At 39.3% G+C, this 71755-nt stretch overlaps 4 protein-coding genes across 7 annotated transcripts; 2 read left to right on the top strand and 2 right to left on the bottom strand.

Moving 5' to 3' along the window:
* Window positions 1–23973: 23973 nt before the first annotated feature.
* LOC142612963 (uncharacterized) lies at window positions 23974–29024 on the top strand. Its single transcript, XM_075785141.1, has 3 exons — window positions 23974–24103; window positions 27428–28573; window positions 28701–29024. Exon 2 carries the CDS (start codon window positions 27493–27495, stop codon window positions 28519–28521), a length of 1029 nt encoding a protein of 342 aa, XP_075641256.1. The 5' UTR covers window positions 23974–24103; window positions 27428–27492; the 3' UTR covers window positions 28522–28573; window positions 28701–29024.
* A 288-nt stretch (window positions 29025–29312) lies between these two features.
* Window positions 29313–31934, bottom strand: LOC142634543 (uncharacterized). Its single transcript, XM_075808849.1, has 3 exons — window positions 31634–31934; window positions 30834–30996; window positions 29313–29754 (listed from the first exon to the last, which is right to left on the bottom strand). The coding sequence occupies exons 1-3, from the start codon at window positions 31932–31934 to the stop codon at window positions 29313–29315; spliced, it is 906 nt and encodes a 301-aa protein (XP_075664964.1).
* A 19591-nt stretch (window positions 31935–51525) lies between these two features.
* On the top strand, window positions 51526–55206 carry LOC142617585 (deSI-like protein At4g17486). Of its 4 annotated transcripts, none has more exons than XM_075790492.1 (4): window positions 51526–52131; window positions 53650–53937; window positions 54632–54712; window positions 54851–55206. In XM_075790492.1, the coding sequence occupies exons 1-4, from the start codon at window positions 51984–51986 to the stop codon at window positions 54985–54987; spliced, it is 654 nt and encodes a 217-aa protein (XP_075646607.1). In that variant the 5' UTR covers window positions 51526–51983; the 3' UTR covers window positions 54988–55206. The 4 variants fall into 4 exon arrangements, with proteins under 4 accessions (XP_075646607.1, XP_075646614.1, XP_075646620.1 ...); XM_075790499.1 differs by having other exon boundaries at window positions 51703–52131; window positions 54854–55206; XM_075790505.1 differs by having other exon boundaries at window positions 51783–52135.
* Window positions 55207–57173: 1967 nt separating this feature from the next.
* LOC142612944 (uncharacterized) lies at window positions 57174–63841 on the bottom strand. Its single transcript, XM_075785122.1, has 10 exons — window positions 63699–63841; window positions 62394–62486; window positions 62022–62136; window positions 60851–60887; window positions 60659–60728; window positions 60253–60357; window positions 58587–58737; window positions 58406–58488; window positions 57620–57713; window positions 57174–57530 (listed from the first exon to the last, which is right to left on the bottom strand). The coding sequence occupies exons 2-10, from the start codon at window positions 62422–62424 to the stop codon at window positions 57443–57445; spliced, it is 774 nt and encodes a 257-aa protein (XP_075641237.1). The 5' UTR covers window positions 62425–62486; window positions 63699–63841; the 3' UTR covers window positions 57174–57442.
* Between the last annotated feature and the right edge of the window lie 7914 nt (window positions 63842–71755).

The raw sequence follows: 71755 nt of genomic DNA, 5'->3' as shown, positions 1-71755 counted from the left end.
AGCTCTATTTCAAATGAGAACTGCGCTTGTTTTCCCTTATTTGCTGCCACTAGTGGAGGGACATTGGGCTCGACACTTTAGCTCGTAGTCTTGTTGGCACCTTCACCATGTTCCTTCTCTTTACTAGAACTCGTAGGTTTTGTAGGAGTTGGAATGGGCTCTGGGATCATAGGAGGGAGCATGGAAGATGTTGTCTCAAGGGCAAGGGCGATAGCAGGAAGTTCTTCTATCACCTGGATGTCTAGGGGGAGCCAAATGTTCTCGGGCTTCCTCAGCTCGAAAGTTGAGGGAATCCCTGCCACATTTAAGGCTTCCTCCCACACTTGTTGGCAATACTCTCGGTATAGCCCGACGAACTCCTCAGTTAGCTGGTTTTCTATCGCCACCACCCCTTCCTTGTAAGCAATCTTCTTCACGACCTCTATGGAGTCCTTGAAAGTACGAGCCTCGTCCTTCATCCTAGCAAGCTCCTTCTTCAGGTCGGAGTTTTCTTGTTGAGTTTTGGATAAGTCTTCATCCTTTTGACGAAGAAGCTTGCATTGCCCCTCCACCTGGGTCCTCAGTGTCTTCAAGCTGGCCTTGGCACCATCCTTTTCCCTTTTCAGCTCCGCCAGCTGTGTGGTTAGCTTCTCATTCTGCGCAAGAGCTTGGCCTAAGGACTTCTCGATCTCCTGCTTAAGCTTTAGTTCAAGTCTAGCCTTCTTCCGAGAATCTTCCACCCACTTCTCGGCAGCAAAGACTTCCTGGATGGCCTGTGGTGAAATATCAAAATGGATGCACTATTAGTAACGCAAGTCTCAAGTACATAAGAATGTTTCTTACGATAAGGTGTAGTGAGAGGATAAGGTGAGGATAAGACTTAGATACTCACTAGGGCCAAGTCCCTTTTTAGCGAAAGGAATAGATGCAGCTGGTTCATCTTGTCCAAGGCGTCCATGTCCTTGGGCAAAAGAAGGGGACGTTCCAAGGCGTCGGCCAGGTGAAGAGCATGGCCTTGCTGGAACGCCCTAATACTAGACTGGCAGATGATCGGTGCCCCGTCCAGTTTAAGCTCGAGAGACCAGTTAGCCGGTGCACGGCGCACCTCGGCAAGGTCCTTGTTCTCCCCACTTTCTACTAAAGAGGCATGTCCCTTGCCTTTGCTAGGTTTTTGTTGTTGTTGTTGTTGTTGTTGTTGCTTCAGCTTCTTCTACCTTTCCGCATCTGCCTCCTCGGCCTCACTCTTCCTCTTCTTCTTAGGCTCTGGAACAAGAGGCTTAGGATCGGAGGGAGGAGGGGGTGATGGCAAGGACGGAGGAACCTGCGACCCACCTGTTCCCTTTTTGGAGACTCTAGCGCCCCTCTTATGCATCAGCTACCGTAAAACGTCCATATCTTTTTCTTCGAAGCTGGAATCAGGCTGTGCAATTATTTGACCTTGTATGCCCGAAGTTTCAGCAGGCGTGCGTTCCTCGTCCGAGAGGATGACGAGCTGCTCCTCTTGGGATCTCTCGACTTCCACGAGTTGAAATTGGTCTATCTCCTCGTTCAACGATTGTTGCGAGGATGCTTGCTCTTCTCGGACGGCGGTTGTCTGGGAGTGGGCCGAGAGAGGAATCGCTGCAATAGGGCGAATGTATAGGATGATGGTGGGATCGTTTGGGAGTTCGTGGTTGGAAAGGAAGTTGGGCCGTGCCACGTCTATCCTTCTGCGTCGTTTGTCTCCCGTGATGATCGCGTTGTCGATTTCTTGGAAGTCTACTGATATAGGGTCGTATCCTAGTATCAGGTGGGCAGCTCTCACTTGTAGGTCTTCACTCACGAAGACTTCGGAGCGAAGGACACGGTTCAGGTCGGCAACGTTGCAGAGGTTGAGACGTGGGCGTACGTGTTGTTTATCTGTGAAAAGAAATATCTGAGAAAAAGAACATGGTCAGACTAGTGATAAACATCAAGACAAAAAGCAATAATGTGCAATAAAGATTAAAAATGGTAAAGGCAACGGGATTGAATCAAGGGTTAGGAAATCTAACTCCTAAGGAGTCACACCTGGCTCTCCCCATTTAACTGGGCAGTGAGAACCGTCAGACCAGTTTCTTGAGGCGATGAGGTAGTCATCTTTTATGCCTTTGTTGGATTTGGGGAGGCAGGAAATCAGCCTAACGATGCTAGACCTGGATTTGATGTAATATCCTACATTTTTAAATTTATGGCACTTGTACATATAGACAACGTCGTGCCATGTGAGGTTTAGACCCATTTGCTCGTTCAGAGTGTCGATACAACCTAAGACTCTAAACATGTTTGGTGTGCATTGGTCTGGGCATAACCTATGGTTGCGAAGGTATTCACTGGTCACGTTTTTCATGGGGAGGGTCATCCCACCTTCTATGAAGGCGATCATGGGAATGAGGACTTCTCCCTCTCCTCTAGCGTTACCTACGGCTTCTAGTGGGCAATATCTTAAACCTACGTTATCAGGAATCTGGTATTTGGCCCTAAAACCCTCTATACCGACGTCAGTATCAACTAGACATTTAAATCTACCCATTTGGTGGGAACTAAAATGAAAGCTCAAGGAAGGAAAGGGGTTTAAATGGTGGCCGAGGACAGAAGCCGAGAAGGAACGAATAAAGGAGAGTGAAAACTTACGAGAGTTGGCTATGTGATTCTTCACGAGCTTCTGGAGAGAAAAGGTAATGATTGACACTTAGATGCGATTGATTTCTGAAAGAATGAATGAAGGTATAGGTTTCTAGGCGTTTTGACGTGCAGGAGGCGGCCTCGAAATTGAAATTCTCCCGCTCAAGTTTTCAGAGCCAATCTGGGTCATTGGATGTGTATCCCATCGTTGAACGTGGGGAACAAGATGTAACTTGCGGTCATAAATGCACGCATTCCGGGTTTCGAAGCGTCAGAGGCACTTTCAGGGAACGAAAGGACCCATACACGTGTGACGGTTTACAAAGCGTGTGGAAGGTATGCTGGTCGGTTCAAAACTCTATTTCTCTCCTCGGATGGGAGGGAAAAATAAAGTTTTGAGGGGCTATTGTGGGGGGTAAAAGTTATTGAATAAACGTTTGGGCTTTTGGCCTGATCGGTTGATACCATTCTGTTTTGATCAGGGCCCCTAGGCCCACAAGTCAACCCGCACTGTAGTAGTTCAAGGAGTTGTCCGAGGAGGAGTTTCCCCTCGGACAGGCCCAGCAATGATCCTGGGACTTGCTAAATGGGTTAGAGGCAGAATTCTGGAAGAACTGATAGGTAAGAGGGTGATCCAAGCACCCTTTAGAAGTAGGAACATGTGAGAAATATCTAAGAAAAAAGCTGCTACCACCATATTAAAGGCCCTGCATCTACCTCCCTAGCCGCATTAATGAGGAAATGACCTCTGAACAGTAGAATTCAGCCTTCCTGCTATTATTTGAAAACTTCAAGAATGTGGTAGATGGGACAAGTATCCAAGGGGAAGATTTGTATGACACGTGGATGAACCAGTGAAGAAGAAGAAATATATAAGGAGACGAGAGAGGAAAGAAAGGGGGATCTGAACTTTCTACTGAGAAAAAATAAGAACTAAGAATTGTAAACTTTGGCATAAAAGGAGAATATTTATACTAAGCGTCCTCGGCTTACGTCCGAGTAGGTCTCTTTGTCATATTTGTTTATCATTTGCACAGATTGTGGCATTCTAGCCTGTTAATCAAACTTCTAACATCCTGAACCTAGATTTCAAATCCATACTCTACAAATTTCATTGTATAAGGCTCATTGGGCCTGAGCCCAACTCTAGTTTTTGGGTCCGAGTACAATTGTGCACTTACAATAGGTTTGTTAGAGTTTGTGTTTGATTTAAATTTTGATGAGATAATTTTTCCTGAAAATCCTAATAAAATTGTTCAAAATAAAGATAAAGATTTTTTAGAGTTTAACTCTCTCATTGAGTCTTTAAAATCTTATCACCACATCATCAACTATTTAAATAAATAACTAATTGTTAAATTTTTTATTTGAATTTGTTTTAATATGTTTATCACATGAAAATAATTAATCTACTGATTGAATGGATATGATTAGCAACTGTAATACAAAAAAAAAATGTTTATTTCATTGTTCACTTAATATCATTCATTAAGAAATATAGCGTACACAAAATATCATTCTCAAAAAAAAAATGAAAATTTAATTTAATCAACAAATCAAAGCTAGTGTGGGTGTTATTAAAGATAATAATATAGGTTTGTTAGAGTTTGTGTTTGATTTAAATTTTGATGAGATAAAATTTCCTAAAAATCCTAATAAAATTGTTCAAAATAAAGATAAAGATTTTTTGGAGTTTAACTCTCATGGAGTCTTTAAAATTTTATCACCACATCATGCATCTACAATTTAACTAAATAACTAATTATTAAATGTTTTATCTGAATTTGTTTTAAAACATTCATCACACAAAAATAATTAATCTATTGATTGAATGGATAGGATTAGCAACTGTAACACCAAAAAAAAAATGTTTATCTCATTGCTCACTTAATATCATAAAAAAAAAAAATGAAGCGTGTACAAAATATTATTCTAAAAAAAACTAAAATTAATAATTTAAAAAAAAAACATGTAGCGTATAAAATAAATAAATAAAACCATATACAATTTCAATCATAGAACTCATATGGATCGAAAGCCCACCAAGTTAACACCCTCCAGATTCGTGAGTAATAAAAAAATCAAAAATCAAAAATAAAAAATTTAATATGAAAGTAGAGCCAATACCTGGAACTGGAAATATGCTGAAAATCAATAAGTCAATTGTAGAGATAAAAAGGGGTTGCGATAGTCTAGAGTAGACACATAACAATCAGATAATCAAATAGATTGAGAGAAAGAGAGTAACATAAGGATAGTTCAAGCACAAACCTTCTTTGTTGAAATTTCAAAGGCAAACACCCTTCAATCCCTAATCACATTCACCCAAAAGTAAGTACTCCTCAAACTATGAATACTTGGCAGCTATGGCAGGTATGAACTCAAAGAAAGTCAATGATAAAAAATAAAAAAATAATAAAAAATAAAAAAAGATGGAACCTGAAAAGCTGTTGGAGCCTCTGACATTGTTTATAAACCAAATCTGAAAGTAGAAGAAGAAGAAAGAAAGAGGATGTAGAATGTCTTCAATTTGAAGAAGATCAAAACCCTTAAACACCCTTCAATCCATAATCACATTCACCCAAAAGTAAGTACTCCTCAAATTATGAATACTTGGTAGTTATGGTAGGTATGAACTTGAAGAAATTCAATGATAAAAAAAATAAAAATATAAAAATATAAAAAAGAAGAAGAAGAAGAACTATTGAGAGAGAGAGGGAAAGTACCCACAATTTTTTTTGTAATAAAAAAAATATAATACTAAAACACATATTTTTTGTAATAAAAAAAGCCATCAACCTTAATCACAATTATCAGAAAGACAAAAATCTACTAAGAGAGAGAGGGAAAGTACCCACAATTTTTTTTGTAGGAAAACTATGGATTGAATGTGAGAATTTATATTGAATCTATACAAAATAAAATAGGAAAAAGAAGAGTCAAAGTATAAAAAAGATAAAAAGATCAAGAAATTGTAATAGAAAAGTAGAGACTAGAGAGTAATAGGGAGATAAAGAGGCAAAAAAAGGAGGGGAAAGGTTAAATGAAGTGTAATAGTAAATATGGACTAATAATTAGAATTTCCAATCATATAAAAGTTTAAAGTTATTTACTTCAAAACAATATTGATAAAGATGATAATTTGGGCAAAAATAGCATCCTTTGGACCTCAATAATTCCACACATAAACACATATACTTTGCGACAACTGTCCTATGTGACAAATTATGATTAATTATATGTCACTATCACTGATCACATGTACCCAACTTTTTTTTTTTTTTTTACCACTCACCGTTTTTCACCTAAAAAAATTAAGGCAATGTCTGTGTTTGTAATTTGTACATGGTACTAGCATTATTGTTAACCTAAAATCTACAAAAGGATCCAAAATTGGGTACTAAATCTGAGTCCAAGTTTTTTACTCAAATTTCAATTTTTTTTTTTTTTAATGGAAAGACTGAAAACTTCATTAAGAAAACAAAAACATTACATCATAGTTAAGAGCTTGTTTTAAGAAACAAGAATTATTTTCATTCTAAATTGAAAAATTTACAATGCCAAGAGCATGTTTAACTAAAAGTTGTGCTACTATATTACCTTGTCTAAGCACCTGAGAAAATATAACAGAACGAAAATCATTCGAAGTCGCCCCCATGCCATAGATAAAAGAAGCCACTGAAGTAGGGGAAGGTAAGAGCACGATAAACAGTGAGTGAGTCAGCCTCCAAGATAAGGTTGTGAATACCAACATGCTTAGCCAATTGATGGCCAACTTCAAAAGCTTTTGCCTCCACCTTCAAAGCACCCAACGGAGCACAAATCTTCTTGCTTAAGGCTGCTACTACCAACCCCTTATCATCCCGAATAATGACTCCCACACCTGCTTCCTTCTGAGCCGAGAAGACAGCAACATCTACGTCTACTTTATACAAAGAACCCGCAGGAGGCACCCAAGCAGCAGGTAATTCCGAAGACTGCGGAGGATAGACCACATTAGCTTCCTGACATTCATACAAATATCTCATAGTCCATTGCAATTTGGTCGCTCTTTCCTGGAAATTGGAGGCTTTGACCCGCATTGCCTATAGGCTTTAACATATTCTATATAGGCCTGAACGTGTTGGGTACCACAATGATTGGGAGCCCAGCAGAATAATCCCACGCGTGCCTCAAAGGATGTAAACAACGGCGGTTTTCGCTTTTCACCTATTTAAGCAAAGTTTTATCCTCAAGTCATGCCCCTAATTTGTATCTTACGGTATATTTGTAGATGGAAGGAAAATGATGTTGAAAATAATTATAATTATTTTTATATTTAAGTACTTAATAAGAAGACAATTAAATCCACATTACTTTTACAATTTTAATGATAAGCATAAAGAAGTGTTCGTATGTAAAAATAAAAATAAAAATAAAAAACTTATTATTTGGTAATAATGATAGAAAAAACAAAAGGAAATATCAAATTGTCAAATCGTTTTCATGAGACATTTTATCATATATTTTCTTTTCAATTTATTATAATATATGATTGATATAATTTATTATAATATATATATATTTTTAGAGAATTTCAATATGATAGCTATTTATTATCAGACTAAGACACTAATCAGTTTTTGGTATGAGATTGAACCTCAGATTTTTTTTTTTTTTTAAAGAGAGTTTCAACCTATGGCGTTCGCTCCTGATGATAACTCTTTATCATCAGATCAAGACACCAATCGGTATTTGATATAGGTAGGAATTGAACCATAAATATCTTATTTAACCATAAGAGACTTTATCAGTTGAACTAATTGAAACTCACTTCAAATCTTTTATTCAATTATCAAAGGTTTTACCAGTTGATTTATAACATAAATAAATACTTATTCTTTTTTTCTATTCTTATTTTATCCTTTTTTTTTTATTGCTAAGAGAAGCTACTATATACTTATTTTACCTTACAGCAATTCACTCAAATAAAAACAAAATATAGTACAAGTTAAGGAACGGCAATGGTTCGGATGACTAGTGCCTTGTCTCCTCCTATATGAGGTTAGGAAAATTTACGTGAGAGAAGCGGAACAGGTCGAGGTGGAGCGTGATGGAGACATTTGCCATCTTAATGCTGTGCCTCCACTACTAATGAGAGATCTAGAGAGGATAAGGAAAGAGGGAGTGGTAGCAATGAAAGTGTTGAAGACAAAGATAAATGTTTTAAGGGATGATGATAGAATATCTATAAAATTAAATTCTAAGTATGATATTATGGAAAAATATTAAATTATATACAAATAATTTAAATATTACAAATGTAAGTGCACAATTGCATTCTGACCCAAAGATTATTACGCCAGCACGAGTCTTAAACAACGAAAATTTGTAGAAATACAATAAATCTAGATTTAACTAATATAACTTGATAACAAAGCATGATGTGTAAACACTTCGTAAACAATGAGTGATAATTGCAGGGTACCTCTCCTGACGGGAGCCGAGGATTATTTCCGTATTATTTCTCTTTCTTTAAAGATTACAATTCTTAATTTTCTTCTTAGTTACAGACCGCCCTTTTCTTTTGGCCTTCACCCCGTTAAATACTTCATTTCCTCGACACTTTATCCACGCGTTGCTCAAACCCCTCCCCTAGATATTTTTTCCTTAATGCCTTTGAATAGTGACCAAAAGTTTCAAATTTACGTTCGGTGTCACTTCCCCATTAATGCGGCCAGGAGGTAGTGTAGAGCCTTTAATGTGGAGGTGGCGCACGCTCATGATACTTTTCTAACATCGGTACAGTATTTAGAAGGTTCGTGGTTTCCCCTCTTAACCAACGCTTTTCCGTAGTTCGCCTTGACCTTCATACTGAATCTACGAGCTTTCTTGGGTCTGTCCGAGGAGGAACTCACCCTCGGATGTGTCCGAGGAGGAACTCACCCTCGGATGTGTCCTCGGACCCTCGGCGTATGGGCCGATCCGCAGTACTAACAAATTCTTAGCCCAAGAACAGATCGGCCCTCCTTGCTAGAGCCCAAGGGCCCAAATGCCCGCTTGGGTCCTTTTACTCCCCACAATAGCCCCTCAAAACTCTATTTTTCAGCATCCGAGGAGAAAAATAGGGTTTTGATCCAACGAGGACCTACCCCACACGTTTTGTAAATAACCATGCGTGTGGAGATCGTTTCACGTTCCAAACGATGACACTTGGCGGTTTTAATTTCAAAAACGCGCGCATTTATTACCGTAAGTTACACTTTGTCCCCCACGTTCAACGGTGAGATGAGCATCCAACGGCCCTTGTTACCCCCTGAAAATTTGGGCGGGACGCCCGGTGGAAGCCCGGTGGAAGCCGTGGCTGGGTCTAGGAGAACGGGGGAGGTTATCATTCCCATGATTGCCTTCATAGAAGGTGGGATGACCCTCCCTATGAGGAGCGTAACCAGGGAATACCTCCGCAACCACCGGTTGTGCCCCGACCAGTGTGCTCCCAACGTCTTTAGAGTCCTAGGAAGCGTCGACGCTCTAAACGAGCAGATGGGTCTGAACCTTACCTGGCACAACGTCGTTTTTATGTACGAGTGCCACAAACTTACCAATATAGGTTATTACATCAAATCCCGCTCTAGCGTAGTTAGGTTAATCTCCTGTCTGCCCAAGTCCAATAAAGGCATGAAGGACGACTACCTCATTGTCTCAGTAACCGGCACGACGCCCTCACCGCCCCGCCTGAGTGGGGAGATCCAAAAAGTGTGCGACTTAGGATCTAACTTCCCACCCCATAAATCCATATAAGCATCTTAGAATGTCATTTGCATTTATAAACTGTTTGATTTTGATTTGCCACATGTCTTAAAAGTCTGATCATGTTCGTTTGTCCTTGGTGTCTTTCTTTACAGATAAACAACTTGTGCGCCCCCGCTTGAGTCACTGTAACGTCGCGGATCTGAACCGAGTGCTACGCTCAGAGGTGTTCGTGAGCGAAGACTTGCAACTCAGAGCGGCCCACCTGATACTAGGCTACGACCCAATATCCTTGGACTTCCAGGAGATAGAGAACGCCATCATAGCGGGGGATAGAAGGCGTAAGAGAATACACGTAGCAAGATCGCGATTTCTTGCCGACCATGACATCCCCGACGACCCCAACACCATTCTGTACAGTCGTCCAATTGCGGCGATCCCCCTCTCAACACACTCCCAAGCGACTGCTGTCTCGGAGGAGCAAGTGTCCTCTTCGCACACATTAGACGACGAAATAGATAAGTTTCAGCTCAAAGACGTCGAAAGACCCCAAGGAAACCAATTCGTCGTACTTTCTAACGAGGAAGAAGAGCACACCGAGGCCTCCAAAATTGCAGGGTTCGTTGTTGCCCACCCAGAAGACGACTCCGAGGAGGACATGGACAAGCTTCAAGGTCTTCTAACCAAGAGAGGTGAGAAAGTTGCTCAGAAGAGGGCAGGAGGGTCCCAAGCTCTTCCATCTTTGCCACCTCCCCCTCCTCTAGCCAAACCCAAACTTCCAGCTGAGGAGCCTAAAAAGAAAAGAAAGGGGGAGGCCGAGGAGACTACTGGCGAAAAACAAAAAAGGCCACGACAACAGCCGCAGCCAGCTCAGCAGCAGAAGCTGGACAAGGGCAAAGGTCGGGCTCGCTCAGTCGAGAGTAGGGAGATCAGAGATATGGCCGAAGTGCGCTGAGCACCGGCTACCTGGTCTCCTGACTTAAAACTGGACGGTGCACCAATTTCTTGCCAGTCTAGTATTAGGGCAATCCAACAAGGCCACGCCCACCACCTGGCTAACGCGTTGGAACGCCCTCTTCTGCTGCCCAAGGATATGGAAACCTTGGAAAGAATGAGCCAACCCCAACTGTTCCTGTCTTTAAAAAGGGAATTAGCCCTTGTAAGTTTTAACTTTTTATGAATATTCTATTTTTCATAATATCAGATTATTAATGAGTGTTCTGCTATATCTAATTCTCTTAACACTTTATGGTAGGCTGTTCAAGAAGTCTTTGTAGCCGAGAAGTTTATAGAGGACTCTCGGAAGAAAGCCAGAATGGAGGCTGACATTCGAATGGAGACTGAAAAGTCCCTAGGCCAGGCCCTCGCAGAAAATGAGAAACTCGTCTCTCAGGTGGCTAATCTAAAAAGAGAAAGAGACGGTGCCGAGGCTAGCCTGAAGACTATGAAGACCCAAATAGAAGGGCAGCGCAAGCTTCTCCACCAAAAGGATGACAAGCTCTCCCAAGCCGAGAAGGAGCGCTCAGATTTGGAGAAGGAGCTTGCGCGAATGAAGGAGGAAGCCATCGCATTCAAACGCTCTCTGGAGGCCGCCAAGCAGGCGAGGCGAAGAAGGGGTAGCCGCAACGAAGAGCACTGACAGAGGCTTCGCGCCTCGGCCGGAGTACCGTCGCAAGTCTCGGGGGAAGCTCTAAACGTAGTAGGGGTTCCTTCGGCCTCGAGGCCGAGGAAGTCCGAGAACGTTTGGCTCTCCTCCGGACATACGGGAGATAGAAGAGGCTCATGCCGTTGCTCCCGCCCCCGAGGCAGCTCTTCTCGCTCTTCCTCCTATGGTCCCGCAGCTCGTTCCAACTCCTACAGAACCTTCGTGTTCCAACAAAGAGAAGGAAGGGGTGGGGATGCCGAGAAGGGCTTAAGCCGAGTACGGAGCCCATTGTCCCTCCAACAACCCAGCAGACAAAGGGAAGCAAGTTCTCGTCTTCCTTTGAGTCGGAGCTAAGAAACACCGAGGCAATCCAAAGACTTCTCAAAAAACCCCCCTCCAAGAGTTTAGGGACTAGCCTAGGACTTCTCTTTCTTTGTAATCAGAACTTAGCATGTAATGTACGCCAGAATAATTAATGAAAGACAATTTTGTTTGACTTTCACTCATGTTGTATTCGTTTTACTTTATTCTTTTTGTACTTGTCATAAAAGTTCTCATTAATACATAGTTAAAGGAAGAACAGAACAAACAAGTTTAACTCTAGGAGTTGCACGATTATAATCTCCATACAGCCATGCAGATATTTGCTTTGCAAAGTAGAATACTTAAGAACCTGACAGAGATTAACTTGGTTTGGATATTAAACAATGCCTTAGTTAAAAAAAACTCATATGATGGTTAAACTTTTGTAATCTGAAATATTACTTTTAGTAGGATGTAAGGTCCGAGGGTCATTCCTTACAAAAATTTGTTTAACACGTAAAGATATAGAACTTAAGACCTAAGTTAATGAATGATGAGATACTGATTTCCACAAAGCGTATGATAAGAATAAGAACAGTGACTAAGGTGCTGTTTAACAAATGAAAAGATATCAACTTTCACAAGGTTTGTGGTCCGAGGACCATACTTAACCAAGTTTCTGTTTGATACTTAAGAATAGTAACGTCAAATGTTAATTTTTCCAAAGTAGGAGGTCCGAGGACCCGGCATAACTAAGGTTCTGTTTAACAAATGACAAGATATCAATTTCCACAAGGTTTGTGGTCCGAGGACCATACTTAACCAAGTTTCTGTTTGACACTTAAGAATAGTAACTTCAAATGTTAATTTTCCTAAAGTAGGAGGTCCGAGGACCCGGCATAACTAAAGTTCTGTTTAACAAATGACAAGATATCAATTTCCACAAGGTTTGTGGTCCGAGGACCATACTTAACCAAGTTTCTGTTTGACACTTAAGAATAGTAACTTCAAATGTTAATTTTTCCAAAGTAGGAGGTCTGAGGACCCGGCATAACTAAGGTTCTGTTTAACAAATGACAAGATATCAATTTCCATAAGGTTTGTGGTCCGAGGACCATACTTAACCAAGTTTCTGTTTGACACTTAAGAATAGTAACTTCAAATGTTAATTTTCCCAAAGTAGGAGGTCCGAGGACCCGGCATAACTAAGGTTCTGTTTAACAAATGACAAGATATCAATTTTCACAAGGTTTGTGGTCCGAGGACCATACTTAACCAAGTTTCTGTTTGACACTTAAGAATAGTAACTTCAAATGTTAATTTTTCCAAAGTAGGAGGTCCGAGGACCCGGCATAACTAAGGTTCTGTTTAACAAATGACAAGATATCAATTTCCACAAGGTTTGTGGTCCGAGGACCATACTTAACCAAGTTTCTATTTGACACTTAAGAATAGTAACTGCAAGCCCCTAAGGTATTTATAACTTTGAACTGCTAACTAACAAAAGCACATTTTATTAATAATAATACTTTCGAAGGTTATTTACATTCCATGGGCGTGGTACAATTTTTTCATCTAGGTCAGCTAGCCGATACGACCCTATGCCTGCTACTGAAATAATGCGATAGGGGCCTTCCCAGTTTGGTCCTAGCTTACCCCAAGCTGGGTTCTTAGAAGTGCCCACAACTTTTCTTAGTACAAGATCCCCAGGCGCGAGTGGCCTTAGCTTCACGTAGGCATCATATCCCCGTTTAAGCTTCTGTTGATAATGAGCCATTTGGACCATAACGGCCTCGCGCTGTTCCTCAATGAAATCAAGACCTTTCTCCAAGAGGCCATCGTTATTCTCCGGGCTAAAAGAACTCGTCTTCAGGGTGGGAAAACCTGATTCCAGAGGTATCACCGCCTCGGCCCCATAAGTCATAGAGAATGGCGTTTCTCCCGTGGACCTGCGCGGTGTAGTCCGATACGTCCACAGAACATGTGGGAGTTCTTCTACCCACCTGCCTTTCGCATCGTCCAACCTTTTTCTTGAGCCCACTAACTATGACCTTGTTAACGGCCTCGGCTTGCCCATTTCCCTGAGGATAAGCTGGGGTAGAGTACCTATTTATGATGCCCATATCACCACAATATTTCCTAAAAGCCTTGCTGTCGAATTGAACGCCATTGTCCGAAATAAGCGTGTGTGGTATACCAAATCTAGTAACGATGTTTTTCCAGACAAACTTCTTGGAATCAATGTCTCTGATATTTGCTAAGGGCTCGGCCTCGACCCATTTAGTGAAGTAGTCCGTCCCCACGAGGAGCCATCTTTTGTTTCCTACAGCCCTCGGAAATGGCCCCACGATGTCCAATCCCCATTGTGCAAAAGGCCAGGGACTAGAGAGAGGATTTAGAACCCCTCCAGGTTGATGAATATTAGGGGCGAACCTCTGGCATTGATCACATTTTCGAGCATAACTCGAGCCTCCCTCCGCATATTGGGCCACCAATAACCCCCGAGTCGAGCTCGGTGGGCTAAGGATCTTCCTGTGGCCCACAAATCCCTTCATGCAGCTCTTCTAGAAGTGCTTCCGTTGATTCAGTGTGCACACACAACAAGTACATGGGCCCGAGAAGGATCGTTTATACGGCCGTCCCTGACAACCAGAAACGTGGCGCCTTTCGACGTATCTTATCCGCCTCACGTACTTGTCTTTAGGAAGGATATCGTTCTTAAGAAAAGATACGACCGGGTCAATCCAACTAGGTCCAGTGCCTTATCGATGGATACGAGCTGACACAGCAGTGATAAGAGTCGGCTCTAGCAAATCCTCCACAAGGATAATCCCGGGTAAACCCCGAGCCGAAGACGTTGCCAATGTGGCCAAAGAATGCATGGGTGTTTCCACTCCTAGAAATGTGAGCTAAGACGAAAGAGTCAAATTCGGCACTTGGCGACGCTTGACCTAGGCCAAATATTCGCATTCTCGGTCCCTAGCCTCCATGGTCCCCGTTACCTGGCCGACCACTAACTGAGAGTCCAAGAACACATGGACTTCCTTTCCGCCCATCCTATGAATCATTTTCATGCCCACCAAGATCGCTTTCGTACTCGCTTCATTATTAGTGGCCGAGAATGACAAATTAGAGATTTTTCGAAGACAATTCCTCGTGGATATCAGACAAGTCCGACACCAGATCCTCTCTGATTCACTGCCCCATCCACATACTTTTTCCAAGTCGGAGGTGCTGCGGCAAGACCACACCAACGATTTTCCATCCATGTTTGCCTCTTTTCGCAGTTTCTTCTAGCAATGGTTCTAAATTTCGCCACCAAGTCAACAAGGACCCGGCCCTTCACCGAGGTGCGAGGCTCGTATTTAACGTCAAAGGCTCCCAAAATGGTTCCCCACTTTGCCACCCCCCGCCGCGAGTAATCCCGGCGCTGCGTAACACCGCCTTGAGCGGCAATTGGGTCAGAACCACCACAGTGTGAGACTGGAAATAATGAGGAAGTTTTCGCGTAGCATGAACTATGGCCAGAAGTGCTTTCTCCAAGAGTAGATAGCGCACTTCAACCTCATTCAAAGACTTACTAACGTAGTGGACCGGTCTTTGCACCCCGCTTTCATCCCTTATGAGGACCAGGCTAACCGCGTGGACGGCCACTGCCAAATAAGCAAACAAGACCTCGTCCGCCTCGAGGCGAGACAAAATGGGTAGGCGAGAAAGATATTGCTTAAGCTGTTGGAAGGCTAACATGCAGTCCTCGGTCCATTGAAACCCCTTCCATTTATTCAACAACTGGAAGAAAGAACGGCACCGGTCAGCTAACCGAGAGATAAATCTGCTCAGTGCGGCAATCATTCCGGTCAATTTCTGGATTTCTTTTGTGTTCCGAGGAGGCTGCGAATTCTGAATAGCCTTGACCTGCGTTGGGTTTACCTCTATCCCTCTATGAGTAATCATATATCCCAAGAACTTTCCAGATTCCACGCCGAAAGAGCACTTTGAGGCATTAAGGCGCAACTTGTACTTTCTTAGCACCTGGAAGGTTTCGGACAGATCTTTCACGTGTGAAGGTATCGTTTTACTCTTCACCACCATGTCATCCACATATACCTCAATGGTCTTCCCTAGCTGCTGTTCGAACATCCTGGTCATCATTCTTTGGTAGGTAGCCCCGGCATTCTTCAACCCAAACGGCATGACCTTATAGTGGTAGTTCCCTGTTGGAGTAATGAAAGCAGTCTTCTCTTGATCCTCCAATGCGAATGGAATCTGATGATAACCCTGGAAGGCATCCAAAAAACTCATACGAGGATGTTCGACAGTGGCGTCCACAAGCTGATCAATACGCGGCATTGGGAATGAATCCTTGGGGCAGGCCTTGTTCAAATCCGTGAAGTCTACACATACTCTCCACGTTCCATTCTTCTTTTTTACCACAACCATATGCGCCAACCATTCGAGGTAGAAAACTTCTTTAATAGCCTCAGCCCTCTTGAGTTTGAGCACCTCCTCCTTGACGACCTCGGAATGTTCCTTGGAAGAACGCCGAGGTGGCTGCCTTCTCGGAACAATAGCGGGGTTGACATTTAAATGATGACAAATGAAGCTCAGATCTACGCCCGGAGCCTCATAAGGATCCCATGCAAAAACATCAATATTGCCTTTCAGGAATTCCAACAACTCCATCTTCTCCTGGTGCGGCAAACGTACGCCGACTTGGAAGAACCTTTCTGGGTCATCCGCTATCAAAAACTTCTCTAACTCCTCACAAACAGCCTCCTCTCCTATCACCGCTCTGTGCATCCGAGCCGTTAATTGCGCGAGTCTTGGATGAGCGAAGCCGATGACTCGCTCGTCCGATGAAGCACCGCGGCCGATATGCATTACCTCGGCCACCGATTGTGCCGAGGATCTCTTCAACGTATTCCCCGGCAGGAATTTAACCTTAACATGCAAGATAGAGGAGACGGCTCCCAGAGCGTGCACCATGGCCCGGCGAGGACGGCCGTATATGTGGAGTACGCGTCAACCACAATGAAATCCACCTCAACCGTTTCGAGCCGATTGAACGGCAAACGAATCGTCCCTTCGCACAACGGCCTTTCCTTGAAAGCTTGCGAGTGGCGAGTCATAAGAAGTAAGATCTTCCAAATTTCAACCTTAGCCCCTTAAATAAATCGTGGTACATGATATTCGCACCGCCGCCCCGATCAATCATCACCCTCTTTACATCATAATTCCCTATCCCGAGGGTGACCACAAGAGCATCGTCATGGGCCGAATGGTACCCACCTTATCCTCCTCCGAAAATCCCAAGACGGTAAATCCACCTTCAACCTCTTCGGCTCGGAGTTCGCCTCTTCGGCCCGAGAATGGGAAACCGCCATCACCCCAGGGGACCCGAGCCGGGCCCGCCGCAAAGAAAGATAACGTTAATTGTTCCCAATGCCGGCCGAGATGGATTATTCTTCTCGATTGTTTCGAGCGATTGACCGCCCGCCCATTAGGTTGACACAGTGCCGGCCGCTTTTCCTTCACTAACAAGCCGCTCCAAGTGGTTCCAAAGTGGTCCGACAGCTTCTCGTGAGCGTGGCCCACGACCTGATGGTACCGACAAAAGAGGTTCTCCCGATTCCTCTTCGCGAGGGTCTCCCGCCATCTTACTAGGCCATCCGAAGAAGGGCTCCTTACGAACTTTCTCCACACTGGTGTACTGGTTCTCGGAACACAGTGTTCACGGCCTGAGTTACTGCCGAGCCAGACTGCCCAATGTAATCTCTCCTCAACTTGTTGTTGTGGTATCTGTCCGACCTGAAATCCCTTCTCTCCTGCGGGATAACCTTCTCCTTACCCTTTCCTTGCTGCTGGTCTTCCTCTACTCTTTTGTATTCATCAATTCGATCCATAAGGCAACGTACGCTGCGGACGGGCTTTTTGGTCAAGGACTTCCTCAAATCGTGATTAGTAGGGAGACCTACCTTAAAGGTGTTGAGCGCCACCTCATCAAATCACCATTTATCTCATTAAACATCTCCCAGTACCGGTCGGAATATGCTTTCAACGTCTCCCCTTCCCTCATGGTCATGGATAACAGCGAGTCCAATGGACGAGGCACTCTGCTACACGTGATAAACCGCGAAGCGAACGATCTAGTAAGCTCCCCAAACGAACCTATAGACCCCAAGCTAGAGGGGAAAACTTTACACATCAGGGTCTCGTTATGAGAGTGCACCGCCATCCTCTGGTTAAAGTGACTCACGTGCTCCACCGGATTAGTCCGGCCGTTGTAGATGGTAAAGGTGGGCTGGGTAAATCTCCTGGGAAGCCTCCCTTTCTCAATCCTCCGTAAAAATGGAGATTTGGAGAGTTGGTGCAACGCCCGACTCATAGCATCGTTCCCCAAGCCCCTAGAAGGAAGTTTCTTGTGTCTGCGAGCTGACGGGTCGTCTTCCTCACAAGAGGACATTGCGCTGGGGGTGAGCATGACCTCGAGCTATAACTACCTTCCCGGACCTCCGCTGAGGAAGGATTAGACGAGGACAGTGAAGGCTTACGTCTGGCACCGCACAGTTTTCTTTTTAAACGATTAATCTCCTTCCGCATGGCTTTAGCACCATCCTCGTGGGTGGTGCTACCCCCGCCATGAGTATGGCTAGCCCTAGGGTATTCTGTATGGACACTTCCCTCACGATCCCTTTGACGCTCAAGACGCTCGAAATGATCCTCCGGTTGTGATCTCTGTGATTCTGCATGGTGAGAACCTAGGCCTGCCATCGTATCCCAGCTCCTTTTTTACTAGATCCCCACAGACGGCGCCAATTGTAAGTGCACAATTGCACCTGGACCCAAAGACTATTATGGGCTCAGGCCCAATGAGCCTTAAACAATGAAATTTGTAGAATGTGGGCTAGAAATCTAGATTAGAACTACTGAGAACTTGATAACAGGCTATAATGTGTAAACACTTGTAAACAATGAGTGATAATTACAGGTGGACCTCCTCGGACGTGAGCCGAAGATTATTTCTGTATTATTTCTCTTTCTTTCTTAAAGATTACAATTCTTAATTTCTTTCTTAGTTACAGACCGCCCCTTTTCTTTTGGCCTTCACCCCGTTAAATACTTCCTTTCCCCGACACTTTATCCACGAGATGCTCAAACCCACTCCACCTAGATATTTTGTACCTTAGTGCCTTTGAATAGTGACCAAAAAAGTTTCAAATTTACGTTCGTGGGTCACTTCCCCATTAATGCGGCAGGAGGTAGGTGCAAGTAGTCTTTAATGGAGGTGGTTTAGGCTCATGATACTTTTCTAACATCAGTGTATCTAGAAGGTTCAGGAATTCCCCCTCTTAACCAACAGTCTTTCCAGAGTTCTACCTTGACCTTCATACTGAATCTATGAGCTTTCTTGGGTCTGTCCGAGGAGGAACTCACCCTCGGATGTGTCCTCGGACCCTCGGCGTATGGGCCGATCCGCAGTACTAACAAATTCTTAGCCCAAGAACAGATCGGCCCTCCTTGCTAGAGCCCAAGGGCCCAAATGCCCACTTGGGTCCTTTTACTCCCCACAACAAACACACCCTGGATTCAAAAAACATGCAAGAAATAGAAAAAAATATATATATAATGAAATTAAGTAATCTTATTTGGATATTTAAAATAAATAAATGGAATGTAAGTAATCTCATCTGAGAGTAACATAGAGAGATATGAATAGAATTATTTTATGAAAATATTATTTTTAGAACCCTATTTTAAATTAAATGGCTGAATATATTGGGGTATTTAGGGAGTTTTAGTATAATAAAAAATTCATTAAATCTAATTTCATTTCATCCAATTCTTGGGAGGAATAAAAATTTAAGGTATTGAGGGAACAGAGAGGAATGAGTGATTCCTTCTACCCATTCTATTCCATCCCATTTAAACTCTAAAATAAGAAAATGAACTTTTAATTCCCTCCATTAGAACTCTCAAACAAGGGAAGGGAAAAAAATATTCTAAAATTATTCCTTTCATTCCTTTCATTTCTATCTTCCCAAATGAGCTATAAAGAATTAAAGATATAATTGAAAACCTAGGTCATCAGTTTACATTTAGACCTTGACGTGAATGTCAATTTGACCATTGGATTTTCGATTTGAACAATTAACACTTTCGTACATTAGAATTTTAACAAAATAAACCTGATATTAGTATTTACCATTAAAATTCAAGAAATGTAACCATGTAATGTATGCAAGGTAAAAAAGGCATTTCAAATGTGTGGATCATGTGATTAAATCCCTGTCTTTGAGAAGAAAAATTCTGATAGAATATTTAATTCATCACAAATCTAATGCATATAGGGTTAATTATTAAATTTATATTCATGTTAATGTTCTTCTCAATAAAATATATTCATGTTAAAGTCTAATGGTGATATTTGTTTGTGTTTTTTTTTTTTAATGATAAGTTTAGTGTCTTGCTCCATTCAAGTTGAATAACATGCGGTGCAAAACCAAAATAGACTCTTCATTGTCTCATATGAAAGTTCTTCTCATTCACAGTAGATAAAGGAAATTGATAAAAATTAAAATTTAATAGTTCTTTCAAAAGAAAGAAGGCAAGGAATGTAGTTTTTTTTTTTTAGAAAAGAAGAATTTTTTTACTGAAAACTTTTTGCTAAGAGTATGCTAGAGTATATTTATACTTTAAACAAGTCAAAAAAAAAAATAAAAAAAAATTGTACATAAAAGCTAACTTAAAAGTTAGTCTCAAACACACACGCTAGAGGGACACATCGACATATCATGTTAGCCTGTCCATTTTATTTGAAATGAGAGTTATATTATACTTAAACATTTTTATTTTAATCACCTGTTATATTTTCTTTCTTATTGAATGCATAGCACTTGGTCCCAAAATTAAAAATATTCACAACATTCTTATTGTTCCAATTAACAAATGTCGCCCTCTTATGTGTTGCAAATAAACCAACGCTCTAGCTTTGACCTATTATTTATGCTGAGTTATCCAAGTTCAGGTTGATATTGCTATCTAGATTCTTTTTTTTAATCGATTATTTAGATGCATTGAATATGAAGTTACCTTAACAAAGGCCTAGGATAGAGGTGTCAATTCGGGGCAGTGTATCGTATGCGTATCGTGTCGAGTTAAGAGTATTCGGTTAAATGGCTTAACTCGAATCCAACCCATTTAATTATCATGTTATGACTCTTCAATACTAACACGACTTGTTAATGAAGTGGGTTGATACAATATGACCCACTTGACACACATAATAAATGGGTCATGTTGAGTTAATACAAATGTGACAAACTATTTCAACTCGATTAATATTAAACAAGTTCAGTCGACACAAATTCTATCCATTTAACCCACTTCAAAAAAGCACATGATTAATATTGTTATAAATCTAATAAACAACAAATATTTTACAAGCTCATAACATCAAAATACCTATCAAGCATACAATTTGAAAGTTAATAACAACATCAAATACTTAAAACACATCGTCCAAAAGTTTTAAATAATATCAAAGTACTTAATAAATATTAAGTCCATAATGTAGTACCATCTATCTAAAAATAAGTTCTTTGCATCTAGAGTTGTGAATAAACCAAGCTGTTTATGAATAGCTCGAGCTCAACTTGGAAAAAGCTTGTTTATGTTCCTTTGTTTAGAAAACAAGCCAAGTTCAAGCTTTAAGTTTAAACTCAAATATTAAACGAGCCAATATTAGACATAATAATATAGTCATAAACAAGTTCGTGAACATGAGAGTTCGATTAAACTATATGTAATATTATATTTTTATATGTATACTTGTCTAAAAATATATTTATATAGACTTGGAATTGGATTGTATAAGTTTGTCAATAGGTTCATACAAAATTAAATTATTATTTGTAAATTATTGATGATATAATTTGTCTATTTGTAGTGAAAACTCATAGAATTATAAAGAGGTTAAACATTTTTAGTCATGGTTTCACAATATATAAGAAAAGAATAAGTTAATCGAGTAGCTTGTGAACAAGTTTGAGTATGCTCGACAAAATAATGAGCCAAGTTTGAATATAAAATATTTTTTAATGATGAGCTCAAGCTCGGCTCATGTTCGAAAAAAATTAAATAACCAAGCTTGAACTGTTAATACTCGGCTCAGCTAGATTATAGCCTTATTTACATCTCCAAAAGAAGTGCATACACTTCAACTCAAATTCAAAGCAACACAATTCAACAAAAATATAGCATCCATCTAGAAATAAATTCTTTACATCCCAAAAGAAGTGCATACACTTCAACCCAAATTCAAAATAATATAGTTCAACAAGAATATAACATACATAGGACTTGCCAAATGTAAACTACAAAAAAAATAACATAGTTTATGTCTCTCCTATTTTCCTTTTAAGTTTAAAATATAAGTTGGATATAGAAGGTATTTGAAAAATATAAAATAAAATGAATATTTATTTGTTATACAAGTTAAATAAATTGTGTTAAATAGGTCATTTTAAGTTGACATGAATTAATTAGCGTGTCAAACATGTCAATTGAAGGTCATGCGAGTTTACTCGCTTATGGCACGTTTCTTATCGTGTCACTTTCAGGTCGACCTATTTACGACCCAAATCCATTAAAACCAAACCCTAACTTGTTCGTGTCATATTTGTGGGTCATGTCAAACATTGACACCCCTAGCCTAGAATGAACATATTTGTGATGTGCCTAGTATTATAACTTTATAAGGATGTTATTTGACCAAAGTTAAAGTTTTGAATTTCTGGAGAACCTTGTGGCTTCAATAAATAAATAAATAAAATTTAAAAAGAGAGAATTGGGTTTGAAACATAATCCTGACTCTCCCCTCATTATATGATTTTTTTTAATTATTTAAAGCTATGGTTTTATTTATTTTGGATGAATTAAAGGAATGCAACAAAGACAATTCATTAAAAGTCAAATACATAGAACCTAGACATAAGCCTTAAGTTATGTCAAAATACATTTTTGAGGGTCTACAAAAGCAACAAAAGGTTTCGCCATTTCACTGATTTCAGTGGCTTGCCCTCTCGAAATGCGTGAGTGATGCTTAAACTGCTCCAATTTCCTGCCATAAGAGAAAGCATACTATAGTAAGGTTGAGCTTTGAGAGGGCGTTTGGATCCGCATTCTTGCGTCCACGTTTGCGTTTTTGCTTCTGTTTTTTTTTTTTTTTTTTAAACCCAGCCGCATGTATTGACTTTTCAGCTATGAACAGTGCACAAATGCACTGTTCATGAGTCCCACAAATTTCACCAGTTTCATTAAAAATGGGTCCCACAGCACTATTCACACATTTAAAAATTATTTTGCTACGGTGTTTTCAGTTTTCAGTTTCAACAAAATAAGTTCTATCCAAACAGACTCTGAGTGTATCTTAAGGTTGCTAGAGATTAGAGACGAGACCCAATTTTCATATGGAGTATTTCAATAACACTTTAGGCTTATCTTGAATTTCTATTGCAAGTTTGAAGGGAAGGTATTTTGTAACTCTCACATATACATCACTTACGTTATAAACATGCACATCTCTTATTGTTTGAGATTCATTATTACGAGAAATTATGTACATTCCTCATGTATCAGATATTTGTCGTCCATTTTATTTTTATAGTTCCTAAGTTGAGTATTTAGTAGGTAGTAGGTATTCAATTTTTTTAGAAGAAGGTAATAGGTATTCTTAGAGCATGGTGATATAGTACTTTATCCTCTTATATTCATCGTAGATCTTATATATAATTAAATTCAAATTATGGTAAAATCCACCATAAATGCAAAAAAATATAGAATAACTTTACCATAGTCTGAGAGTACCTAATAATTATTCTCTAAACTTTTGATTTAAATTTTTTTTAAATTAACAAATTAATTTCAAAATATAATATTTTGGAAATTTTTGATTTTGTGAAAAGAGTAATGTTAGGACACAAAATTTTCATAATTTCTTACACAATTTTATTGGTAGAATCATCCATAACACACATACCCTCTCGGAACATAAATCTTCCATTCCACTTTTTATATTCCATTGTATACTTCACCAATCACAATTTTTTTATGTTTTTTTTAATTATTGTTTATAAAATAACCTAGATTTAAAATGAAAAAAAAAAAAATCAAACACGACATATGTACATTTTTTAAAATAGAATGACGTATTACAATTGGTTGAGTATAAAGTTGGATACAAGATTTGTATAAAAAAAGGAAAATTTTTTTTAAAAAACATTATTTTTCAAAAAAATGATAAAAATATAAATTTAAAATAAATTTTAAAAAAGAAGTTGAGCAAACCTATGGCTGCTTGCAGCCATGAGATAAGCTTTACTTATTAACCCAAAAAAAGCCTCCCTTTTCCACTAGAGAGCGTGATGATCACCCTCCAACCCAAGCATATATGGTGGTAATATTTTATATATAATAATAATAAAATAAAAAAGCATACACTTTGTTTGCCCTTCCAATAGAACAAAACGGCGCCGACTTCAAACAATAATCGTTCAAATTTTTCAATAAGAAAAAATATATATATTAAAAAAATGAAAATGCCCCGACACGAGCGAACCACTTTCTTCCACGTCAGCTCACACCCTTATATACGTTGGCCCTATTTGCTTCTCCCTATTCTTCTTTCAAACTCTCTCTCTCTCTCTCTTAGGTTTCTCTCGCCGAACCCAATCGAGTCAAGGGGGGAGGGGAGGAGGGGTGTTTGTTTCGCGAGAATCCGAGAGAAAGATTTTGAATCGGCTTCTGGTAAATCCCCTTTTGTTAACAAATCCCTGATTTTATTTTTTGACCCTTTTCCGGGCTCCGATTATACTCGGATCTGCGAGCTTTGTTGTTCTGCTTGTTATTGTTGTGTTGTGTATCTGGGTGGTGGTGGTGGTGGTGGTGGTGGTTTGTACGGATCGGCTTCGTGAAGCTTGTGATGTAGTAGTTTGATTCAAATTTTGAAACTTTTTGCTGATTAGGGTTCTGGGCTTTGGGTATTTTTGAAAACTTTGTTATTGTTGTGATGTAGTGTTTTTGTTGGAAATGGTAATTGGGGGGGTTTGAGCTGTGAAAAAAAAAAAAGAAAGGTGCTTTGGATGTGGGTTTGTTGTGAATTTTGATTTGACTGCTTTGTATGAACTCAAATGATAGTGAATTCATTTGCTTAATGCTTGTTGTGGTTTATGCTTTTGTTGTTTTTACTTTACAGTTAAAATTTTGAAATTGTTGTGAAATATTGATTAACAGCAGAAATCTTTGTGATTGAGTAATACAGCTGAGTTTAACTCGCTGCTGCTTCTGGCAAAAAGAGAGAGATTAAAAAAAAAAAAAAAAAGCATTTCAATTGCATTGGATTAGGTTCTGGCAAAAAGAGAGAGATTTAAAATATTTTAGAAAAAATAGCATTTCAATTGCATTGGATTAGGTGTGACACTCACTCATATTACATGAGTAGGCTATAAGGTGCTTTAAATATATCTTTTTGCTTCATTGCTCTACTATGAGTGCAGAAATTAGGAGTTAGAATTGTAATATAGATGGTTCGTGACAACCGACGATGATTATGGTTCTTCTGGTTGTGTGAGTGAGAGAATAGCTTTCCAACCAAAATTGTGATTGTATATTTATCTGAATTGTTGAGAATTTTAAGGTGTTCAGATTGCCCGTGTATTTATCAGGTTGAATTAATTTAAGTTCATTGTAACATATACTCTCTAAAGGCTAGAACTTCTAAGAGTGGGAATTCTGCAAACGCCTGGTAGTGTATTTTGCGTTACAGTGTCTTTATGTAGGTAGGTGCTTTCCTTTTATTTCTTACAAGCTTTGGGGAAGGAGATAAATTTTCCAACTTTGTTTTGGTTCAACTCTCTCTTAATAATATATCATTTCTCTAGAGGGCTGCAAAAGAAAGGGTGCTTTTAAGTGTCATTCATATCTTCTCCAACTATGGTCATAATGTCATATAGAATTTATCAAGGTTTTTTTTCCCATCAACTTTTAGTCAGTTATATTTTCCAGAGGATCTTGTTTCAATATTAGCAAATGAGGATAGCCACTAGAAAAAAAATGACATACAAATGTAGTACCTCAGAGTTTCCAACTTTCATATCTTACAACAACCCAAAGGAGGTTACTCTAGGGTTAGTGAAGTAGAAGGTCAGGAGGATTGGTGATGGAAATGATGTAGCAGAGACTATGGATTTAGATGGAGCTAAATGGCTGCAAAGTAAAATGCTTGGCTGATCTAAATTGCTGGTATTATAAGCTTGTTGAGTTGTATACTCTTATTCTAGGGTTATATTTGATCATTCAATCCACTGTATATTGTAGAAATAAATGTTAAATGCGATAGAATAGAAGATTGAAATTGGGGTGGAGAATAGAGTAAATTTTGGCAAGATCAGTGGTGTGGGGATCAACCTTTTCAAGTGATCTTCCCAGTTTTGTACGCAATAACCACTAATAGAGAGGCCTTGGTAGGGTCTTGCCTGGCATAGGAGGGGTTGGAGGTGAGAAGAGGCTGGGATGTACAATTCATTCGGGATACAAATGACTGGGAGGTAGATTTAATGGCAGATTTCATTCATATTTTGGAATCCAATACACCTTCATTGGAGAGTGAGGATCGTATGAGATGGAAGTTGAAGAGGAATGGGGATTTTGATATTTGCTCGTTTTATAATAAGTTGAGTCCTTCCTTGTAGAAGTGTTTGGAAAGTAAAGGCCCCTTGATGAATTTCTTTTTTTGTTTAGACTGTAGCTTGGGATAAGATTCTCACAGGTGACCACTTAAGATGTAGGGGTTTTGATTTTGTTGACTAGTGTGTTATGTGCATGGTTTTAAAAACTGGACCAGGACAAAAACTGGTTTTGCCTCCGATTCTCGGTTTTGGCTAGTTTTCACCAGTTTTGGGGATTTTTACCGGACTGGACTAGTGCCTAGTTCCTGGTTGAACCGGTCGGACTAGCCGGTCCAGTTCAGTTTTTAAAACCATAGTTATGTATCATTGTTGGGGGGAGACTGTGGATCATTTGTTGCTTCATTGTGAGCAAGCTTGCTTATCGGTTGTGGAGCTTTGTTTATAGATCGTTTGGGGTGTCGTGGGTCTTACCACATACCGTTTTAGGTATTCTCTTTGGTTGGGGAAGCACCTGTCAAACATTTAGAATTTAGTTTCGTTGTGCTTAGTCTATTTGGAGGGAGCATAATCGGAGGACTTTTGAGGACATGGATGGTTCGGGAGACCAGTTGCTTGCTTCTTTTAGTGGCTCTTTGTTTGACTGGTCTAGGGCTTGGGGACTCACATCTAGTGATTCTCTCCCTTTATTCCTTGATTTCCTTCTTCTTTGTAATTAATTTTCTTTCTTTTTTCTCTTCGCTTGTAATTTTTTTGATCTGCTTTGTGTTCTTTTGGCATAAAGAAGTTTTTTTTTAATATAAAATTTTCTTACTTATCAAAAAAAAAAAAAAGAGTAGAAGATTGAAATTGGAGAATGGACTTTTCTGTGGTCATGTGACACATTATTCAGAAAGTTCTACTGAGTAAGAGCAAAATTAAGCCCAACATACTGGTGGGAAATGACGCTGCTGAGCTATCATAATGTATTTAGTTTGAAATGCATATGATGGCTGTAACTTGTTTTCACCAGCAGAACCATTGTATTGGACCTAGGTAACTCAGATTTTGCAAGTGCACTCTTAGCACACCAGCCTGCATGCCAGTTTTTTTTTTTTTTTTCTCCTTTTGATTTTATCCTTTGAAGGAAGGATTCACATATTTCCTGTAATGCAATAATCTCTCATCATGTGATCTATGTTCTTTAAGGAAAGCATAAGAAGTGGTTTCTTTGAATAAGAGATGCTCAGGAAGGATTAACTGATTATGCATCATATATATTGCAGAGAGTTCTGTGCAGTTTGTATCAACATATTTTATTCTTATTAATAACTTTTCCAGTTATTTATAGTTCTTGGACCCCTATAGTTTTGCAAACTCAGTGTGTTGTTGTGTCAGGAATTGTTTGTTTTATTGCCTAATTTTGGGTGAGTAGTTAAGCTTAAACGTATTTTATCAAATTTTGTAGTTTTCAACCACCCTGCTTCGTTTGGGAGGTGCCATAATTCTTGTTGATATTTTTAAGGCTTCAACATGCCAAAGGAGAGAAGAGATCGTTCCATGTCTCATGATAGGTACAGGGCTTCTCCTTTTTCATGCAGCTCTAGTTGTGCAAGACGATCACCCAGATTTTCTTTAGCAACTGAGGAAAGTTTAAAAGAATGGGAAGATGCTAGGTGCCCTGTCTGCATGGAACATCCTCACAATGCAGTTCTACTAATCTGTTCATCGCATGAGAAGGGATGTCGCCCATATATGTGTGACACAAGCTATCGCCACTCAAACTGCCTTGACCAGTTCCGGAAGTCATCTGCAGAAACCTCATCAACAACTCCAGGACATGAAGACACTCAACAGGAAGACGCTTTACCGTCAGCCACACCTTTGTCTCCTACTGAGACTTCAGAATCAACAGTTACTGAGGTACAAGAAGAAACAATTGAGGAAGGGCATCCAACCTTGCAGCCCAGTTCCTGTGAGAATCAGGAGCAGCCAAAGTTACTGTGCCCCCTCTGCCGTGGACAGATAAAAGAATGGATTGTTGTGGAGCCTGCTCGCCGTTTCATGAATGGAAAATCAAGAAGCTGTTCCTGTGAGACATGTAATTTCAGTGGAACCTATACAGATCTCAGGAAGCATGCTAGGATTGAGCACCCCCTTGTGCGCCCATCAGAGGCTGACCCAGAACGTCAGCGTAATTGGAGGAGGTTGGAGCGACAGAGGGACCTTGGGGACTTGATCAGCACACTTTCCTCTTCATTCGGAGAGGAGAGGGGGGCTGATGACAACATTTTGCCCATTGATGAAGGGGGTTGGTTGACTGTATTTTTTCTCATTCGAGTTTTCCGACCTGGTTCCGGTTCAAGAAGCAGCAGCCGGTCTGGTACCTTAAGAACAAGAACACAAATGAACATCAGAAGGAGATCTACCGGACTTTGGGGGGAGAGCTATGAAGGTGAAACCGGATCTTCTTCCAGAGATGATGACAATGACTCTTCTGACGGTGGCTCAACTTGGAGGCGCCGCTTGAGGCGAAGGACAACCCCAGACGAACAGCCATGATTGCAGAACTTTGAGGAGTCCATCTTATTGTCTTTGCTTCAAGGTTTGAAGAGTAAGTATTGCTTTATAACTGTGACTGCAGCTGCCAATTAATTTCCATATTATTGATATTGCAACTGAAAAAAAATAAAATAAAATAAAAAGAAGCTGTAGTTAACTGCTTGTGTTGTGTGTTTCAGGTGGACAAAAGGGAAGAATTGGAGGTGCTTCACTTCCACACAGTGGATCCTGTTCTACTCTTCGTGGGACGGTTTTGATTTGAAGTTGCTGGAAAGTTATTTAAAGAGTGATCAAATTGTAATTTATTCAGAAACTTTTAATTAAATTAAACTTCTTTCTCTAGCAGCTATCTTCCATCTTGCCTTTGTTGTTGCAATTATATCAAAGTTTCTCTTTGAACAATCAAGCTTGTAACAAATTTCCGAATAGCTCCTTTCAGAAGAGTGCAACTTGGGCTGTTGCTAGTTCCCATTACTCAGCAGCAGCTCGGGTGTTATTGTCCATGTTCATATAGTTGGTCATTTGTTTTTTTTTTTTTTTGGCTGAATAAACATCCTTTATTTCACAAAAGGAATCCACGAATGGTACAACAAGGAACTCATGGGCCTTTGCCCATCTCTTTCCAAAGCTTGAGCTACTAACAGGGATGGATCAGAGATGGAGACAGGCCCAGAGTTGTTACAAAATGCAGCCCAAAGGGCTAACAAATGAGCTGAGGAATTATCCTCTCTTTTCACAAAAGAAAAAGAAACATCATCAAACAGATTACAAAGAGCTAAAATATTCTACAATTATACATCAGTAGTCCATTCAGAGGATGACTTTTTGTCTTTAAGAGGTGCAATAACATTCCAAGCATCACCTTCTATTATCACTCTTTTGAGCCCAGTTTCAACTGCTTGATTAACCGCTGCGTAGGCCGCTTTAGCTTCACCCCACAGGGGGCTTCCTGGGTCCAAAATATTAGTCCAAGCCAAAACAACTCTGCCATGATTGTCTCTGCCCTCCACTGCAACTGATGTTTTATTCTCTCTTATGGTAGCATCAAAATTTAATTTCACCCAACTAGCTGGAGGAGGGGTCCAACTAGACTCAATCAATACTAGTTTTTCCCCACGATCTTTTTCCCAAGCTGCTTTTTGTTCGTTAAAAGAGCTCTGAATTTTCCTGGCTAGATCTACCACCGAACCAATATCTTCGCCTAATCTTGCCTTATTCCTTTGCATCCAAAGCCTGTCACACACAATTGAGGCATATAATTGGCAATGATGGGATTCCTCTTCCTTTATTCCCAATTTCACTTTGGGGTCAATGATGCATTTTACCCATTCTATAATATCAATATGTGATAAATTAGACATATTTAAAGGCCATGGAGCCGTAAGCCATACCTGAGAGGTCCACGGACATTGGAGGAAAATATGTTCAATTATCTCAACCGCATTCTTGCATTAGAAGCACTCAGTGGATGGGATATGAAATCTTTTTTCCAGCTCCTCACCTACAGGGAGCATCCTCCAAGCAATCTTCCATAGGAGATTCTTGAATCTGGCATGAACCTTAAGTTTCCATAGACCTTTCCATTCTTGAATACTAAGAGGATTTGGGCCAACTAACTGGGGTTGGATGATTGACATATAAGCTGACTTGACTGAGAAAAAGCCCGATTTTGATAAACACCAAAAAATCTGGTCGTTTTGTTGGGGATGTGGAAGGTTAATCTTAAGGATTTTCATTGCAGTCTTTGTATCAAATAAATTGAATAGCTTACCACGATCCCATTGTCATGAGTCATGGTCAATTAGACTAGCCACATAAACATCACTGCTACTTATGTCATTAGGGCTAGTGGGAATAAATCTTGGGATTTCAAGAACCCATGGGTCTTCCCATATACACGTACCCCATCCATTCCCAATCTTATGGAAAGCCCATTGCTAAGGACATCTCTGCATTTGAATATACTCATAGCCGCCCAAGAAGCAGATTTTGGGCACTACATCTTCATAAAATTTCTATGCTTCACATATTTCTTCCGAAAGAGTTGAACCCATTTTTTCCCAGAATTACTTGCCACCTCCCAAGATAATTTAGCTACTAAAGCTTTATTCAAATCCTCTATTTTCCTGATACCGATACCACCAGCCCATTTAGGGAGGCATATTGAGTCCCAGCTTCTTAAAAACAACCCATGTTTCTTTTCATCTATTCCCCACCAGAAATTTCTATTGATACTATCAAGCTTCTTACCTATAGACTTTGGCAAAAGAAGGGAAGACATGTGGTAAGAAGGAATGGATGAAGATACTGACCTGATAAGAGACCCTCTCGCTGCTTGAGATAACACTTTCATTTTCCATCCTTGAAGACGGCTATTAACCTTATCAATTACCTCCTGAAGCGCCATCCTTTTCTCCTTGCCCGAGACTAGAGGAAACCCAAGATATTTTTCCCTCCTGTTTGAAGCATTTATCCCTGACATATTTGCCAATCGACTTTTGAGCAAAGGAGAAACATTTTTGCTGAACATGATAATAGACTTTGACAAGTTTATCTTTTGGCCCGACCATGCTGAGATTTTAAATATGTATGTATATATGTGTTGAAATTTTAAATTTTGGTCCTAATAGCCCCCAATTTAATATTAAAAAAAAAACTAGTGTACATATGTAATTTGAAAAATTAAAATTCACCCTTAAATATATATATTTTTGGATCTCCTCTGAAATAACGTCGAGCTCCATTTTGATAATTGTGTTGAAATGTTTAAGAAACATTTATTTTATATGTTATACTTTGTTGACATATTTATAATATCAAATGTTTAAGAAACACTTATCTTATATGTAGTATTTTGTTGAATATGAAATAGATGTTAGTTTTTATTTTCATTATAAAAAAAAATTTGTTTTAAGCTTTGCGCCCCCCCCCCCCTCCCCCCAGGTTTGAATCCTAATTTCGTCCCTGCTAAGAATGAATTAATACACCCCATGATGTCATCTGCATCAATCTCCCTTGCATGGGCAAATATAAATAGATCATCAACACATTGTAAATGAGTAATTGGTTCACTATCTCGAGATAATTTGACCCCTTGATCTGTCCTTAAGACCTGTCATTCCAATCACTCTAGATAAGACGTCCCCTGCTAGAACAAATAAGAAAGGGGATAGACGGTCTCCTTGCCTAAGACCTCTTTCAGATTTAAAGAACCCATAGGGAGCTCCATTGATGAGAATAGAGAAAAAGGGTGTTGTAATGCATTGCACCCACTGATTCCATTCCTCTGGAAACCCAAAACACTTCATGACTTTGTGAAGAAATTCCCATTCAAGCCTATCATTGGCCTTCTCCATATCTATCTTGAGCCCCATCCAAGGACTTTTTCCTTTCTTCTTCCTCATTTCATACATGATCTCTTGAGCAATGAAATATTTTCCTGAATAATCCTTTCTGGTACAAAAGCGGTTTGCCAAGGAGAGACTATTTTATGAAGAACCCTCTTAAGCCTATTAGCAAGCAGCTTAGATATTATCTTGTACAGGACATTGCATAGGCTTATTGGCCTATATTGCTGGACAGTTGCTGCATTACTATTCTTTGGGATTAATACAATAAAAGAGTGGTTCAACTCTCTAAGCATGAAGCCCCTAATAAAGAATCTAGACACAGCTTCGACCACCTCACCCCCTATGATGTTCCAATAAAATTTGTAGAAGAGTGCTGACATTCCATCGGGACCTGGAGCTTTGTTAGAACCCATACTAAACAACACCTATTTCTTCCAAAGAAGGAATGGTAACAAGCATTTCCCTGTCATCGTCCGAGAGACAAGGAGAAATAAGATCATCCAAATCATTTGGAATGGAAGGGTGGGATGAAGAGAATAAGCTCCTATAAAATTGTTCAAAGCACCTACCAATGTTATCCCTGCCAGATATCCAATGCTCCTCATCATTCTTGATAAAATCAATGTTATTTCTTCTCTGTTTGATAACTGTTGACAAGTGGAAAAATCTGGTATGTAGCTCAGCTAAAGTGTGCCACTTTGTTCTTTCCTTTTGCTTCCAGAGGGTCTCTTCCCTTTTTAGCCATTCTTGTAGCTTAAGACATATACTTGCTTCAAGCTTCACATTTTCAAGCATTGGGTCTTTTGCTTGGATTTCTTCTAACTTGCTCCAAGACTCCTTGATTTTTGACTGAATATTTCCAAACCATTGTTTATTCCACTTACGAAATTCTTGCTTTGTTACCTTGATTTTACTACACACTTTGAAGAGGGGTGCCCCATGAATCTTCCGCCTCTATGCCTTCTCAACCACAAAAAGACTGGATTTGTCCCTGGTCCATGCTTTTTCGAATTTAAAAGGCCTCTTAATATTTCTATCTTGTCCTTTTGAAAGGAGGAGAATTGGTGAGTGGTCAGATGTAGAGGCTGAAATGTGTCTCACTGCCGCTCTAGGGAATAATATTCTCCATTTATCATTTGAAAAGACCCTATCAAGTCTTTCTTTGATATTAGCTAGCCCTTCCCTTCTGTTTGACCATGTGAATGGATTTCTTGAAAAATAGATATCTATTAATCCATTATTATTAATGACCTCTCCTGGTTTGTCCCTAATGAAATTGCCATAGGCCTTCCCCCTCTTTTTTCTTCCTGGCTAAATACTTGATTAAAATCCCCTATGCATGCCCATGCCCCACCAAAGGCATTGCCTACTTTATCTAATGCTTCCCAGAACAGCTCCTTTTCACACTTCTGGGGGAGACCGTATACCAGGGATAAGAGCCATGGCTCATTAATGGGATCAGAGAATATTAAACAATTCACCATGTTTTTACTTTTGAAAATCACCTAAATGTCTACTCCACATTTCTAGCCCACTACAAGCCCTCCTTTCCTTCCTCTTGGGTCAACAAACTCAGAATAATAAAACCCCATAGACTTAACCATCTTAGAAATTCTACTAAATGGAATCTTAGTTTCGGACAAAAAAATCACATCTGGGCAAGTATCCTTTATTGTGGCTCGAAGGACTCTTTTTGCTGAGGTTCAAGCCAAACCTCGACAATTCCGACTCAGAACAATCATGGCTGGGTTTGGGGCATGGTAAGGCCCGCCTCCTCAGCCATTTTGGATTTTAGGGAATTACTTGTACTAGCTTCGACTTCTTCCTCCATACTAGATAGTCTGGCCCTTATTGACCCTATGATTTCTCTTGCTCTTGCTTTCAATTTTTTTCTCTCTTGTTCCTGCTTTCCCATATCCCTTTCGGGTTCTACAGGAGTTTCTGACCTCCATAGCTCCTCACTATTACGTCCAGAGTTAACCTAATTAACCTTTACAATGTCCCCTGACCCAATTTTAGAGAGTTTAAGTGCTTTATTAAAGGTTAGGCCATACATTACTTCCCCTTTCCTTTTACCACTAATACTTAACTGGTAGGTCTCAGTGGGCTTTGGTGAGAGGGTTATTGGGCTTGGATCTACTACAGTTATCTCTTCAACTTCTCTGATTCCTGTGGGCTTATTATCCATTGACTCATCTACTTCATCGAAAAATGCAATCCAAGCTAGCACTTTTAATTGGGCTTTTGAAAGCCCAACTAAATTAGATGGGTTCGACAGTTTTAGAGTTTTTGGTTGGTTGGGATGGTTCGGTGGGGTAGGGGAGTGGATTGGGAATTTCTGGATGATTCTGACAGTGGATATTTAATGGTTGAATTGATGGGTCTGATTTTGGACTAAGATTGTCGAGGTTTGATGTGTATTAGGATTCAGTATTTCTTTGGTTTTGTGTCTGGTTCGGGATTGGCTGACTATAAGTTGAATGGTTTATTTTGTTTGGATGGTATGGTAATACTTCAAGTGGATTTAGAGTTTCAGTTTGGTCAATGTCCTTTGAGATTAAGGAGTTTAGTGCGGTTTGAACCAAGCATGTGTTAATGGGATTATTTTCTTTGTATTTGACGTGGGAATCTAGTTGGGTTTGGTTGTGGAGGTTGATGAGATTCTCTAGGTAGACTGGATTTGAGGTGACAAAGGCTGCTAGACTTTCAAAATTTGTGGGGAGTTGAGCTGCCGGGGTTCCTAAGGAATCAGAGTTGTTGATGTGCTTTCGTGTTTCATCATTGTTCATTACATGCTCCACATCATCTGTCGCCGCTAAAGGATGAGACCTTGTTGGCTTTGGATTATTGCTATCCTTATATGCTATGTAAAAAAGAATAGAACAATATTATATGTAATAAGGATTTAAATTGTCTTTCAGTCAAAGAGAACTCCAGCCAAAAATGTAGATCTATTAAAATGAGACATGAATGTATGTAAGCTTATCTCGTATATTGAAGATTTTTTTCTTCTCTTTGGATGTTGCAGTTATATATTAAAAAGCATCGGCTCGGTATTTGCATCATGTGTGCTTTTTTGAGCTGCTTCAGCTTGAAGAAGAATAAGCAAAAACCTCAATATCAGGAGGCTATCATTCTTGCTTCTGAAACATCTTGTAAGTAGAAAATTTGAGTTGACTTGATCAATTTTGACTTACAGATGAAATAATCAGATCAAGGATAGACAGCTTTAAGTTATCAAATTTATTTCTTTTATATATCCTAATTAGGTCCTACTTCAATTTTTCTTCTTTGTGGCCTTAAGTTCTATACTTGCTCTCAGCTACACAAACAAGTGGAAATATGAAACTGAAACAGAAAGCATATTTATTCAGAGTAATGAAGTCTATATTCTAGCCTATCTAGGAAAAGATTTTTCAACTAGCTTTTCATTCGCTATGCTGTCAAGTGTCTTGGTAGCTATTCTCAGCTGCCTGTAGGATATGTCTCCTTTTATTAGTTAGTTAACCTGCAAGGCTAGGACAGCCACATATGCCATGCAATGCCCCGCATTGCATCGGCCAATCAGTCCATGCATTTTGAATCAATGCTACTTTACTCGATAATGGTTGGTCCATGTAAGTGCTAGCTAAAAGCTTAGCTCACTTGATTTTTTTTTAAGTACTTAGCTCACTTGATAGGTTTATGTATGTAAAGGTGTATATATATGTTGGTTTTTTGAAATAATTTTTTGGGTAATTGATAGGTTGCTGAGATGGTGTGGGGAAGCTGTTGGATTTGTATATTTTCATGATTTCTTGTATGTATAGGTGTGGCAGCTAAGGCTCTATGTGCTGCACTGGTGTGGTAGCTAAGGCACTATATGTTGCACTGTGTTGCAGCTTGGGCTGCACTGGTGTGGCAGCTAAGGCACTATCTGCTGCACTAAGCTGTAGCAACTAAGGCACTATCGGCTGCACTGTGTTGCAGCTTGGGCTACACTGGTGTGACAGCTAAGGCGCTGTCTGCTGCACTAAGTTGCAGCAGCTAAGGCTGATATATATATATATATATATTCTTTTTTTTTGTTCATCCTGACTTGAAAGTTGATTGTGCTAAGAATATTAAGACACTCACCTATGAAAGAATGAGAAGGTTATGATGATACAGAAAAGTTGAATTTTGGGATGGTTTGGTTGTGTTGTGATAAGGGCATTGGCCAAAGGTCAAGTTTTTGGTGGTTTGAGAGAAGGACTTGGGTTTTGTGTTTTTGATTGTAGCTTGCTTTGTTGGTTTGTCATAGGTTTGAGACCTTTGTGGTTAGTAGTTTTTCAATTCTCATTGGGGTGCAGTGACATATCTATGTGTTTTACTGCTTTTAAAAAAAAAAAAGGTTTTTGCTTTTTTTTTCTAGGTTTAGATAGTTTATCTTTTTATGGTTCATTTGACTAATAGAAATTAATTGTTTCTTTTAATTTTTTGGCTTTTAAGTTAGAAGCTATTAAAGTTTGTTGAAATAGTTGATGATGGTCATTGTAATTGAATAATTTCTTATTAAATCTAAAGTAAATGAGTGTAGGATTGTGTTTTATGTTAATATGAGATTTCCATTTGAATAAGAAAATTATTTTACCCAAGTAGTGTTAAGGTATTGATGAATGCAAATGTGTAACACCACGTTTTCATGCGCTCTGTTTCCCCTCATTCCCAAATGCATTGACCTCTTTCTCTTTGTTAATCATTTGATTCTATAAGTAATTAAGTGGGGAATTGTATGTTGATTACAGGTACCAGAACCATTTGTGTAATTAGTAAAATAGATCAAGCTGCATCAGACCAAAAAGCTCTGGCTGCTGTTCAGGCTCTCCTGTTAAATCAGGGCCCCTCAAGAGCATTTGATATGCCATGGGTTGCTTTAATAGGTCAATCAGTTGCAATAATTCTGGTAATGACTAATGTTTTTACTTACAACAAATGTGACTTTATTTCCTTATTTTTTCTATAATTCTTGAGGAGTTTAGATTTTTGGAGTTTTGTGACGTATGAGGAAGTTTTCAAATGTTAACTTATTATTAGGTTACACATACAAATTTATCCTAATTTTTAGCTCTGTAAATTGGTCATAGTTTGCGCTTCCATCTACTACTGACATGCAGGTTGTATTTAGCGAATAAATCTAGTTTATTAATTTGGTTTACATGCAAATAAATCTAGCATTATTGTTGTGATGTAGGCAAATAAATTTTTGGAATTTCAGTGTATAGATGCTTTGTGGAAACTAGAAAGTTTCTCTATTTTTTGATATATTGTTGTTATTATGATTGATATATCCTGCTGTTTGAACAGTGGGCATCAATTTTGTGTTTCATTGCTGAGAAAGTGTAGGAAAGTCGAAGGAAAAAAATGTTCCTAGTGTAGAGCAGAAGGGGGATGAGGGTGTAGAGCATGCTGTTGTAAAGTATTCAGGGGTTACAGTTGCGTTCAAAACGCGGCCATAGTTGTGTGCTAAAGCCGCGTTTTTAAAACGCGGCTATAGTCCTAGCCTAAAGCCGCGTTTTTAAAACGGGGCCATAGTGATGGGCTGAAGCCGCGTTTTTAAAATGCGGCTTTAGCTCACAACTACGGCTGCGTTTAAAAAAATGTGGCCATAGACCCCTCAAGCCTATAGTTACGCATTTTAGGCCACGGTTAAAAACGGGGCCTAAAAAAACGCGGCTACAGACCAAATTGTCCTATAGCCACGTTTTTCTGAGCTATAGCCACGTTTTAAAAATGCGGCCTTAGAACCTTTTTTTTGTAGTGTACTGACAAACTCCACACCACATAGTACATGTGACTCTCAATTGTAGGTTTTTTATTTTTTATTTTTTTATATACAAAATTTGGCTACAAATTTGATTATAGCCACCATTAAAAAAATTAAGGCCAAAATGCAAAACTCATCCTCTAAGTTTCACAATTTCATTTTAGTCTTATAAGTTTTGGTTTTGTCATTTTACTCCTCTAAGCTTCATTCATTCCCAATTGAGTCATTCGTTAATGTGCCGTTAGTTTCTGCTTGTTAGCTTTTCTTTTTTTTTTCTTAATTTTAGAAAAAACCTTAATTAAAAAAAATAAAAATAAAAAAAGCCAATACCTGATGTGAGAAACTAATAAGAATAAGAAAGAGGGATCAATCACTTCCAAATCCGGTATATTACCGTTGCAATCCAATTCCCCATCGTTGCATTGGCTCCAATTATAAGATAGACCTGACTTATGATTTTGCTTGTCCATTCGTTGATACCATAGAAAGTATTACACATGCATTGAGATCTAGTGAAAAAAACAATTTATTATTGAACAGGTTTGAAGTTGAACACTTCATGAACAGATTTGAAGGTTTGAAAAAACAATTTAATATTGAACACTTCGTGGGATGATCCTCGTTTTACTATTGTCCAAGGAATCATTCGTAGAGGTTTGAAGGTTGGAGCACTGAAACAATTTATTCTTGAACAGGTGATTTATCATTAATTAAGCAATTTAAAGCAATTTATGCTTTTTGTTTGTTTTAATTAAGTTTTTTTTTTTTTAAATGAAGAAATAGATAAGAAATATAAAATAAAAATAAAAATAAAAGTTAACAGTAGAAACTAACCGCACATTAATGAAGGACTTAATTGGAAATGAATTAAAGTTAGAGGACTAAAATGACAAAACTCAAACTTATAATACTAAGATGAAAAATTGTGAAATTTAGAGGGTGAGTTTTACATTTTGGCCAGAAATTAACATAGTTAAATATTTTGAAAATCTAATCACTAGATTGCATTATTTTTATGTTTTAAACATGCATGTCAAATTTCGTATAAATTAGATATTATTTACTATTATTAGATATTATGGACAAACAAAAACAAAAATCCACAATGGGTCTTGTTCTACACAACTAATTTATGAAAAGTACAAAACAAAAATCAACAATGGGAGAATTAGACAAGTGGTTGAAGACAAAAAGAGTTGATACACTGCTAACTATTGATAGAAATGGATCTCTTGAGGGAGTCCCATGACAATAATAAATTGAGCTATCCTAAAAGGCTCTTCTCCTTTTCTCTCTCCTAGTTTTTCTCTCAATGTTTTTGGGATCCCCTCTTTGTTGATCCTTTCCCCCTTTTAGAGCCCCACTTCTCCTCCAGCTATCTTGTTATCCAGCCAGATTTTTGGGATGTGACTTATCCCATCAGCACACCCTTCTGCCACTTTATGATCGCAAAAGTAGGTTTAATGGTTGTCTCCCCTGTTCAGGTTAGTTAGCAATTAATGCGGCTAGCATTAGATGTGAGGGGTCTTAAATATGAAGGTGAATGCTCCTCGAGGTGATCCAAGGAAGTGTGGTTTCTTCAGTCTAGTGGTTGAATGCTCCTTGGTAGGGCTGTGTCTCTCGGGGATTGGGGCTTTGCGAGCATTTCAAGTTCGTCCCCTCAGCTAGATACTTTCGAACCCTAGGTTCTAGGGCAAACATCCTGCCACAGAAGGAGCACCTTAACCTTTACCCCTTTGGGTCAACGCCTCTAGGGTGATCTTAGGTCATGTAAGTGCACAATTGCACCTGGCCCCAAGAACAGTTACGGGCTCAGGCCCAACGAGCCTTAAACAATGTAATTTGTAGAGTGTGGGCTTGAAACCCAGGTTAGAAGTGTTTGAGGATTAAATAGCAAGCTAAAGATTATAAACACTTAAAAACAACAAAGAATGCTCTGAATCAATCTGCTCGGACGTAAGCGAGAGCATTTCTTATATAATTTCTCTCTCTTCCTTCTTCTCTTTCTTTTAGGTTACAAAGAGGGAGAGATCCCCCTTCCTGTCTTAGATCCCCCCTTAAATACTACTCTCTTGAATACCTTTTACACGTGTTGCTTTACCTCCCCTTTAACCTAGATATTTCTTTTCCCAGTGCCTTTGAATAGTAACTTAAGTTTCTCTTCCTTTGTTCGGTGTGTCACTTCCCCATCAATGCGGCCGGGGTGGTAGGTGCGAGGGTCTTTAATGTGGAGGTAGCAGCCTTTATCTTTGACATTTCTTCAACACCGGTGCTTGGGGCATTCTAGGGGTTTACCCACTTTTAACCATTGGTCTTAACCGTGTCATCCCCTAATCTTTATTGCGAAACCCCGAGTTCTTCGGTGTCCGTCCAGAGGATAAGTCCACCCTCGTTGGATCCTCGGACCCTCGGCGTATGGGCCGACCCATAGTACCAACAAATTCTAAACCTAGTAGCGAGGTCGGCCTTCCTTAACACGGCCCGAAAGGGCCCACATTCTCATCGGGATCTTTTCGCCCCCCACAATAGCCCCTCGAAAACTCTAATTTTCAACGTCGGAGGAGAAAAATAGGGTTTTGATCCGACGAGAACCTACTCCACTCACTTTGTTAGTAATGGTACGTGTGGAAATCGTTTCGCGTCCCGAGAAGATGCCATTTGGCGGTTTTATTTTGAACAACGCGCGTACTTAATACGCCGATTACACTTTGTCCCTCACGTTCAACGGTGAGATGGGCATCCAACGGCCCTCATTACTCCACGAAATTTTAGGCGGGACAAATATAATTTCGAGGCCGCCTTTTCGCACGTCGTGACGCTTCGGAACTGCGCCTTCATTTAATTCATCGGGGATCAATCCCATCAAAACACCTACAATCATTCTTTACCGGCGGAAAACCGTGGAAACCGTACCTCCAACTTTGTAAGTTCTTGCTCTCTGTTCTTAACCTTTTCTCCTCGGATACGGTCCTCGGTGTCTTCGTAAACATTTTTTCCTTTAAAGTTTAGCCTTTTGTTCTCTTATAATGGGTAGGTTTAAGTGTCTAGTTAGATTCGTCGGCCGGGATGGAGGGTTTTAGGGCTAAATACCGTATTCCCGGCGATGTAGGACTAAAATATTGCCAGCGAAACCGTGGCCGGTTCTAGGAAAGAGGGAGAGGTTATCATTCCTATGATAGCCTTTATAGAGGGTGGAATGACCCTTCCAATGAAACCCGTAATGAGGGAATACCTTCGCAACCACCGGTTGTGTCCCGATCAATGCCTCCCAAACGTTTTTAGAGTTCTAGGTAGTGTAGATGCTCTCAACGAGCGAGATGGGTTTAAACCTCACATGGCACGATGTCGTGTTCCTATATGAGTCCCATAAACTTTCTAAGGTAGGTTATTATATTAAATCTCGGTCCGGCACCGTTAGGCTAATCTCTGTCTGCCCAAATCAAACAAAGGCATGAAGGACGACTACTTGATCGTGTCCGGGAGCGCACGACGGCCTCCTTGCCCGGTTGAGTGGGGGGATCCAGTGCGACGCCGTAGGATTAATCTCCCCACAACACAACTTCTCCTAACACACACGAAATGCGTATTCATATTTACTTAAATTTGTTAAATATTTGTGTGAGTCGGCCGCAGTTTGTTCGTTTTGACGTCTTTTTTGCGAATAAGCGGCACGTGCGTCCTCGTCGAGTCATTGTAACATTGCCGATCTAAACCGAGTACTTCGCTCCGAAGTGTTCGTTAGTGAAGACTTACAACTCCGGGCTGCTCACCTCGTTCTAGGGTACAATCCCCTTTCCTCGGACTTCCGGGAGATAGAGAGCGCCATAATTGCGGGCGACCGAAGACGAAGGAGGATAAACGTAGCTCGGCCCCACTTTCCGGAGCGACCGCGAACTCCGGACGCTCCCAACACCGTTTTGTACAACCGGCCTATAAGAGCAATCCCCTTGCTGTGCACTCACAAACAACTCGTCATTCCGAAGAAGCGGGTGTCTTCTTCACACACTCTTGACGACGAGATAGATCAATTCCATCTCGAAGACCCGAGACCTCGCGGGAACCAGTTTGTGTTACTTTCCGACGAGGAGGAAGCAGCCACCGAGGCCTCTGCAATTGCCGGGGTTTGTAGTTGCCCTTCCCGAGGACGAATTTGAAGAAGACATGGGAAGAATGGAGGGTCTCCTCACGAATAGGGCTGCTAAGGTTGCGAAAAAGAAAACGGGGACGTCCCAAGTTCCCCAACTTTACCTCCTCCTCCTCCTCGGTGAGCCAAAACTACCAGGCCGAGGATCCCAAGAAGAGGAAGGGGGATAATGAGGGGACGATTAATAAAGACCCCGAAACCACGCCAACAACTCCCATCGGCCCAGAAGGCCGGACAAGGGCAAGGGTAGAGCCCGTTCGGTTGAAATCGGGGAATTCGGGGACGAGGCCGAAGTGCGCCGAGCACCGACCTCCCGGTCCCTTGATCTAAAGGCCGGGACGGCGCACCCATCTCTGCGTCCGGTATAAGGGGCGGTTCAACAAGGCCACGCCCACCACCTGGCCGAGGTCTTGGAACGCCTCTTCCGCCGCCCTTGAGGACATGGAGACCTTGGAAAAGATGGGCCAGCCACAACTATTCCTCTCACTAAAAAGAGACTTAGCGCTGGCAAGTTTTTCTCCTTTTTTAGGAAGGTTCCACTTTTGATAATATTTATAGGTAAGTTTGTTTTTTTTTATTATTCCTAACTCCATCATACTTTGTTACAGGCTATTCAGGAGGTCTTTGTAGTTGAAAAGCTTGTTGAAGACACTCGGAAAGTAGCCGGGCGAGCTCGAAATCGGGATGGGCGAGAAGTCTTTGGGCACAGCCCTTGCTGAGAACGAGAAGCTGAGCTCGGAGGTGTCAGATCTGAGGAGAGAGAAAAATGGGGTCGAGTCAAACTTGAAGACCATGAAGACCCAGATAGAAGGACAGCGCAAGCTCCTTCATGCAAGAGATGAAGAGCTCTCCCAAGCTCAAAGGGAGTGCTCGGATCTGAAGAAGCATTTGCGCCGATGAAGGAAGAAGCCGACTCCTTCCAATTCTCTCTTCAAGCGCCCAGCGAGTGCAAGTTTTGATGAAGGGGTAGCAATCAGGAGCGGCTGACAGGAGGAGTTCGCGGCTTTATGCCGCGAGAATGTCGAGAAAGTATGGGGAAGCTTTAAACGCAGCGGCAGAGTTCCCCAATCTTCGGATTTGAGGAAGTCCGAGAATGTTTGGCTTCCCCTAGAAATACAGGAGATTGAAGAGGCTCCTGCTGCTACTCCTACCCCTGAGACAATTCTTCTTGCCCTACCTCCGGTGGTCCCACAGCAAATTCCTGATCCTACAGAACCTTCTGGTTCCAACAAAGAGAAGGAAGGAGGAGGGGATGCAGAGAAGGCCTTAAGCCAAACAGTTGAACCCAACGTCCCTCCAACGAAGACGAGCAAGGGAAAGCAGATCTTGACTCCCTTTGAGCTGGAGTTGAGAAAAACCGAGGGTACTAGTACCTCTCAGCAAGAGCCTCCTCCAAAAGCTTAGGACTTAGCTTAGGGCTTCTCTTTTTCCATTCTTGAATTATCTATGTAATGCATATTTAACTGAATAATGAAGAACAATTTCATTTACTTTTCACTTGGGTTGTATCTGTTATGCTTTACTTTACTTTTTTTTGTATTTGTTATAAATATTGCCATTAGCACATAACCAAAACTTCTCAGGGTAAACAAATCTAACTCCAAGAATTGCGCAATCATAACTTTCACACAATCTTATGTACATCATTGAAGATTTAATAAAAGGTGGCATGGTTAATATATTTAAACAATGCCTTGATCAAAAAGAAAAAAGGACTTCATATAATGATTAAACCCTTATGACGCACAACACTGTTTCTAGTAGGATGTAAGATCCGAGGACCATTCCTTACACAAAATTGCTTAACACTTAAAGACATGAAACTTAAGGTCCGAGTTTAATAAACAGTAACGCATTAACATCCAGACATAATAAGGAGATAACTTTGATCTAATATTGTGGTCCGACGATAAGACTTCACCAATTTTACGTTTGATTATTAAAAATTATAACTTCAAATGTTAATTTTCCCAAAGTAGGAGGTCCGAAGACCCGGCATAACTAAGGTTCTGTTTAACGAATGACAAGACATCAATTTCCACAAGGTTTGTGGTCCGAGGACGGCACTTAACCAAGTTTCTGTTTGATTCTTAAAAATGATAACTTCAAATGTTAATTTTCCCAAAGTAGGAGGTCCGAAGACCCGACATAACTAAGGTTCTGTTTAACAAATGACAAGACATCAATTTCCACAAGGTTTGTGGTCCGAGGACGGAACTTAACCAAGTTTCTGTTTGATTCTTAAAAATGATAACTTCAAATGTTAATTTTCCCAAAGTAGGAGGTCCGAAGACCCGGCATAACTAAGGTTCTGTTTAACAAATGACAAGACATCAATTTCCACAAGGTTTGTGGTCCGAGGACGGAACTTAACCAAGTTTCTGTTTGATTCTTAAAAATGATAACTTCAAATGTTAATTTTCCCAAAGTAGGAGGTCCGAAGACCCGGCATAACTAAGGTTCTGTTTAACAAATGACAAGACACCAATTTCCACAAGGTTTGTGGTCCGAGGACGGAACTTAACCAAGTTTCTGTTTGATTCTTAAAAATGATAACTTCAAATGTTAATTTTCCCAAAGTAGGAGGTCCGAAGACCCGGCATAACTAAGGTTACCGTTTTAACAAATGACAAGACATCAATTTCCACAAGGTTTGTGGTCCGAGGACGGAACTTAACCAAGTTTCTGTTTGATTCTTAAAAATGATAACTTCAAATGTTAATTTTCCCAAAGTAGGAGGTCCGAAGACCCGGCATAACTAATGTTCTGTTTAACAAATGACAAGACATCAATTTCCACAAGGTTTGTGGTCCAAGGACGGCACTTAACCAAGTTTCTGTTTGATTCTTAACAATGATAACTTCAAGCGTCAGAGCTACTCATAATTTTGAAATACAAACTGACAAAAGCTAATTTCATTAATAATAATACCTTCTAAGATTATTTACATTCCATGGACGTGGTACTATTCGTTCGTCTAGATCAGCTAGCCTATATGACCCTATGCACTCTGCAAAACAATGCGATAGGGGCCTTCCCGGTTTGGTCCCGGCACTTGCCCCAAGTTGGGTTCTTAGAAGTGCCTACAACCTTCCTTAACACAAGATCACCGTGTGCAAGTGGTCTTAGCTTCACATGGGCATCATATCCTCGTTTTAGCTTCATTGATAATAAGCCATCGGACCATCGGCGCCTCGCGCCGTTCCTCAAGCAAATCTAGGCTCCTTCGGGAGTCCATTGTTATTCTCGAGGACTAAAGGAGCTGGTCTTTAAGGTGGGAAAACCGATTCCGGAGGTATCACGCCTCGGCTCCGTAAGTCATAGAAAATGGAGTTTCTCCGTTGGACTGCGCGGTGTGGTCCGATACGTCCACGAGAACATGAGGGAGCTCTTCTACCCATCTACCTTTCGCATCATCCAACCTTTTCTTTAGCCCACCGACAATGACTTTGTTAACGGCCTCGGCCCGCCCGTTTCCTCGAGGATAAGCCGGGGTGGAATACCTATTTATAATACCCATGTCACCACAATACTTCCTAAAAGCCTTCTTGTCAACCGAACACCATTGTCGAGATGAGCGTGTGTGGTATACCGAATGCAGTAACGATGTTTTTCCGGACAAACTTCTTGGAGTCAATATCTCTTATATTTGCCAAGGGCTCGGCCTCAACCCATTTAGTGAAATAGTCTGTCCCCACAAGAAGCCATCTTTTATTGCCGGCCTCTCGGGAACGGCCCTACAATGTCCAAGCCCGTTGTGCAAAGGCCAAGGGCTGGCCGGAGAGAGGGTTAAGAACCCCTCCGGAGTTGGTGAATATTAAGAGCAAATCTCGACACGATCACATTTCCCCTGGCGTAGTCTTGGGCCTCCCTTTGCATATTGGGCCACCAATAACCACGAGTCGAGCTGCGTGAGCCAAGGACCTTCCCCGGTGCGGCTCGCCACAAATCCCTTCATGCAATTCTTCTAGAAGCCCCTCCGTTAAATCGGGGTGTACACACGACAAGTACGGTCCTAAAAATGATCGTTTGTACAATTTTTGATCCTCGGACGACGAGAATCGTGGCGCCTTTCGGCGTATCTTATCTCGCTTCGGATTTGTCCTCGGGAAGGACATCATTCCTAAGAAAAGATACGGCCACGGGTCGATCCAACTAGGTCCGAGGCCTTATTAGATGGATACGAGGCGCGTTGGTAATGATTGGAGAGGGCTCTAGCAAATCTTCAACGAGGATAACCCTAGGTAAACCTTGAGCCGAGGACGTTGCCGGTGTGGCTAAGGAGACCGCATGGGTGTTTCCGCTCCGAGAGATATGAGTTAAGGCGAAGGAGCCAAATTGGAGTTTGCGACGCTTAACCTTAGCCAAATATTCCTGCATCCTTGGATCTACGCCTCCATGGTCCCCGTGACTGTCCCACCACCGATTGAGAATCCGAAAAGATGTGGATTTCCCTTCCACCCATCCTATGCACCATTTTCATGCCTACCAAGACCGCTTCGTATTCGGCCTCATTGTTAGTAGCGAGAACGCCAATCTCAAAGATTTTTCGAAGACAATTCCCTGCGGGGACACAAGAACAAGTCCAACACCGGATCCTCTCGATTAGCCGCCCCATCCACGTACGTTTTCCAAATCGGAGGCACGGCGAGTTGTAATCACACCAACTGATTTTTCATCCATATGCTTCTTTCGCAGTTTCTTCCGGTAATGGCTCGGCAAATTCCGCCACCAAGTCAGCGAGGATCGGCCGCTTCACCGAGGTGCGAGGCTTATACTTTACATCAAAAGCCCCCGGGATGGTCCCCCACTTTGCTATCCTTCACGAGTAGTCGGCGCTACGCGGGCCTTGAGGGGCAATTGGGTCGGAACAACCAACTCATGTGGGGACCGAAAATAATGGGGAAGCTTTCGCGTGGCATGAACCACTCGACGGGGAGCGCTTTCTCTAAAGGTTGATAACGTATCTCGGCATCACCCAAAGACTTACTAACATAATATACCGGTCTTTGCACCCCGCTATCATCTCTTATCGGGACAAAGTGGCGGCCGCGTGGGCCTTTGCCCGGATAAGCAAACAAAATCTCATGTGCTTCGGACGAGAAAGGATGGGTGGCCGAGATAGATATTGCTTAAGGCTGTTGAAAGGCTAACTCACGAGTCCTCGGTCCACGAAACCCTTTCCACTTATTCGGCGAGTTGGAAGAAAGGACGACACCGGTCGCTGACCGAGATATGAACCCGTTCAAAGCGCAATCATTCCCGTCAACTTTTGAATTTCTTTCGGGTTCCGAGGAGGCTGCAAGTCTGAATAAGCCTTAACCTCGCACCGGGTTTACCTCTATGCCTCTATGTGTAATCATGTATCCCAAGAACTTCCCGAACCCACGCCGAAAGAACATTTTAAGGCGTTGCGGCGCAACTTGTACCTTCTCAGTATCTGAAAAGTGTCGGCCAAATCTTTCACATGCGAGGGGATTGTTTTGCTTTTCACCACCATATCGTCAACGTATACCTCAATGGTTTTTCCCATCCGCTACATTCGAACATTCTCGGTCATCATCCTTTGATAAGTAGCCCCGGCATTCTTCGGACCGAACGGCATGACCTTATAATGGTAATTCCCGTCGGCGTAATGAATGCGGTCTTCTCTCGATCCTCCAGGTGCCAAGGGAATCGAGTGATAACCCCGGAAGGCGTCTAAGAAACTCATCCGAGGATGTCGACGGTGGCATCCACCCGGTTGATCAATACGTGGCATTGGGAACGAATCTTTGGGACGAGCCTTGTTCGGATCGGTAAAGTCCACACATACCCTCCACGTTCCATTTTTCTTTTTAACGACAAGCTTGTATGGGCTAACCACTCGGGGTAGAAAACTTCTTTGATAGCCCCGGCCCTTTTGAGTTCGAGTACCTCTTCCTTTACGGCCTCGAAATGTTCCACGGAAGATCGCCGAGGTGGCTGCCTTCTCGGAATGATAGCCGGGTTGACATTTAGGTGATGACAAATGAAGCCCGGATCCGAGCCGAGCTTCATAAGGATCCCATGCAAAAACATCAACATTATCCTTCAAGAACTCTAACAACTCCATTTTCTCTGGTGTGGTAAAAGTACACCGACTTGGAAGAATCTCTCCGGGTCATCGGCCCTTTGGAAACTTCTCTAATCCCTCGCCTTGTGTCTCATCTCCTGTCACCTCTCCGGATGAGTCAGGAGCCGTTAAGCTGCTATAATCCCTTGTTGATCAAAGCCGAAGACTCGGCTTCCGTCCGATGCGCACCGCACCGATATGCCTTTGCTGCTACCGTGCGATTGGGCTGTAGAGGATTTCCTCAATACATTCCCCCGAGGGAATTTAACTTTAACATGTAAGGTAGAAGAGACGGCTCCAAGCGCATGCAACCAAGGCACTGGCAAGGATGGCCGTGTATGGAGAGTACGCATCAACAACGATGAAGTCCACCTCCACCGTTTCGAGCCGACCGAACGGGCAAACGGATCTGTCCCTTCGGCACAACGGCTCTCCCTTCGAAGCTTATAAGTGGCGAGTCATAAGGAGTAAGGTCTTCCAACTTCAATCTTAACCCCTTAAACGGATCGGGGTACATGATAGCCGCACCTGCCCGATCTATCATCACCCTTCTCACGTCATAGTTCCCAATTCCGAGGGTAACCACGAGAGCATCGTCATGGCTGGATAGTCCCTACCTTATCCTCCTCCGAGAAATCTAAGATGGGCAAAATGCCCTTCAAACTCTTCGGCCCGTGACCCATGTCCCTGCCCGTGACGGGAAACCGCCATCACCCTAGTGGGACTGGCAGGCCCCGGGGGCGCGAAGATAACATTAATTGTTCCCAAAGCCGGCCGAGATGTATTGTTCCTACCGGTTGTTTGAACCAACTTGGTCGACTGCCCAGGGGTCGACACAAATCTTGCTTGACTTTCCCTCCCGACGAGTACTCACAGATGGTTCCACGCAGTCCGACGGTTCTCAGTAGCGTGGCCTACATCCCGATGTGCGGCAAAGAGATTTTGGTTTCTTCTCGCAGGTTTGCCATCTTGCTCGCCACCCTGAAGAAAGGCTCTTTACGAACTTTCTCTAGTAAGCGTGCACCGGCTCTCGGAACATAGTATTTACTGACTGAGGTGCCGCCGAGCGGATTGCCCGAAGTAATCCCTCCTCGGCTTGTTGTTATGGTATCTATCCGACCCGAAATCCCTTCTCTCTGCGGGATAACCTTTTCCTTTCCCTTCCGCAACTGTGGTCTTCTTCTACCCTCTTGTACTCATCAATACGATCCATAAGGCGGCGTACACTGCGGACGGGCTTTTTCGTCAAAGACTTTCTTAGGTCGTGGTCAGTAGGGAGACCTACCTTGAAGGTATTAAGCGCCACCTCATCAAAGTCACCATCTATCTCGTTAAACATCTCCCAATATCGGTCGGAGTATGCCTTCAGTGTCTCCCCTTCCTTCATGGCCATGGATAGCAGCGAATCCAATGGCCGAGGGACTCTGCTACACGTAATGAACCGCGAAGCAAATGCCCTAGTCAGCTCCCCAAATGAGCCTACGGACCTAGATTTGAGACCGTTAAACCATCTCATAGCCACAGGTCCCAAGCTGGAGGGGAAAACTTTACACATCAGAGTCTCATTGTGAGAGTGCACCGCCATCCTCTGGTTGAAGTGACTCACGTGCTCCACCGGATCAGTTCGGCCATTATAAATGGTGAAGGTGGGCTGGGTGAACCGCCTGGGGAGCCTCCCCCTCTCAATCCTCCGTGAAAACGGAGATTTAGAGAGTTGGTGCAACGCCCTACTCATGGTATCGTTGCCCAGGCCCCTAGAACGAGGCTTCTTACGTCTGCAAGTTGGTTGGCTGCCCTCCTCATTGGAGGATGTTGCACTGGTGGGAGTGCGCGACCTTGAGCTGCGGCCAGCTCCCCTATCCTCCTCTGAGGAAGAACTAGACAAGGACGGGGGAGCCTTACGTTTAGCGCGGCGTAACTTCCTCTTCAAACGATCGATTTCCCTCTGCATGGATTTGGAACCCTCATCATGGGTAGTGCTACCCCTCCATGAGTATGGCCAGCACTTGGATACTCTGTATGGACACTCCCCTCACGATCCCTACGATGTTCAAGACGTTGGAAATGATCTTCCGGTTGTGATCCTTGTGACTCTGCATGGTGAGAGCCTAAGCCTACCATAATATCCATACCTCTTCTAGACTAGATTTCCCACAGACGGCGCCAATTGTAAGTGCACAATTACACCTGGCCCCAAGAACAGTTACGGGCTCAGGCCCAACGAGCCTTAAACAATGTAATTTGTAGAGTGTGGGCTTGAAACCCGGAGTTAGAAGTGTTTGAGGATTAAATAGCAAGCTAAAGATTATAAACACTTAAAAACAACAAAGAATGCTTTGAATCAATGCCGGGACGTAAGCGAAGCTGTTCTTATATAATTTCTCTCTCTTCCTTCTTCTCTTTCTTTTAGGTTACAAAGAGGAGAGATCCCCCTTCTGTCTTAGATCCCCCTTAAATACTACTTCTTGAATACCTTTTACACGTGTTGCTTTTACCTCCCTTTAACCTAGATATTTCTTTTCCCGGTGCACTTTGAATAGTAACAGAAGTTTCTCTTCCACCGTTCGGTGTCACTTCCCCATCAATGCCGGGGTGGTAGGTGCGGTGGTCTTTAATGTGGAGGTAGCGGCCTTTATCTTTGACATTTCTTGACACGCGTGCTCGGGGCATTAGGGTTTACCCCTTTTAACCATTGGTCTTAACCGTGTCATCCCCTAATCTTTATTGCGAAACCCCGAGTTCTTCGGTGTCCGTCCGAGGATAAGTCCACCCTCGACTGGATCCTCGGACCCTCGGCGTATGGGCCGACCCATAGTACCAACAAATTCTAAACCTAGTAGCAGGTCGGCCTTCCTTAACACGGCCCAAAGGGCCCACATTCTCATCAGGATCTTTTCGCCCCCCACAGGTCCATCCCCTCATAAATATATAAACTTATTTTTTATGCATAATTTTATACTATGAAAACTTGAAATGTAAACATTTGATTAATGATATAATTGTTGATCTTTAATCTTTTAAATTTTGCAAGCATGGAGGATATTAAAAAAAAAATGCAATTCAATAGTTAATTTATCAAAATTCACATTCAATCAAAAAATATTAAGTGAAAATGTAGTCATTGATTACAATCAAGTTTGTAACCAAACTTTATCCCATTTTTTTCCGTTTCACATTCGCTTAACTATTGACATTGACTATTTGTTGATACATGAACCAATTGTTGACTCTTTTTTTCTTTTTCTTTTTTTCATTCCCCTCTAAAATTAGACACTTCTCTCCATTTATTGTTTTCGCAGATTCCAATTTTGAGTCTTAGAAAAGGCTTAAAAAATAAAAACAAATATTTTCTTATTGGAAATTTGTTTTTGTAAATTAAAATTTTTTTCACCTTATAAAATTATTCGAAATTTAAAGAAGTATTAATGATTTCCCACATTAAACAAACAATAAAAAAAAATTATTTAATTTATTTTCAGCAACTTTCAATCAAACCCCAAGAAAACATTTATAAAAAAAAAAACAAAAAACAAATCATTTTTCAGTAAAGGTTCTCTACTTGTAGGTTGTAACCAACATTCAACATGGGATAACTTGTTTCTATAAAAGTGGGGGTCGATTGTAATTAACTGTACTAAAAAAACAGAGTCCAAATAAGCTGGAAAAAAGTGGCAAATCGTTCGTAATCATCGAATAGTCAACTCACCGAGTAGTGCCTGACCGAGTTGTAAATCTGAAACACTTTTCTTTTTTTTTTTTCTTGGTTTTTATTTTTTTTAAAAGTTGTGCGATGTGAATCCATTGTATTGTGAAGCCAATGAATCAAAAGCAGACACCTTGACCTCCTTTTGTCGTTTTCCTCTCCCTTCGCTTGCCAATTTTGCTTTTGCTTTTATTTCTCAAAATCAAAAGCCACTAACTTTTCTCTTTACCTCTCTCTCTCTGCTCGTAGATTGGCTGATGGATCTCTGACCCTCAAATCTTTCCCTCTTTCTCTTTCTCTTTCTCTCCCTCTCCGGTGGCATGAGAAGAAAGAACTTTAAGATAAAAAGATAATATTTGTGTGTGTGTGTGTGTTGGATATCTGTAATGGGGGCAGAGAGTAGTACATCAATGAACTCGGATAAGAACAATAAGAACATTGAGACCCAGGTGGTGCTAAACGTGTATGATCTCACCCCTATCAACAATTACATGGTTTGGTTTGGTTTTGGGATCTTTCATTCTGGTATTGAAGGTTGGTAAGACTAAAAATTTCTCTTCTTTTTTTTCTTTTCTTTTTCTGCTTTCCACAAATGCTTTGGCTGTTTTTTGTGTTTTGGTGATCTGGGTGTTGCTTTATTTTATTTGGGTTTTTTTTTTTGGGGGGGGTATATTGTTTTTGGACAGAGGGTTTGAATAGTTGAGTGGATGAGAGAAAGGAGTTGAAATTTGTGGGTTTGCTCAAATTTATTATTTGAATGTTCTTTTTTCATTTAGTTTACATCTTTTTATGTATGGAACATGAATTAATTGGTGTACATTTGAAAATTGGTAGCTTAAGAAAGAAAAAGAGATGATGAGTGGTATTATTTGGTCTAAAATGAATGGTATGCAGAACTTGGTTTGAAATGAGTTGTGTGCAAGTTTTAGCATTCTTGATGAACATGCTTTTCAGTTGTTTATGATTTAGTAGGTATTGACCAAAATAAATAAATTATGATTTAGCAATGTCGTTATAGAACTGGTATTGATGCATTTGGTTGCATGTGATGCGAAGTATTTTCTTTGCATGCCATTAGCATGTACTTCAGTTTGGTGGTAACTAATTAGGAAGTGAGATTCTTATTTAGGGGACATTGTGATTTGGTCAGATGGTTTAGGTGAGGCAGTGCCCTTCTGTGAAATAATTGGGTTTGCTTGACCTAAAGAATGCATGTTAAGTGAGGCATGCATCTCAAAGAAATTGTGGAATATTATACTATGTTTTTAGCAAAAATTACTTTTGGTAGGAAGACCAGGAAGGGGGGGTAATTCTGAAAATTAAGTGCCGCAGGTTACTAAGAAAATTAATTACCCCCCAAAAAGACTCAATTTTTTTACTTGATTGTGATGTTTTGAAGAAGAATACACTGCTAAGGTGTATGAACATTTAATGAATTTATGCATACATTTGGTTCCTAGAGCTTTAATGCTGGATTTGAATGCTCTGGAGTTCCTTTTGATCATTTGCTACATAGACTACAAATTACTGACATTTTGTACAGTTTTTAGTTGAGTCCATTTTTATATCGTTATAACACTTTCCAGTAGCCTGTATATCTGAGTCATTATTCAATCATCCTGTGTAATTACATATACCAGAATCTAGAATGGTGACATTGCTATCCTTAACCACATATGTAGGGTGGCTCGGCATCTTTTCCTTTTCTTCTGTTTTGATCTAATTAACTGGATGGGGAAAATGTTATAGTTCTCTGATATATCATTGAGTTATGAAAGAACGATCTTGAAATGTACAGGGAGAGATTTGGTCAATTTGGAGTTCTATGTATGAAGTTTGTTCAATTTAAACAAAAGTTTCAAATTTAGGATAACAATTATTTCTATTTAAGAATAGTTTTATATAAATTAATAGCATGATTTTCAATCTTCTGTTTTGAAAGACTTGTGAAGTATAGATGAGAATTTTTATTGCAGTTTTCTTTATTATTAGCTTTGTTGTTATTAAATTTTAGATCTAATGAACAGCACTATTTTGTCACTGTATGGACAGTTCATGGTAAGGAGTATGGATTTGGAGCTCATGACTTCTCAGCAAGTGGAGTTTTTGAAGTGGAACCAAGGAGCTGCCCAGGTTTTATTTACCGAAGTTCCATCGTATTAGGCCACACAACTATGCCTCCAACTGAATTCCGAACGTTTATTGAGAATGCAGCTTCTGAGTATCATGGGGATACCTATCACCTCATTTCCAAGAATTGCAACCATTTTACAGATGATATTTCATGGAGATTGACAGGAAAACACCTCCCAGGGTGGGTGAATCGGCTTGCCCGGCTAGGTATAATGCACTTTACATTGACTAATCTTCCATTTCTTTTCTTTTTCCTTTTCTTTTTTTGTGGTGGGGAAGGGGTGGGGGGGGGGGGGATGTTGGTGGGGTGTTTGTTGATCACCCAGAATGGATGCTGCAAATAATAAGTTGAAAACATTTGAGCTTCATGTCCACTCAGTTATTTTAGCCTTGTAGCCAAGGATCATTATAGGACATGATATTTACATATATAACTTGCCTGTGGGAATTAGGCCTTCCCTTAAAAAAATCACTTATTTCTAACCTACATCATTTGCATTGACATGGTTTGTTGATATCATTAATGAAATGAACGTAATCAGTAAATGTGTAGGGACTTCAGAACCTGGAAACAATAACAGGTTTTTTTTGTTTTTATTTTATTTTATTTTTATTTTATTTCATTGAATCAGTTATGGCACCCTGATTCTTTACCTTGACTCCATGTACAAGGATTGGACTTTCAATCGGTGGCTTTGTGTCTTGAAATTACAGTGAAAATGAAGATAGAGCCATTCCTTTTCCCTATGATCATTTGAACCCTTTTTATTTATTAATTTGGTCAAAGTTGATCTTTATAATGTCCTTCAATCGTTCTTTTTTTTTTTCCTGGGAAGTGAAAGAAGTAGCATTATTATATGATGATAAGCTTTATAATTAAACCTTTTTGTCAAAATATTAGGTGCTTTGTGTAGTTGTCTGCTTCCAGAAAGCCTTCAAGTAACTACTGTCAAACAGATGCCTGAATACCATGATTGTTCAGGTGAAAGTCCTTTTTTTTGTATCTTTCATATCTATAATTTTGCTTGACTCTACATCTCTCAGACATGTATAATTCAATAACTTCCTTAACATTATCATTTGCTAATTTTTCTATTGCTGTTTTGACTATTGCTTTTAGAAGAAGAATGTACAGAATCTGTATCAACCACCACTGCCCGTGAATCAACAGAAATTGATGATGATCAAGAGAAGAGCCTGCTGTCTCCATTAGCTGTAAGTGGTGATGTGACCTTTGTTAAAGAGGCACACAGTTGAAATTAGGCTACCTTACTGAAGAAGGGGGAAAAGAACCGGACTCTTCTGAAGTGAATGTTCTCATTGCCTGCTTGTTAAACTATTCATTTGATTTGCCGTAATTTTTTTTTTTTTTTCCATTTTTTTCCCTCATATTTTGTACCACTTGTACTCAATGTTTCCTTCGTCTGTTTTGAACTGAAAAAGAAAAAATGAATGAGAACGTAGATTGTTGTAGTTGATCATTTGTGCAAGGGGGTTCAATATGGGGCTTTTTTGCAAGGGGGAATGAATTTTCATTAGTGGATCATGAGATTTTGTCTACTTCAGTTTCTTGAAGGCATTTGGTGCAACTCTTTGTGGGTTTGGGAATGATTGCTGGAAAAATTATCTTCAACAAAAGTGCAATTCAGTGTGGATTGGCTATATTAAAATGCATTGGTGGTTAGTGCCTTAGTATGGGGTAAAGTGTTAAGTCTTCAGTTCGAACTGTAAGTGGCGACAACACGGTGTTGCTCCACTGCTTCAAACCACTGGTGTTCTGGGTGGGGTTGAGGTTAGAACTTAGAATACACTGAATGTGATTTCATGCACCTCAACAACTACCTGTGCATTTTGCTGGAACACACCATTGGGTCCAACAACCAGTTGGCTTCTCACTGCTGCACATTAGCGCGCCCCCCCCCCAAAAAAAAAAGGACCCATTTGATTGATATCATAAGGTCTAGGGGAGATGGTTCCAAAAGTTTCCATAAGTGGGATTGGAGTCGTGCTTATGAAGCTATAGATCATGAGTTCCTAATAGGGAAAGCAATGCCAGCTGAATGTCAAAGACAACAGGGCAGTCATTGGACAGATAGGCCCAACGTGCTCCCCACCTTGTCTAATGTAATAGAATACCTACCACTTTCCAAAAACATCACGGGCCAAGATTTTGACGGCTTTTGATAGGTATAGAGAGTCTAGACCCACCATTGAAACTGTTACATAGAAAAGAAAAAACCAAATTGCATCTTTAATTTGTTCTTAACCGAGTGGGTATAAATTTTAATTTTCAAAAATGTTTTGTTTTCGCACCCTCCATGGAGTAGAGAATAATTGGCATTCCAAATTTGGGCTCATATCTATGGAAGGGTTCCTTCAATGACCTAGTTAAGTCAACATATCAACATAGTTGTCAAATTGTAAATTATATGGTGAATTGATTTTTTATTTTCCTTTAGCGCATATTATATCTTATTGTGTGTACGATACATAAACACCTAAAAAATTCTAGATATACATATAAAATTTGTATTCATAATAAGTTTGGAACATATTCAACTCATGACTAATTTAATCATCATTTATGTAATAATATTCAATAAACCTAACTAAATAAATCAAATTAACATGTATTTGTAACATTTACATTCAAATTGATTAAATTCAAAAGTGTAATATATGACATATGAGCCAAAATAATAATTTATTTCTCAGTTCCATCTAAGTCAATGCTATCATGTTCATTATCTTGCAAAATTATTTCTTCGACATTTTTTTCATCATCAACATTTATGATCTTTTCTTGTTCTTTAATACGCGCGCGCGAGCGTGTGTGTATTCTTGGCATTCTAGTTTCTATATTTATAACAATAATTAAAAATAATTTATTGTCATTTAATACCTTATTCATAATGGGGGGAAAAAAGATTTGCAAATATAAAAATGAACAGTCAAGTGTGTAATCCAAATTTTGTAAGAGAAGTAAGATAACTCTTGAACATGTTATTTCTTTGGGCTTAATCAAGTAGTCCAATAATTGTGTTAAAAACAAGTATAACAGCTAGTTGGATTTAAATCAAAGCATAAATTTTGAGCAAAAAACATCTATTTTACACCCACTTCTTGCATTGCACGATACGTACGTCTTTACGATATGATATTTTTTTCAGTCAATATAATATGTATCATACAATATGTATCACATATAATATGATATTGACAACTATGCATATCAGAAAAGAGGCAAAACTCCAAGAACCTTGTAACTCAATTAACACCTTAGTATTTCCAAAAAGAAAGTCCAAAGTTCAAATCCCTCCCCCAACTAGTGAAATATTAGGGGGAAAACAAAAACAAAAAAACAAAAAAAAAGGAAAAACCAGCAGTTACTGTTTTTTTTTTTGATAAGTAAAAACCAGCAGTTACTGTTATGAGCAGTGCCATAATAATAAATTCCAAACAGCTTCTTAATGATCCAAATAAATACCATTATAATTCACAAATATGGTTTATCTAGGAGCCAACAGGTCAAAATAACATCAAATACAAGAGAACAGGGTATACAAAGACCAATGACAAATGAAACGTGTATATCACACCCCAAACCACTTTTAGCTATGCATGCCTGTTGCTTAGAACCATGGACAATTTTTTCCTCCATTTCTTCTTGTTGCTCACTTGCTGTAGCTCAAGATCTACAAATTACATCATCTTATGAAGAACTCCCCTCAAGCCCCAATTTTGAAGTTAGCCAAGCACATACTTCATCCATCTCATCAGGGATTGTGTAATGACCAAGTCTGCATATTCAAACAAAACCCTTGTATTATTGCTCTCTTGATTTATCAAAATTAACAAATACTTTTGCTGGGAATCTTTCTCAACATACCCATTATAGCTTTTGAATGTCACATCGCTAAATTCACTTGAGCGCAATGACGCAGAGGATTTTTCACCAAATTTATATTGAACGACATCATCAACTGTAAAAAAATCAAACCTTTATCATTCACAATTACCTAGGGCTACATCACTAATAGCTCCAATGCTAGGCTTAAATTACAGAAAATCCTGCAACAATGCAATGGTCAGAACTACAGCTAAGCACCACCAGTGTGACATCTATGGCATTGATGATTAACATTCTCCACAAATTTCTCATGACAACCAGACAGATTGATAATATAAAATTTAGTTAAATGTCATATTCTCGGGAAACAAGGATTGTGTTCATAAAAAATAAAATCCAACTCACCCCAAAGTATACTTTCTTCTAAACAACTTCTTCACGCCAATGATTGGGCATGTTTCACAATCAGAGGATAGTTTTTAGAAAGTATTTACAAGAACGCGAGAATGTAGAAGCCATTTGGCTTGACCTTGCATGTTTAGACCCCTAAGGCTAATCAAGTAAAAAACTGCTCAGGCATGAATCTTCTGGCTACTAAATTTTGAACCTAGCTTGATCTCAGTTGTACAGCAGGCAAGCCTGGATGAAGAATTAATTGGCTGAGTTTAGACAACCATTTCAATCCAGTGCATATTTCTAATATCATGGGTACCGCTGTGGCACCGGTGCTAAGAGGTAGATGCATATGGTTTCAGCTCAATGACAACAAAGAAATCCAAAAAGACAAATAAACCCACAATATTTGCAAATGACAAATTTTAATACCTTTGCCATGACAAAGCAAAATGGGCAAGGATGCAGCGCGCGTTGCAGCTTCATTTACCTCTCCTATCTTTTGAGGCAATGTCCTAGAAAGAATATAACTGTCAACTATAAGTATCAACTTAATTGCGAAATGAAACTATATAAATTTGAGTTGAGTAGGGCAGATTATATGGATCCAAACTTTGAACAAGGAAGCCAGCCACTTAGCCCAACAACTGCACTTAATTTGGCTGGGTATGAATTGTTGTTCCCATATTTCCCTAGAGTAAAGCAGGTTGCAGAGTATAGTGCAGTAGCAGCACCCATGCTGAAGCCTCCAACACCAAGTTTTACTGTTAAAATTACACAACTATCAAAATCATGAAACAAAATTATAAGTCCAATGTGGCATTAGTGCATCAAATGGGTTGTAATTAATACACCCTGTTACTCAAAGAATTAGAAAGTATAAATTTGTCAGAAAATTTGCAGCATAAAGCAAAGTCACCACTGTGAATGACAGAAGAAAACTGAAATAGTGTCATTTTGATTAACATGATATACACCAAGCAATTTCATAAATTTATTTCAGAGTCTGAGGAATCAAATGTACTCTTTCTGACTTACATGTAAAGCACAATGAAATAATTTAATATCCATGAGTTCTTTGTTTTCAACAAGTAAAGAATTTCATATCCATAAGATTTCCCTGTAAACTCTTAGGTTGCGGTTGATACGTGAATTTGGATTTTTTTTTTTTTTTTTTTTTGATAATGGATTTGAAATGCCTTGATTCCAAATCCATATATTTTAAAATTCCTTGTTTTGATGCATTTTATACATATGATGATTTGAAATTATAAAATCTACACGTCTTTTTGGTGTGTTTGGATGGCAGAATTTGGGTGATTAAATTCCAAATACCTTGTTTGGATAGTTTGCAAGGGTCAAGAATTTGGATTTGACAAATCCACCAAGGATTTTTAACCTTAAAATCCTTGAATTGAAACAAATTCTTAACCCATAGAATTTTAGAAATCCATATGACATAATATTTATGGATTTTAAGGCATTTCAAATTCATCAATTTAAAATTCAAATCTAAATCCAAATCCAAATTCAGGTATCCAAATGCAACCTTAAGGATTTCTAAAATTCCATGGGTTTAGAAGTTATTTCAAATCCAAGGATTTCAAAGTTTAAAATCCACCAAATCCTTGGCCATTCTTAAACCATCAAAACAAAGTATTTGGATTTTAATCACCTAAATCCAAATCCACATGCCCAAATCCTGCCATCCAAAAGCACCACTAGTGTATTGTGTCAATTCAAAACATGATAAACTCATAATAGGCAATGCTTAGTGTACACAAAAAGAACTTGCTAGAATTGTAGGTTTGAACAAAGTGCAATGTGACTCAAAAAATAGACATAAACCTGAAAGCATACTAAACAATTTTAGACAAGGTAATCAATTCAATGCTAATCAGCATAGACAAAAGGTATAAATGAAGACAAAGTGGAAAAAAAAATTGACTCAATATTTTTTTAGGGTCTAGCAAAGACTTCACTCTAGACAATAAGAACCCTCTCTGATCAGCTCCTAGAAAAGACTGATAAAAGATAATTATCTAGAACTTTTACAAGTTCTGCCAAGACCAGCAATATTTAAGCTATCATGCTCCTTGTGATCATCAAGGGAACATATATAGGAAAGTTTCTAACTCTCAACACTTGCAGAAATCAAAGAAGAGTTAAGTTTCATCACCATCATAACATTCATGAAAGCCTTTAAACCTGAAAAGGTATTGCCAAAATTACAGTGTTATTAGCTATTACATACTACAAACCAGCAAGAGGAAACCTACTGTCATCAGGCTCTGTTGACAACAAATTTGCAACATGGGCTGCTGAAGCATCCAAACCCTCTAAGTCATCAGGAGCATCTTCTGAAAGGTCTCCCACATCAAACCCTGATTTACATCATATTAGCTTTTCAGAAAAGTATTACAAGCAGCAAAACTTAGCTAACAGCAAGACTTACATGAAAAAAAAAAAAAAGAAGAAGAAGAAGAAGAAGAAGATTCCAAGCAAGGAGAACTTTCATCTCCTTTCTTCACGACAAATTTCACCACTGCATTTTTTTTTTTTACTTCTATTTATTACATAATACATCCATTGTACAACCTCCACAGTCTAGATATTGCAGAAAACAGAATAAAGGCATCAAAATGAAACAAATAAAATCAGGTTTCTCAAAGCAAGAAAACTTACAAGCAGTGGAAGGAAAACCACCAAACACTGAAATTGGCTGGGTAGGAGCAGTTGGACATATCCATTTGATCTGCACATCATAACCAAAATGTTACATGAAAGTCTAACAAAACAAAATTAGCTTCCAATCACTGGAATGTTAGTCCAAAATGTTGCAAGCATTCCTTGATATATAAATTTACACATCCTTACATTTGGAAGAGGAAGGGTCTCCAATAGCTGGGACCAACTGCCAAACAAAAAAAATCATATATGAAAATTAGACCACTGTTCTATAGTAAGAAAAGATTCGAAAATTTTAAAACTATTTTCTTCATTCTTTTCCTCCCTTGGGTCTTTGGAGGTATGGGGGAGGAAAATGGGGATGGGTAGAATTCCGTCCCGCTTCATATGTGCCTAAATTAGAAGCTTGATATGATTAATTTAAATCCCCAGTCACAAAAAGGAAAAAAATAATAATAATAACACCAGAAATGGAAATTCCAATCTTGGTACTTTCAGTAAAATGTATACAAAATTTCAAAATCCAAAAAATGCCTGCATCTTAAACAAGTGTTGAGAAAAATAACTTGACCCATGTAAAACCTATAATAAAAACACGGATGGAAATACAATGGGCTCATACAGTTTCCAAGTGAAATAGAAACCTTTCATTACAGTATAAAACTGTAAGAGTGAAATCTACTGAAATTGGTAATGGGTATTGCAAATACTGCTGAGGTTGCTATTAATATGCATAAGTCCTTTGATCCATAGTTTTCTTTCCCTTACTAACAAAACAGTCATCTGATCAAGCAAAACAAATTTCCAGGAGGAAATGGAAGTTCTAGAACCTGATCTCTTAAAGGAATAAACAAAATGAACAAAAATTTAGTCACATTCCTAAATTTGTACCTAAAGCTAAAACTGATTCGTGTATGCCAAAACTATAAGCAAGCATTTAACACCCCCATTTGATTAGTACAGATCATAATTTAAAAAAAAAAAAAATTTAAAAAAAACCCAGGTGAGCATTATTTTCTTAAAGATCTTTTTTCTTTTATTTTGCTTTTGAGAAGATAAGAAAAATTTGGATTAGAAATTGTTATATAAAACCATAATCATACACAAAACACTTCCTTCTTTTCTTTTTTTTTTGACAATTCAAAGTTTAGAGTTAACCAAAACGAAACTGAATTATAACAATTCTCTAGAGAAGTACAAATGCAAACAACGGGAAAGAAAATTACAAAATTTAACAATCTCTCTTCTTTTTTCTGACCAACCAGGAAGAAACTAGAGGCAATTACAAGGAGCTAAAAACATGGAAAACCACCTACATACCAACACAAGGAACAACTAGCCAAAGCAATGGGAAATATACCTTGAGCCATTATCACCAAGACCATGTAGCCAAACTACAGTGGCTTGGTGTTTACCTTTGGGCCTGACCACATAGGTCCTTCCAAACTCAAATGCTCTTCTAGCTGTTCTACCACCTGAGGTAGGATCACAATAAAATGAAAAATGATGAACAATATGAACAAGAAACATTTAGAGGAAAAAAAAAAAAAAGGAGAGTGAGAGAGAAAGAAATCCATTTCTAAGTTTAATAGCACTCCTAAACACAACAAAGAAAACCCATTTATGCTCAGTATGACAACTAAAAGAGCATTTATGAGTGTAACAAAAGAGACCAACTATTGAAATTATCTTTATCATACTAAAGCAGAACAGAGCAAGGGAAATAACCCACCAGAACTCAATGAAGGGCCAGTAAAGCTCATATTAGCCCCCCAGAAAATTGCACCAACCAAACTGTGAATAGTAGTTTAGAAGAGCACAGATCCTGCAAAATAAAAATGTAAGTTTTTCATTAACTATTTAAAGCCAATAGAGTAGACTAATATAGTGTTCTTTACAAAGAACAACCCAAGCTGATGGAAACCCAAATGTACATTCATCATTGAGTTTGCCTTCCAAGTGCAGAAAAAAGGATAAAGTTTTTTAATGAAAATTGTCATGTTCATTTAAAATAGAAGGCAGTTTAAAAACCATTTGGCTTAACAGCACATAAACACACATGAATCAAGGAATAAAAAAACCCAACATAAATTATATCCAGAACAAACAATGAAACAAACTTGAATGAAAAAGAAGTCACTAGCACTAGGTTTCTCAAAAATCCTTAGCTTTGGCTAACAGAAAGAGGGCTCACTCTCTCTCTCTTCCTTTAATTATATTTAGATTGGAAAATTATGTTATTAAACAATATTTCATTGAGTATATACTAAATCAATGTAAATGGGTTAAAGAACGACAATTTACGGAAAATATATAGATATTTTCCATTGCTAAATGTGATACTAATGATATAGGGACCATTTAATTAGCATTTTGAAAGTAAGAATGCAGTATCTAATGGAAAAATTTTCCTTGATGATAGCTTGAGAAAGCAAGGAAAAATATTTCCAAAATGCAAACACGCTGGTATCTCACTTAACACTCAAAAATAAAATAAATCTATTCAGACACTATTCAACAGACACAAAAAATGCACGTCCCGCATTATTTTCAAGAATTGGAAAATTCACAATCAAAGGAAAGTAGAAGACACACAGCAGCAATGACATCAATAGGGGATTACATTTTCCCCAAATGCTAAATGAAACCCACATAACATAAGTCAAATTATGATTGAAAGACTTCTAAGTAGCCGCTTGAACCAAATGCTCTAAGACCATTGCCTGAGAGATCACCTGAACCCTTTGAGATTACCATTCAATTTGACAACTTTCAATTCCATATTAAAACAAATCCCATTAATTTATATAAAATTTCTAGCTCTAACTCGCTTAACAAAACCCAGATATCAAAAGTAAAAAAGAAATCCTCAAAACATAAAGAGATTAAATAAAACCCAATAATTCAACTCTTTGAATTCCAAGATTAAAGCTTTACGATTGAAAACATGGAAATACAAGGCGGAAATGGAAACAAATTGAAGAATTAAGAAGAAATTGAAAATGGGTTTTTAGGGTTGTAGCAAAATAACACCAACCTCAATCGCTGTGAAGGCTCCGAGGTACCACGAAGACCTCACTCTCACTCTCTCTCTCTATCTCTCTCTCTCTCTCTCTCTCTCTCTCTCTTTGTGTCTGAGCGTGTGTTTCTGTGTTCTCTCAACTTTCTCTGTTTTCTGATATCTTTTTTTTTTTGTGTTTTGTCGTTTTAATGCTTATGTCACTGCCCTGCACGGATTGTTTACGAGGATTGCTAACATGTTTCAAACTCAAACCCTGTGTGAATGACTTTTACTCTTATGATAATTATAGACCGTTTATTTTTGAAGTGTAGATCCAGGCAATTAGGTGCGCCACGTGTTGAAAATAAATTTGAGGATACAGAATTTCAGTCTCAGTGGTTTAGGCACAAGGGATTCTGGTTGCCAGAAGTTAGTAGCAAAGCAGGTGGTCCCCCACCCAACCCCCTCTCCGAGATGTTATGACTACTATACCCATGTTATATTTTTTTTTAACCCCTGTTTTTTTTGGAAGGGTGGACCTATCCAATTTTTTTTTTTTTTTTTTTTTGAGAAGACTATTCAAAATTTGATTAAGGAGTTCACACTCCGTTTGGTTCGATAGAAAATCTTGTGTAAAAATAGTTTTTCTTGTTTTCTAGTATTTGGTAAAATAAAAAAAATGAGTTAAAGGAAAATTATCTTTGGTCAATATAAAAAGTATGGCTTTTTAGAGATTATTTTTCATTAATTTTTTTTTGAAAAACAACTCTATCTCATATCAACCTAAATAAGGGAAGTTAGGAAGTTGTTTTTCAATTTATTTAAAGTTGTTACCAAACATTGGAAAATGAGATAGTTTTATAAAAAAATACTTCTTAAAAAATGACTCATTTTTTAGAAAATATCATTGTTGAAACAAACAGAGCGTCAGTGTTAACTGTATTTTGCACTGGACTCACTTGATAGACACGACAAGTATTTTTGGGGTATTGTGTGTTTTTTTTTTTTATTCCATATTTATAGTTCATGAATTTAATAAATAAATCCTTCTATAAATGTGAGGAGGAGTACAATTTACTGTATTTTGAGAATATTTAAGAATTACTTGTAAGTCTAGCACATAAGAGTTATAGACCTATGCGTTAAGCCCAATTCAAATTTCAAAACCATGCTACTGAATGTAAGAAAAAAAGAGTTAATAAGTTAATAATGTTTATACCCATAATTGGACTCCAAACCCAAAAAACAAAAAATGAATTGCTAATTTTTTAAGATAATAGGTTGTGAATAGTGTATGACTATGATATGCACCTACTACTAATATTATTTCTTAAAAAAAAAAAAAGTGACAAATTTCAAAAGAGAGACGGTGGTTTCAATGTGAGGGTCCCCACACATGAGCCAAATACTATGATGTTTTAAATTAGCATTAAATGATTAAGGATTTTCACCTTATTTACTTAATTAATAACATATTTTCTCTATCCTCATTTATTACTTTCCATAAACCTCCTTAGGTGTTGTTTAACTGTGTCTCTTTCTTCCCTTTTTTTTTTTTAGAAAAATTTGCAAGTTTTTAGTAACGAAAATTATTCTTATTATAGATCACACTTTTGACACTGCCATCTTCTCTCATTGACTGGCACTCCACAAGATCTAATGCTTTTTTTACATAAACACTCTTCTCGTCCTGCTCCCTTCTTTATTTTATTTTTTGATCTCATATCCACCCTATCTTCAATAGATTTGAGTTTTGTTGTGTTTAGGGGTAGTTCTGGCGGACTTAGTGTACTTACCAAATCACAAATTATATATCTTTAAATCTTACTCACTGACACCCAAGGATTTGAGAGAAGAAAAATTTGAACTTTTTTAGTCTTTGCATTTTGCGTAGATTCATATATATCCAATAATTTTAGGAAGAAAGAGACACAGTTAAACAACACCCAATGAAGACCATGGAAAGTAATAAATGAGGATAGAGAAAAACTATTAATTTTTTTTTTTGATACAAGATAAAATTCTACTCTAACCTAATCTAAGTGTATATGTGTGTGAAGCTCCCTCCTAGAGACTTGAACCCCGGCCCTTACCCCCACACTCTACAAGTACTTATACTTGTGGAGTGACCATCGCACCAAGGGTGTGCGATGGTGAGAAAAACTATTATTGATTAGGAAAATAAGGTGAAAAGTAATAATCATTTTATGCTATTTTTTCAACCATTGGATTTATTAAAAATCTACGGTATAAAAAATGTGTGACTCTTAAGGAGTTACACCAGGTGTAACTTAAACCTCTCTCTCTCTCTCTCTCTCTCTCTCTCTCTCTCTCTCTCTCTCTCTCTCTCTCTCTCTATATATATATATATATATATATATATATATATATATATATATATATATATATATGGGTTGGGTTTAAGTTACACATGTAACTCTAAACAATATTACACCACTCAATATTTTTTAATTTGATGCAAATTTTGACAAATCTCCTGTTAAATTACATTATCTTCATATATTCTCCATGCATGAAAAATTTGGATGGTATAACATTACTTAGAATTACACTAGGTATAACTTGAACCCAACCCTATATGTATGTATATCAATATTAGTGTACGTTTGGATACCGTTTATTTTGCTGAAATCTGAAAATAATAAAAAAATAATTTTCAATTACTGTTCATTTGCCTTGATACACTGCTCATGTCCCATGAACAGTGCACCAGGCACTGGTAAAAAAAAAAAAAAAAGCCAAACATAGACGCAAACCAAACGGAGCCTTATTATACATGGTGGAAAAATAGTTGACAGCTTTTGTTTTGATTTATTGTTGTTTAAAACATGGAAAAAGGTGAGTTCTAGTTATTTTGGTAAATTTGCTGATAGTTGAATAAAAAAATTGGAATCTAATCCTTACCTACACTAAAAATCAATTGGTATCTTGATCTAATAATAAAAAGTATAATTACTAGAAAGTGACACCATATATTGAAATTCTATTAAAAAAAATATGGACAAGAACAATTCTTTTATTTTTGGGTGGACTAAAAATGAACAAGGACAATCTAGTTATGGATATTATAAACTGGTTAGCTAAATTTGTAACACGAGGATCTTTCATCTACTCAAGGATGTGATCAGTGATCTACAAAAGCTTCAAAAAAAGCAAAAGAAAAAAAAGTGATCTACAAGATCGATACAGGATAAGGACCTTACCTCTAAAAATTACCATCTATGGTTTGCTTTGGCTAATGATTCAATAATTTCACTCGACCCCTTTAAATCACCTGAAAATAATTCTTTAATTCTAGTCTCTATCTTTTCCTTTTCAAATTAATTTTCACTTATTATTGAATGCCAATTTTTGGGACCTAGGAACATAAATTTGCTAATTTTAATGCTTCGTTTGTTTCGAGTAAAATGTTTTACAAAGGACATTTTTAATACAATATCTTCAGGTATTTAATGTGACATGTAATTTTTTTAAGCACAAACCACCACACCAGTGGCTTACCTAATAGAGTTGTCAATCTGACCTACCATCTATTATCGACCGTCAATGCCAGTAGTCGGTCCATCAACTCCGACCACCAGACCACTAGCACCAACAACTAAATCACCAACTCCGACCCTAGGGCGTCAACATTGGCAAGGACAGAGCCAGAGTTTTGAGTTAAGGGGGCGGCTTTTTTGTTGGCTGTGTGTAACAGTTTCATCCTTTGAATCTACTACTACTTAGTTGCTGAGTTTTTTTTTTTTTTTTTTTGGTAAGAACAAAATTATTTTTGTTTAGAATTTTTTAAATGATAGGGTTGTTTATTTTAAATAAAATTGGTTAATTGAGCTTAATTTTTTTTAAGTTTTACTATTGGTAATTTTTGCTTTTGTGCTATTTTTTTGGGGCTTGTATATTTTGTTTTAGATTTTAGATCTACAAATTTTTTTATAGTCACTAAAATAAGGAAAATACTAGCGCTACAAACTTTTTTATAAATTATTGATGTAATAAGTGGTTGACAGAAGAGGAAGATGTCAAGGTTAGTCTGTCGAAGTCCAAAAATCTACGAAGAAAGGAGTATGTATTGGCTGCCAAGTTTCTCACAAAGAGAGCCCTCAACGTGGAAGCAATAGGTCGAGCGTTCAAACCCCTATGGAGAGCCAAAAAGGACTTCAAAGTACACGAAGCAGGAGATCACATTCTCTTGTTTGTATTTGAACTAGAAACAGATGCAGAATGGGTTCTTGCCAATGAACCATGGACTTTCGATAAACATGCAGTCCTTCTACAGAGATTTGATGGTTTTATACCATCGAGGTATTTGAGGTTCACTAAACTGAAATTTTGGGTGCAAATATATGGATTGCCAATGCATATGCTCGATCCAAACACAACAATTGAAATAGGAGAAACTCTCAGACAGGTAACACCATGCGAGAATCCTATTAAGTTGGTAGGGGGTGATTTCTTACGTGTCCATGTGGAGATCAATGTCTCAAAGCCTCTCTATCGAAGCCGAAAGATAGCACTGGATAACAATGAGGAGATCTGGGTTTCCTTCAAATACGAGAAACTTCCCAATTTCTGCTATTGGTGTGGTCTGATTTCACATGATAGGAAGGACTACGAGGTCTGGTTAGCAAGGAAAGATTCAGCGAACATGGAGCATCATGAGTATGGACCAAGGCTAAGAGCAGCGCCTTTCAACCCAGGGAAAACTTCATTCATTGTGGTTACTGGTATGGGTGATGGATTGGGTGGTACCACAAAACCGTCCAAACTAAGGGTGTGCAAAAAACTGAGGAACCGAAAAAACCGCTTCAAACCGATGCAAAAATTTAGGTTCGATTTTTGGTGGCAAATTTTAATGGACCGAACCGAACCGAAATATTATTATATATTATTATTTTATATTTTATATTAAATATATAATATAAAATTTGTAAATATTTGAGATATGCTTTGCGTCAATGCGTTGGGCCTCCATCATTTTATTTTAAAACAATTCACAATTGGGCCTTTTTTTTGTTCTGTCATACTCATCAAATGATCCGGCCTACCTTTTTTTTGTTCAGCTGAGCTTTTCAATATTTTCATTTTATCTTTTTTATTTTAAAAATAGCATTTTAGAACCCATTAGATTAATTACCTATAATTAAACTAAGTAAATATCTAATTAAACTAAAACTAATTAGACTATAAAATCATAAGTTAGAAAACCTACCCTACATAATTTTCTCACAACAATGTCTTCCTCTACTTTGGTGACTCTCATGCTTCTCACCTTGCTAGCCACCTCGACTCTCGCTCAGGCTCCAGGATCCGCCACTCCTCTGTTGCCTTCCTCCGCTCCATCAACCTCGCCTCTTGCTCCTCCCCCACCGATCGCCCCAACCCCCTCCAATGCGCCGACCGGTACTCCCTCTCACAGACTGCATCACACTCCACTCTCCAGTCCCTCTCTCTCACAGTCTCTGCCTCTACCGCCGCCCCCCCCCCCCCCCCCACGCCGACCTCCCCACAGTCCCTCTTGTTTGGATGGTTAGAAAATTTATCCAAAAAAACACATATAGACTATCACGCTGCTTTAGTGCTTCTTCTCCGTTCTCTCTCTTTCTTTTTTTTCTTTTTTTTTTGTGTGTTTGCTACTTGCTTGGTGCTTGGTGCTTGGTGCTTGGTGTTTGGGTGGTGAGAAAACGTGGAAAAGCGAAGGAAATATATATTTTTTCTTATTTTGGTATGTTTTCTAATTATATACATGATTTTGATTTTTTTTTTTGTTTGCTTGGTATTTGGGTGTTGAGAAAATGTGGGAAAGTAAAGAGAAATAGGCTTCTTTTTTTTTAGGTCTCTGATCTGTTTGGTTCTAAGAAATTGGAAGCAACTGAAAACCAACTGAACTGAACCGATTGAAATCCAGTTAGTTTGGTGTCGGTGTTCCTCCTTTTCGGTTCAATGTCGGTGCCAAATTTGGTAAAACCGAAATTTCGGTTCAGTGGGAAAATCACACTTCAAACCGACCGAACCGAACCGATTACACCCCTAGTCCAAATTGTCAACTGCCAAGAAGCCCTCTGAGACGGCGGCCAGACCAATCGAAGATAACATTTCCAAGCTAGAACTCGGTGAGAATGGAGGAGCTAACCGGGCACAAGCAACAGATATGGAAACATCAGATACAGGGGAGCATATCACGTCAAATTTTTGAAATAATAGGAACCTGATATTTGAGGTAATTGATCCCAACCCAAATTTATCTTCCTTCCATACTAATCATGTTGATTTTGAAACTCAAATTCAGGAAATAGATGCTGCTATTGGAAAGTTTGGCAGCTGTGGAGAACATGTGGATCATAACACAGAGGGTACCTCACACATTTCAACAAACAATGAGAAGTCGTTAGTTCCCTCCTTGCCAGCTCACTCACTAATAATTCAAGAGCAAGAACCTCACATGATAGAGGATTCAGCACCCCCCAATCCAGCAAACAGAACCTTTGCACAATTGGAAAAAATTGGCCTGTGATAATACCATGGAGACTGAAGCAATATAGTACCCTACGGCTACAAAAAGAAACAGAGAAAAAGAATTGGAGTTTCTTCCCGAGTTACCTACCAAAAAATTACAAGTTTTGAAGGGAGAATGTCAACAAAACTCAATGGTAGAGGCTGCCCAGCAGCCCACCAAGCACAATGAGTCTCATAGTACGGAACTATCGCGAGCTTGGGAACCTGTGTACAGGGAAAAAGCTTGAAGTATTAATTCGGACTAAAGATCCCAACGTCGTGTTTTTAGCTGAAACATGGGCGGATGAAGCTAGGCTAAAATAAGTTCAAAGAAATATTAAGTTTGATAATTTGTTCTACGTGGATAGAAATCCTAGAGGTGGCAGGGGTTTGGCTCTATATTGGAAGAATTCCATTGATGTACATGTGGATTCTTTTTCTAAATATCATATTGATTCCATAATCAATAAAGGTGGTGATGAAGCATGGAGATTCACGGGTTTTTATGGAGAATCAGAACACACAAGAGAATTGAAGCATGAAATAACCTTCGGTTACTCAATACTAGACACAACTTTCCTTGGCTTTGTGCTGGAGACTTTAATGAAATCACAAGAAATTCAGAAAAAGTGGGAGGTAATAATAGAAGTCAAGCTCAAATGCAACTGTTCAGGGATGTCCTAGACGAATGCGGTTTTCTTGATCTCGGGTATGTGGGAGACCAATTCACATGGAGAAAGCATTTTGCTGATGGACACTCTCTGTGGGAGAGATTAGACCGCGGGTTGGCCAACCATGATTGGTTCATGAAGTTTTCAGGTTAAAAAATTCACCACTTGCATTCAGATTCTTCAGATCATTCTCCACTGTGGATCACTATGGATGGATTGGATATTCCATCATTTGCTAAACCATTCAAGTTTGAAGAAATGTGGCTCTCTGATTGTGGTGTTCAGATATTGTAGAGGCGGTGTGGCTTTCAAGGGAAGATGACGATGCTCATGATCACGTAATTCATAAAATAGATAAGCGTGGTAAAGAATTACGAAAGTGGAACCGGGACTGTTTTGGAAATGTCAGAATAGTATTGAGCAGGAAGAGGAAGGAATTAAAAGAGGCTGAAAAATCAGCCATGAGATCTGGAAATAATCAGTAGGTCCGAGTATTGATGAAGGAGATAGCTGACTTAGTTGATAAGGAAAATGGACTTTGGTTCCAGAGATCTAAAATCATGTGGGCAAAATTTGGAGATAGAAATTCAAAAAAATTTCACAGCCATGCTTCACAAAGTAAGAGGAAAAATCTGATCCGGAAATTGAAGGACTCCATTGGTTGTGTGGTTGAGAGCAATGAGGACATAACTGATTGTCTTGCGCAATACTATCAAGATCTGCTCCAATCAGCCAGCCAGCATCTATGTACCTCGGCTACAAATTCAATTCAGGTTGTGATTACTGAGGAGATGAACTCCAAGCTCTCATCCGAGTTCACCCAACTAGAGGTAAAGCAAGCCATCAACCAAATGGCCTCACTAAAAGCCCCCGAGCCGAATGGTTTGCCTCCTCTCTTTTACCAACATT

Source organism: Castanea sativa, chromosome 1 (genome assembly GCF_040712315.1).
Source record: "Castanea sativa cultivar Marrone di Chiusa Pesio chromosome 1, ASM4071231v1".
NCBI lineage: Eukaryota > Viridiplantae > Streptophyta > Magnoliopsida > Fagales > Fagaceae > Castanea > Castanea sativa.
The sequence above is the reverse complement of the archived record's forward strand: the minus strand, read 5'-3'. Positions and strand labels throughout refer to the sequence as shown.

What these genes read in the sequence shown, in the direction of transcription:
- LOC142634543 (XM_075808849.1), bottom strand. Translation starts at nt 31,934, where the DNA reads ATGTATGAAATGAGGAAGAAGAAAGGAAAAAGTCCTTGGATGGGGCTC. An exon ending in TAGAGTGATTGGAATGACAG is followed by an intron (nt 30,997 to 31,633) that starts GTCTTAAGGACA and finishes CAAATATGTCAG; the next exon opens with GGATAAATGCTTCAAACAGG. An exon ending in GCGAGAGGGTCTCTTATCAG is followed by an intron (nt 29,755 to 30,833) that starts GTCAGTATCTTC and finishes TGTGTGTGACAG; the next exon opens with GCTTTGGATGCAAAGGAATA.
- LOC142617585 (XM_075790492.1), top strand. Translation starts at nt 51,984, where the DNA reads ATGGGGGCAGAGAGTAGTACATCAATGAACTCGGATAAGAACAATAAG. An exon ending in CTTTCATTCTGGTATTGAAG is followed by an intron (nt 52,132 to 53,649) that starts GTTGGTAAGACT and finishes CTGTATGGACAG; the next exon opens with TTCATGGTAAGGAGTATGGA. An exon ending in GAATCGGCTTGCCCGGCTAG is followed by an intron (nt 53,938 to 54,631) that starts GTATAATGCACT and finishes TCAAAATATTAG; the next exon opens with GTGCTTTGTGTAGTTGTCTG.
- LOC142612944 (XM_075785122.1), bottom strand. Translation starts at nt 62,424, where the DNA reads ATGAGCTTTACTGGCCCTTCATTGAGTTCTG. An exon ending in CTTGGTGATAATGGCTCAAG is followed by an intron (nt 60,888 to 62,021) that starts GTATATTTCCCA and finishes TTTGTTTGGCAG; the next exon opens with TTGGTCCCAGCTATTGGAGA. An exon ending in AGACCCTTCCTCTTCCAAAT is followed by an intron (nt 60,729 to 60,850) that starts GTAAGGATGTGT and finishes TATGATGTGCAG; the next exon opens with ATCAAATGGATATGTCCAAC.
- LOC142612963 (XM_075785141.1), top strand. Translation starts at nt 27,493, where the DNA reads ATGCCAAAGGAGAGAAGAGATCGTTCCATGTCTCATGATAGGTACAGG.